We start from the raw sequence: 70,656 nt of genomic DNA, 5'->3' as shown, positions 1-70,656 counted from the left end.
CGTTGGGCCGCTGGCGTCGGGGGCTTGGCTGCCTGTGCGAGTCGCCTGGGTGCGTCGCCTGGCGGAGCGAAGGCCGGCGGTGGCCTGGCGGAGCGGCGGCCGGAGCTTCGGGATCCGCCTGGCGGAGCGGCGGCCGGAGCTTCGGGTCCTGGCGGAGCGGCGGCCGGCGGAGGCCTGGCGGAGCGGCGGCCGGAGCTTCGGGATCCGCCTGGCGGAGCGGCGGTCGGAGCTTCGGGTCCTGGCGGAGCGGCGGCCGGCGGTGGCCTGGCGGAGCGGCGGCCGAAGCTTCGGGATCCGCCTAGCGGAGCAGCGGCCAGAGCTTCAGGATCTGCCTGGCAGAGCAGCGGCCGAAGCTTCGGGCACCTGGCCGCCGAGACGCCGAGCCCGCCAGGGAGAGCGACGGCCGGAGGAGGAGCGCCTGGAGAGGGGAGCCCGCCAGGGAGAGCGGCGCCGGGGGAACTATGCCTGGCAGGGGAGCGCTGGGTTTGGGACTCTCGGGTGGGAGTGTGTGTAGCGGCTGGGCCAGATGTCGGGAGGACTTTTCGGATACTAATTTAAAAACTAATTCCAGAACTCACCTGTAAACCGCGAGACGAAATTTTTGAGGCCTTTGACCGCATCATTAGCACAAGTGGGTTACTGTAGCACTTATGGCTAATCATGCACTAATTAGGCTCCAAAGATTCATCTCGTCGTGTACATCCAAATTGTGCAATTAATTTTTTTGTTTAACTACATTTAATACTCCATATACGTGTCTAAAAGGAGAGACACAAATTTCGAGGTGAAAATTTTTGGGAACTAAACGCGCCCTGGATGGTGGAGCGGGTGCCAAGAAAACCTTAGAAGCTTTTTTATATACATATGTGTTTGGGCCCATGTATCAGCGGATTTACGAGTTTGCAGGTTTGGATATCAAATTTTGAAATCCGTTAGCAAATACCCGTTGGGTTTGAAGTTGTACCCGCGCCCGTGCCAGTGCGCGGGTACAAACCCAAACTCGAATCCGCGCCCAACGGGTTCGGTATCCGGGGATTTGCGGGTATTCTGTACCCGTTGCCATCTTGACTCAACGCGCAGGAAGGATCGCTTCTCGCCTCGCGCGCGGGCCTGTGGAACAGGTGTTAACATCTAAACTTGGCATAAGTCAAATTTGCTGGACAATTTAAATATATCTGCGTGAATTTAAACAAGTGTGCTCGTGTCTGAACTCTTAAATAGAAGTTATTTCTATTCTACCTTTCAGGGATGCGAAACAATGGTATTCTTGGGTCGCAGGAAACATACATGGGAACCGGATCGAACTTCGAGACAAATTTTGTTCCGCGTTCTTTTCGCTTCCTCGTATTTGTTCTCTACGGGCTGAAGTTTTGACTTTCCACCAGAACGAGAAGAAATCAATCGGTGTAGCATGGCCAGATTTATCTTATTGATTCAATCAGGCCCTGACTTGTCCTTGCCCGAGTGTCCTTGCCCGAGTATATGATGCTTCAGCATTTCTATACGGGGCTTGACAAGGAGTCTGCACACCACCTCAATATCACTTCTGGGGGATGTTTGCACATTAACCCCAACCGAGGAAAGAGAAATCCTCAACAAAATATCTTGGCTATAGACAAGTTTAGGTCCTATTTAGTTGGGGCAAAAGTCATAGTCTATATCGACCATGCTGTACTAAAGTATCTTCTCACGAAGAAGGATGCTAAACCATGGCTTACCAGATGGATTCTCTTACTCCAAGAATTCGACTTGGAAATAAAAGTTAAGAAAGGAGTAGAGAATTCGGTGGCGGATCATTTATCGCGCATGAGCATAGCTGAAACAAAGGAACCGCTGATAAATTATTTCCTTCGGGATGACATGCTCCTCAAAGTGGAAACTTCGCACCCCTGGTATGCGAATATCATGAATTTCATGGTTTCCGGTTACGTACCCGCAAGGGAGAATAGAAAGAAGTTGATCTATGAGAGCAGGCGCCACCTATGGGATGCACCATATTTATACTGAGTATGTGCAGATGGTTTACTACGGAGACGTGTACCTAAAACGCAAGAACAGAAGATAATTGAGAAATGCCATGTAGCACCATATGAAGGACATTATGGTGTTTTTCGCACCCAAGCGAAAATCTGGCAGAGTGGATTCTTTTGGCCCTCAATGTATGAGGATACTAAGGACTTCATACGGAGATGCCCAAGCTGCCAAAAGCATGGAGGCATTACTGCTCGCAATGCGATGCCCCTAACATAGAATCTTCAAGTCGACCTTTTTGATGTATGGGGTATCGACTATATGGGATCCTTTCAAAAATCTCACAATTGCGAGTATATCTTAGTCACCGTGGATTACGTCTCCAAATGGGTAGAAGCTTTGCCATGTAGGGCTGCGGATGCTAAGCATGCCCGAAAAATATTTCATCAGATTATCTTTCCAAAGTTTGGCACACCGATGATGGTAATCAGTGACGGAGGATCGCATTTCATTGATACTGCCTTCCGAAACTTTCTCAAAGAACTCGGGACTAAGCATAACATTTTGCAACCCTTACCATCCTCAGACCAGAGGTCAAGCAGAAACGTCCAATAAGTAGATCAAAAATATTCTGCAAAAGACCGTTGATGAGATGGGAAGGGCATTGAGGCACAAGTTGCTAGACGCTTTATGGGCTTACCGTACAGCGTATAAGACTCCCATTGGTATGTCCCACTACCAGATCGTCTATGGGAAAATATGTCACCTACCTGTAGAGCTGGAGCACCATGCACACTGGGCTATCCGGAAATGGAACATGGATTTAAAACAAGCCGGAGAGCATAGAATAAGGCAAATCTCATAATTAGAGGAGTGGAGCGACAAGGCTTACCATAATGTCTCGATATATAAGAAAAGAACCAAACGGTGGCACGACAAGAGGCTTAAACCAAAGGTCTTCAACCCAGGGGACAAGGTGTTGCTTTTCAACTCCAAGGTGAAGTTGTTTAGTCATGGAAAGCTTCGCAGCAAATGGCTGGGGCCGTACTGCATCGTCGGTGTCTCATCGTATGGAGCGATAACGATACAAGACGATGATGGGAACACCTTTAGGTAAATGGCCACCGGCTTAAGACTTTCCAAGACCACGACAAAGCTCTTAATGAAGACATAGACGTGATTGATATCGTCGATCACGGTTATATGCTTGATTAAGGGTCATAATGGCCAAAGTGACAAGAGGACCCACCTGAATTACATCATTTATGGCCCCACCTATCACCCAGACCAAGCTGGGGCCCATTGGGGCCCAGCCATGGCCGACCGACCACTATGATCGGCTGAGTATGGTCTGGCCCCTCTAGCCTCCATCTTCTGTCCATAGGTCTGTTAGCCTATCCAAAGTTCAAATCCACTTGCCCCATCAGGTTGTTACGAGGAGAAGAGAGGGTTTCGCGAGTTTCACCCCAAAATCAAGTTCTGCCTTCATCTTCTGCCTTGTGTTCATCTCTTCCATGCCTCCTTAAACCCTAGCTGCATCCCACCATCATCCAAGCACCAATCCTCAAGGTTGGTAAGGACATCATCCCCTTTGTCACTTTCGGGACTCCTTCACCTCGGCCACGTGACTTCATGGAGGAATACTTCGCCGAGGCATTCAGAGAAGAAGTTCATTCAGTAACCATGGAGCCTGGGGCGAAGCCTTGGAGCACCCCAAGGAACAGGGTGTCGAGGAACGCCAGGGGCCGGTCGGCTGACCACTACCTGCGGTCGTTCGGCCCAAGGCTTCTCGTGGCGATCTCCCTCACTCTGGAGGACGTTCATCATGGAGGACCCGCTGGAGGAACAATCTGAGAAGAAGGCCAAGAAGAACATCAAAGTGATTGATGTCTGTCTATTCCAAGATGAAAATGCGCCGGGGCCTCGACTAAAGCCAGGAGAGGAGTATGTCCACTCCTTGCTGAATAAGGATGGAGATGTCATCTCCCATGAGTATAGAAGGGAGAAGATATCTCCGGATGACCCGCCGCAGCAGCCTCGCCTCAAGATTTGTGGAGTCTGACCGCCAGCAAGGAAGGAGGATCATCCAGCCATGGCCAGGCAGGATGACAGATGCCCTGATTTCCCACTAGGAGCATCCGAAGAAGAGAAGTTACTCATCCAATTAAAGGATCTTCAACTCAAAAGTGAAAGGATGAGTACTTCTTTAGAAGAGCAAAAGAGGGACATCAAGGCATTACATGACTCTTTTAGCTTCTTCAATGAGAACCTCGAGACTAGGATAGACTTCCTAGCTGGGGCCTTTGGGAGTTTAGGTAATCCGAATGATGAGGAATTGTCAGATGATTACCCATAGTTATCTTAGTCTAGTTGGACGCTAGTTAGTTAGCCATCGATTAGGTTAGTTTGATTAGGTTAGTTTGGTTTGTGTGATGCGCCCCAGTTTCATTGGTTTGAGTTATAAAACCCACTACTACAGATCGGGCCATTTGTCCCGGTTCCAAAGGGCTATTTGTCCCGGTTTTGGAACCGGGATTCGGCTGCCGGGACAAAAGCCCGGGTGGTAGAACCGGGACAAAATGTCCCTCGCGCTAAAAAATCTTTGCGTCCTGCGGGATTTGAACACAAGACCTATTGCCTAGCGCATGGCTTCTTTGCCAACTCACCTAAGTAGTACATGTGACACAGTAAAGAATAACTCCCTTTTGAACTATCACGTGGAGGGGCCTTTTGTCCAGGTTGGTAACACCAACCGGGACAAAAGGGTCCTTTTGTCCGGGTTGGTGCCACCAACCGGGATAAAAGGGTCACCCTTTTGTCCAGGTTGGTGTTACCAACCGGGATAAAGGGGTTGGGCCTTTTGTCCCGGGTGGAGCCACCAATCGGGACAAAAGGGGGACCTTTTGTCCGGGTTGGTACCTCCAACCGGGACAAAAAGGGGACCTTTTGTCCGGGTTGGTACCTCCAACCGGGACAAAAGGCCCCTGTCCCCCCCGCTGGCCCGGCTAGCCTTTGGACCCGGGACAAAAGCCACCTATTGTCCCGGGCCCAAAGGCAACCGGGACAAATGGCCTGGAACAAAGGCCTATTCTGTAGTAGTGACCGTCGGGCTTATCGGTGTTAGTGCCGGTAATGCCTTGCTTGGATTTTACATTTTTCTTTTATCTTTGTGTATGATTTGATAACTAGGTCAAAAACAAGTGTGGAGGAGATTCCCGTGACGTTTCGTACCTACACGATGCACTCACTCCCAAACGTCACGTGCACGCCACGTCTATCCCAAGTTTGCACACTTCCACTCGTTTTCTCGCTTCATGCTTTAAACATGATATAAATTCCAAATTTAAAACTGTTTAAAACATACTTATAAAAAGAGTTTTTCATCTTGTTAAAACAACTGCATAAATTTTATTCTCTGTTTAAATCCAAGTTTGTGAACCATACCATAAGAACCTGAACTATTTAAATTGTTGAGTTTTGTGATATAATCTGATTTCGACTTGCTTAACATGTTTTGCTTGTGAGTTTGGGAAATTATTTCAAAATTTTAATAATAAGTCATGGTCCTTATTCCGTTAATTGTACCTACCAGAGCCATATGTTGAGCCAAAATTAAATAAACTTTATCCATATGCACCTTGCTATCACTTAGAGCTTTATCAAAGTTTGAGGCCTTGAGTGATATGTTTAATTTACCTTTTCTGATTCAGTTCTTGTGCACAAGTGTTTATTCATTGTACAAAATAAATGCTCCAAAATCTTAGACTGGTAATCTTTCTCCATTTGAAAAAAGAGAGAAAAGATAGCGTACCAAAGAAGTACGACTCAAAAAATGGAGAGAGAATCAGTCAAGAAGAAGAGTTGTCATCCACCTTGTGTACCGGTCTGATCAGTAAGTAAACATAAGCCTTATTTATCTATGGATCCAATCTTTGATTTTGTAACAGGAGTGATGCAAGTGTGTGGCTTCATTTTCCCAACCGAGCTCCACTTCAGCCATTTCTTAAGTAGGAAGAAAAGGCAAGTTATGGTGAGGATATACACATGAGCGACATTGTGAGATCCTATAAAAGGGTAAGGCTGTGATAATTTTATTTCAAGTAAATCTTACAGAAATCTCAAACTTGCAGCAAAATATAGAAAATGCTTGAATCATGATTGTTCCAAATTTCAACAGTCCAAAACGGTGAGGAAGACATCCCACTACTACAAAAACGTTGATTTGTCCCGGTTGGGAAACCGCTGTTGTCCCGGTTTCCCAACCGGGAACGCCTGTCCGGGACAAAAGGGGGTGCCCTTTTGTCCCGGGTGTGGCAACCGGGACAAAAGAGCACCTTTTGTCCCGGTTGGTAACACCAACCGGGACAAAAGGTGCAGCCAGCGCCCACGTGGCTGGCGCACCCTTTTGTCCCGGTTGGTGTTACCAACCGGGACAAAATGTCTCTTTTTTTCATGTTTTTCTTTTCTCAATTCTTTTTCTATTTCAATTATACTTTTTCATTTCAATTAAACTTATGTATTGGAATTCAGTGTGTATGATCTCCACTAATATATACATATATATATAGTTACTTATATAATATTTGTCCTAGATAGTTTTCATATATAAATTAATTCACTTATATATATATGTATACACATATCTATACATGTGAATTCCTTTACATATGAAAATGTCTAGGACCAATATTATATAAATATATATATATACACATATATATTATTGGAGTGCTTATATATATAATACATACATACTCCATCATATTTGGATAGGTATATTCGTTCTTAATTACATAGTAGAATTCGCCTTTTGGAAATTTAATACATACATACATACTCATAAATAGAAATTTAATACATAGACACACATATATATTTACATAGTTATATTCGTTCTTAATTACATATATACGCGTATATTGTCATATTTGCTGTGATTGTCAATATTAGATATTCCATCATAGTAGAATTCGCCTTTTGGATCGAGGACTTGCTCAACAATAAATCCGGAGAATTGTTCTTGAATCGCCATAATCTTTTCCTCCGGTATGAGTTTATCGCGCATCTCCCCGACCTATGGAAAAAGGGGATAATTAATTTCGACTAATTAAAATACGAGTTCAAATATTAACAAGTTTTTTTATTTACTTCCTCCTCCCAATCTGTCCAGCCCTTTGGAGGACCTACCAGACCACGGATGTTCTCGCATACATAGTATGCGCACAATACAGTGCCTGGTTTCTGCATCATACACTTTAAGAGAGAAGAAATTATCAGGTATTTACATGAATATATAATAAAACTAATGAATCGTGCAACGAATCATCCAAGCGCGTACCGGAAAATCTGTCTTGATCTTCAATTCCTTGTCAAATTTGCCTGGATGATTTTTAGAGAATTCTTTCCAAACCCTGTGCATGATTAGAACAATTATAGTCAAGTAACAAAGTGATTCAAATTATCGGTCATGGACGGAGTAGTGGTAGAATTACTTTTTCATCATGTTAAGAAGATTTTCGTATTGTTCTGGAGGTCTCCTCAATGAGTCCATAACCACGAGTAGGCTCTTCTCGGAAATTATGACAATTAGGACAAAATGTTCACTGCAAGATTATACGGAGGCAGTTCTTGGTAGTTAAGGTTTAAACAATTCGATTACAGAATAGAAAGAGTTAGACGGAAGGAATCACTCACGCAAAGTTGTAAGGAAACAATATCATTTGCTTGTTGTGATGAACGCTTATTTTCTTGAACAAGTTTTGGAATATGTCATCGGGATTGTCACGTAGAAGCCTCCAATTACAAGTAATTGGGTCGATGAAGCCGAGGTGAGAGTATCCCTTTCTTCTGCAAGTATGTATCTCCATTCTACATGATACCGAATAAATCAAGAGATCAGTATGTTGAGATCATGCAAAACAATACGTAAGGAGAGTAAAATACTTACAGAACCCACAAGCCGACCATAGAGATGTCGAGGGCCTCCTGATGGAATAGTTGGTAAATTTCTTCCCAGTTTATCCATATAATGGCCTCCCCCCCGTAAGAAATCGTCATCTTTAATCTTTGCGCCCTGCATGAAGATGCAATCGGCCATCGCACGCATGTAGTGCTGGTGCAACTTATACATTTGCGTTGGAAGCACAGACACTACTTCGGGGGGTACAAGAGTTTTGCCGATCTCAAACGTCCATTTGACGACCACATTGGCCTTTGGAATATCTTCTCCCCCTGCAATCTGAGCGGCCGTCAGGTTTGATTCTTTCAGAAATGTAACAAAGTCTTGTTCTTGCGTCGTCTGTCCCACTACGAGAGGCTCTATTGATTGTTTCTTTTGGGCTCCGAGCTGTGGAACGTCGGACGACGACGACTTTGATTGTCTCTTCTTTTTCTCAGTAGTTTTGATAATTGTGCGTTCGTAGTCTGAAGGGGGGTCTCTCAGAATGAATTTTCTCTTATTTGCTTCGCACATTCCCTTAAAAAATTTCAAATCTATCGGATTTATGACTTTCTCGGGCTCCGGCTTCGGCTTCGGCTTGAAGTGCTCTTTAACTCTTTCTTGAGTTATCCGATCGCATTCTTCAAGGCTCATGTCCCAGGGTTTAATAGGAGCCTCCTTGGTTTTCTTCTTCTTTTCCTTCTTCTTTGGAGGCTCCCTAGCCGGTGCAGCTACCTTCTTTGCCGGCAGCCGTTTCTGCTTCTTTGCCGGCGACGGAGGGGGTGACCATGGAGGCGACGGTGACGCTTGAGTGTTCATCGGCGCATGAGATGATGGTGATGGAGAATGTGCCGGTGAACCTTGCCGAGACAGTGCTGCCCTTGGGGAGTTTTGCGGAGATGCTGGTCTTGGAGAGGCATGCTGAGATGCCGGTCTTGGTGTTTGATCATCCGACTTTAGGACAATGTAGCGCTTATCCCATAAGATGTAGCCATGAATGGCTTCTACTAGTGTCCTCTCCCCATCGCCTCCAGGAATATCAAGCTCGAGCGTCTCCCAACCCTGGCACACCTGCTCCACGCCAACTCTTGTGTATCTAGGTGGAATTTGCTGCCCGTGGTACACGTCGCCTGGTTCGGTTGGCATGGCGGTACCGTACGCAACAGTGAACATTAAGTTCTTAACGGCAGTCTGCAGGTCACAAGGTGTCCGGTGGGTGATCTCATCCACTGGAAATCGCTGCGGGGCCGACGCTTCAACTGCGGCCTGGATCCCCGTGGGCTCGGCGGCGGCGACGTCTGTGGAAGCGCAGCTGCTTTTCCGCTGAGACAGGTGATCGGCTGCGACACTAGGCTCTGGAGGCAACGTTTGCGCTTGCTGTTGCTGGCTCATTGCTACGGCCACTTGGCGTTGAACATCTTCCTCCAGTCTTTGATCGTGTGACATGAGTCGTTCCTCTAGCCTTCGCAAGTGCTCCCGCTCATCATTCTTTCTTCTTTGCCGGCTTCTATATGAATCAATGTAATCCCTGAACCCATACTTCCACGGAACCACGCCTTTGCCTCTTGTGCGGCCCGGATGCTCTGGATTCCCAAGGGCGTAAGTCAGCTCGTCCCTCTCTCTATCCGGCTGGAATGTTCCCTCGGCCGCTGCTTGTATGGCCTCCTGTAGTCTCTGGGCTGCTCGCTGGATGTTTGACCCATAGATGCAGTCACCAGTCAATGGGTTGAAGCTTCCCCCGTGACCATAAAACCAGGTCCTTGACCTTTCAGGCCAGTTCATGGTCGCAGGTTGGATGCCTCTGTCAAGCAGATCCTGCTCCATCTTCTCCCATTTGGGTACTGCAAGCTTGTAGCCTCCTTGGCCTAGAGTGTGATGGTACACTTTCTTCGAGGCATTGTCTTTGGCCTTCTGCACCTTCTGAAGCCCAAGCTCTGAAGACTTGTATTCCACAAATGCATCCCAGTGACCCCTGAGCTTTTCGAGCTCGCCGGTAAATACGGGTGTGGTCCCGGTCTTGATATATTTCTTCGTCAAAATTTTCTTGAATGATCGCAGCTATTCGGCCATCTTACTCAGGGTCCAGCGCTTGCATATCTCTTCGGATTCAGCTGGAACCGTGAAGTTTTTCTTAAGCTCCCGCCAGCACCATTCTTTTTCTCTTTCGGGTACCGCATCCCGTTCCTCGCTTGGATTGGAAGCTTTCCAGAGCCTGAAGCTGATCGGGATGTTGTCCCTGACAATACATCCGGATTGTCTTATGAATTTTTTGGCGGCAGCTTCTGGAGCGATCGGTTCGCCATCTGGACCAACTTCCGTTATAATGAACCGCCCTTCCAGTTTTTTTGTTGGGCCTCGCTTCGTCTTTTTCTGCTACGACGATGATCCAGACGGCTATAAAAAACATTCATAGTATTCATATAGATTCAGATGAAAATATGATTGTCACTACAAATAATTATAGTTGTGATATGTACATTAGCACTTTGTTCAGCAGCAGCGTCATCCTGAATAGATGGCGCCTCAATTCCATCACCGGACATATTCAAATATATGTCGGTATTGCTGCCATCATCAGCTTGTTCAGCGACATCTCCTTGACCTTCGCCAATCATATTCAACAAGAACTGTTCATCTTCCGCGTCTGTGTGTCGCGGGTCCATCGTAACTAAAATATGAATACAAATAAAACCCTTAAAAAATTATCTAAATAATCCACATATTTGCGAGCATTTGACTAAGTACCGATCGATGGACGAGGTCGAGTAATATTCTCTAAGTAATTCAAGAAATGAACTTGAAATATTCTATCGATAATTTCACTAAGTACCGATCGATGGATGAGGTCGAGAAATATTTCACTAAGTAATTCAAGAAATATACATGAAATATTTAAAAGAAATTTAAACTCACTTTACACATACATACATACATACATTCATACATTTAAAAATTTGTAAATATACCTTTATTTACACAACAAATTATGATTTCACTCTTAACAACAAATTATGATTTCACTCTAAATAACATGAACTCTAAATTATGATTTCAAATTATGAGCATGTCCCAAAGTTACATGAGTGTAGCTTCCTAGCTACTGAAAATGAGCCATAATTGGTCGACGATGTCGATCTCAGTGCTGCAAACACTCGACACACTCTGAAAACTAAAAATTAAAGAACATTGGGGAACTATACAGAGGCAGGAGCTTCCCAACGTAGCGAGAGGTTCTGGGGTTCAATGGAATGGAGAAGGTGTTGAGGGGACTCTCGTAGTAGGACGATCTTTTAGGAGATGAAACCTCGGTGTATGATTCCATCTATTTTTAGGTACAGGCAGCTTTAGTAGTTTATGTACCAGGCTGCATTACTTTTACCTTTTAGGTAACAAATGTATTGTTGAATGATTGATCGCTCTTATACTAGTTTACCATGCTTCTTAGTACACAATTCTCGTAATTTTCTAGACCTTCATTGATCCTGTACAATGCAAAATTAACCATATAATTTGCTACTTTCTTTGAATTGTGCCGATTTCATCAGGTTCTTTTGTTGTGGTTGATTTTATGGACTTAGGTCTAAGTAGCACGAAACTAAAAGTTTTTTTATTAGTAAATGTTATAGAAAATTTATGGATCCATGTTACTTACTTGCCAAGAGTTTTCTTTCTAGTAAATCGAAGTCAGCAATTTACGTCAATTAAGTTGGACCCTGAATGTTATTATAGTAAATTCATAGATTCATGTCAATTACTTATCAATAATTTTTCTCTCATGCAGATCATAATTAGAAACTTATGTTAGTCATTGTTGTGGTACTGTAAGTTTGACAGATGATTTACACGGTGCATTTGTGTCGATCCGTGAGCTTATTTCCTTCCATTACAGTACTCATAATAATAGTTTACCATAGCTTTCCATTTAGTTGCGTAGTAGGAAGCTTAAGTCAGATTCAGGGTGAACACTATAATAGTTTTGTGAAGCCTCATTTCCTATTTGATGACCAAGCATCAATGCACCTACATTTGAGAGCAACAGACAAGCATGGTGATTCTGTTAGTGCTCTGTGTTGGAGGGGACGAGATCGAGCTCTACCTTTGGGTACGCGGCGTGGGCTGGGATGGCCTGTAGCGGCGGGTCGACGGCGAGCAGGGGATGGTGGCGAGGGCGTTACGGCGGCGGCGGTGGCTCTGGGCGGCGGCGTGAGGTCGGGGCTCTGGGCGGCGGCGACGTCGATGGCGGCGGTGCTCGGCTCGCGCGGTGGGGGGAGCAGGACGGCGGCGGTGGCTCTGGGCGGCGGCGACGTCGATGGCGGCGGTGCTCGGCTCGCGCGGTGGGGGGAGCAGGACGGCGGCGGCACCAGGCGCAGATGAGAAACCAAGTGTTAGGGGAAGGGCGAAGGAGGAAGGAAATATATGGGGGGGCCTTTTGTCCCGGGTGAAGCCACGACCCGGGACAAAAGGTCCTTTTGTCCCGGGTGGTGGCTTCACCCGGGACAAAAGGGGTTTTTGGGCGGGCCGGGAAAATTCCCAGCCCGTGGCCCACCTTTAGTCCCGGGTGGATCTACCACCCGGGACAAAAGGGGCTCGTTTTCCCTCGTTCCCGCCTAATGTTATGTTTGTTTTTGTTTTTTTTACTTCTCTTTTAAAATTGGCTTTCATTTGTTAATTCAGTTAATAAAATTATGATTCCAAAAATTATGGAACAAAATTTTTTATCTCTATATAAACTTGATACACGCAACAAAAATAATTAATTTTCATTCAAGTGATTGGGTTAATGAAATATCTAACTTTTTTGAAATCATATTTGTTATTTTGACCATGCAAAAATATATTAGGTGAATTTTTTCTTCAAACTGTTGCTTTTCGACAGAAAGTGGATTCTATCACGATATTAACGTTTAAAAAGTGAATTTTAGATAAAATTAAGCAATTTCATGATATTAATGAGTAGTGTGTGAGTTTGAGAGATAGTGTGTGTTAGTGATATTGTGTGTGTTAGTGAGAGAGTATAGTGTGTTAATGTGAATGTAATTTCATGAAATAAATAAAATTAGTTGAGTAATCCATTATTGAATGAAAATTATAATTGAGTCTAGTAATTAAGTGAAAAATATTTAAAATAATATATATAACACATAAAGTATAATTGTACAGTACATATATAATAAAAGTATTCGAATTGCGATTATGTTTTTATACAATAATATAAAATGATTCAAGTACATGAAGGATTAGCGGTAACAGACTTTCTCTTCACAAATGTCCCTTGATTATGATCACGGCGCAAGTATGGAGCATCATCATTGGCTAGCAGGATGCATGGATCAGCATTTACTTCGAAAGGTGGAATGGCAACAAAATTATTATATTCTTCTGAAAAGTCTGTCTTGTCCTCCACTCCAACGATGTTTCTCTTTCCTGATAGAACTATGTGTCGCTTAGGCTCATCCTTTTGCTTGTTTATCCCCTTCTTTGGCTTGCTGGACATGTCCTTAATGTAGAAAACCTGAGCGACATCCTGGGCTAGGACAAATGGCTCGTCTCTATACCCAAGATTGTTGAGATCAACTATTGTCATCCCATACTCATCTTTTGTTACCCCTCCTCCAGATAGCTTAACCCATTGGCAACGAAATAGAGGCACCTTGAAATTGGGACCGTAATCCAGCTCCCATATCTCTTCAATGTAGCCGTAATATGTGTCTTTTTTTCCATTATTGTCCGTGGCATCCATACGAACACCGCTGTTTTAGTTGGTACTCTTTTTATCTTGGGCTATCGTATAAAATGTGTTTCCATTTATCTCGTACCCTTGGTATGTTAAGATATTCCAAGATGGTCCCCTAGCCAATAAGAACAGTTGTTCACTTATATCCATGTTATGCATTAGATGCTTCCGCAACCAGCTACAGAAAGTGTTCATGTGCTCACGTGTAATCCATGCCTCAGACTTTTCCGGGAAATTGGAGAGCAGAATTTTCTTGTGTTCCTCGATATATGGGTCAACCAAGGATGATTGTTGAAGAACCGTATAATGCGCTTTCTTGAATGAGAAATCATCTGTGCAGACATAAGATTTCTTTCCTAATGTACCCTTTCCAGTTAGTCTCCCCTCATATCACGATTCAGGGACTCCAATCGGTTTAAGGTCATCAATAAAGTCAACACAAAAGTCAATGACCTCCTCAGTTCCGTAGGCACTGGCGATGCTTCCTTCTGGACGAGCTCTATTACGAACACATTTCTTGAGTACCCCCATGAACCTTTCGAATGGGAACATGTTGTGTAGAAATACTGGTCCGAGAATATCAATCTCTTTGACAAGGTGCACTAGAAGATGTGTCATGATGTTGAAGAAAGATGGTGGAAATATCAGCTCAAAGCCAACAAGACATTGCACCACATCGTTTTGCAGCTTTATCAAATTCTCCGGGTCAATTATCTTCTGAGAAACTGCGTTGAGGAAGGCACATATCTTCACGATGGTTAACCGGACGTTATCAGGCAGAATCCCCCGCAGCACAACCGGAAGAAGTTCGGTCATAAGCACATGGCAGTCATGGGACTTGAGATTTGTAAATTTCTTCTCTGCCAAATTTAAGATTCCTTTTATATTGGATGAGTATCTAGATGGAACCTTTATACTGCTCAAGCAGTCAAACATGGTTTCTTTCTCTTCCTTGCTAAGAGTATAGCTGGCAGGACTTAAGTATTGTCATCCATTATCTCGCTGTTGTGGATGTAAGGCATCTCGTTCTTCCATACGTTGCAATTCTTGACGTGCTTCTACTGTATCTTTTGTCTTTCCGTACACTCCCAAGAATGCTATCAGGTTGACGCAAAAATTCTTCGTGAGGTGCATCACATCAATTGCATGACGAACATCTAAGACTTCCCAATATGGTAGCTCCCAAAATATAGATTTCTTCTTCCACATGGGCGCCATTCCGTTTTCGTTCGGAACAGGTTGGCTACCAGATCCCTTTCCAAAAACAACTTCTAGATCTTTTACCATGTTGAAGACGTCTTTACCACTACGGTGCATCGGTTTTGTTCGGTGGTCCGCTTGGCCTTTGAAATGCTTGCCCTTCTTTCGTACCGCATGCCTGATGGGAAGAAACCGACGATGACCCATGTATACAACCTTCTTACAGTGAGTCAACCATATATTATCGGTATCATCTAAACAGTGTGTGCATGCTTTGTATCCCTTGTTCGAATGTCCTGACAAGTTACTAAGAGCAGGCCAGTCATTGATCGTTACGAACAGCAATGCTCGTAGGTTGAAGTTTTCCTGTTTGTATTCATCCCACATCCGTACACCTTCATCGCCCCAGAGCAATAAGAGTTCTTCGACCAATGGTCTTAGGTACACATCAATGTTATTTCCGGGCTACTTTGGACCCGGGATAAGCACTGGCATCATGATGAACTTTCGTTTCATGCAGAGCCATGGTGGAAGATTGTACAGACAAAGAGTCACAGGCCAAGTGCTATGACCACTGCTCATCTCACCAAAAGGATTCATGCCATCCGTACTCAAACCGAACCTTATGTTTCTCGCATCCAAATCAAATTTAGGGTACGTTCTATCTATTTTTCTCCACTGCGACCCATCAGCGGGGTGTCTCAACATCGAGTCTTTCTTGCGTTCCTCTTTGTGCCATCGCATCAACTTAGCATTATCTTTATTTCTAAACAGACGCTTCAAACGTGGTATTATAGGCAAATACCACATGACCTTCGCAGGAACTCTCTTCCGGGGAGGCTCCCCCTCGACATCTCCAGGATGATCTTTTCTAATCTTGTAACGCAAGGCACTGCATACGAGACATGCATCCAAATTCTCGTACTCGCCTCGGTAGAGGATGCAGTCGTTGGGGCATGCATGTATCTTTTGCACTTCCAGTCCCAAAGGGCAAACAAGTTGTTTGGCTTCATACGTTGTGGCAGGCAATTCATTGTCCTTAGGAAGCATTTTTTTAACAAGTTTGAGTAATTCACCAAATCCCTTGTCGGATACACCATTTGTCGCCTTCCATTGCAGCAACTCCAAGGTGGTGCCAAGTTTCTTAAATTCATTTTGACAATCTGGGTACAACAACTTATGGTGGTCCTCTAACAACTTCTGGAACTTCAACCTCTCCGTTTCACTCTCACAGTCTGCCTGTACATTGTGCAATGCCTGCCCCAGATCGTCGCTGGGATCATTTTCTGTTACATCTACTTCGGGCTCTTCCATGGGAATATCGTCATCGAATGCACCGATTCCAGCATTCCCGGGAAAGTGGTCGTCAAAATCTTCTTCTTCATTGTCTTCCATGGTAACCCCCTGTTCTCCGTGCTTCGTCCAACAAACATACTTCTTCATGAAACCATTTGCGAAAATGTGGCTGTGTAGGATTCTTGAAGATGAGTAATCCTTGTTATTGTTGCAATGAACACACGGGCAGCACATAAAACCATTCTGCTTGTTTGCCTCAGCCACAGACAAAAAATAATGCAGGCCATCAATGAATTCTTTCGAACGTCGGTCAGCATTGTACATCCATTGCCGGTCCATCTGCATTTTAAATAAATCGATTTGAATTCTTTACACGTATCGAATAAATAAAATATATCAAACCCTCCAGCTGCTGAAGCCATATTTTACTGAAAAATACCTTTATTTTCCACAAAATTATAAATTCTTACCATTACAATGCAAAAATTATTTACTATTACAATAACAATGATCAGATTAATAACTCTTGCAAATAACAATGAAATCATATAAAAAAGACGAAATGTATCATTAATCCTCAAGAAATCTCTAATTAATTGAAAGAAATCTCTATAACTTCTAATTACTTTGATACCCTTCAGTTCCAGGAGTACACTCTTTTCAATATCCAGAAACCCTCTAGAAGAAAAATAAACCTTTATTTCTGAAAATGTATATGTCAGTAACCTCAACCCTGCGGTGATGACACTGCCTTTCGGGGGGACACGGTGCGATACAAGGATGTCACCAATCGGCTAGTCGCAGCACCAACATTTACGATTAATAGGCACAACACTTGGCACAGGCATCATGCTCGTTGATATGCTCTCGGTATAACAACGGGCATGCTGACTGCGTCAAATGCTGTCTTCTTATCAATCGGAAGTGCAGGTGATGCGACCAACCGATTTGCGACGTCCTTATAGCGCATCGTGTATCCCTGAAAGGTAGTGCCATCACCGTTGGATGGAGATTAACGACGTATACTTGTTTTGAAATAAAGATTTTTTTAGCTTCTAGATGGTTTCAATGTGAGCCTGATTAAATACATCACTAGAGTGTCAAAATAATCCATTCATAATACAAAAAATTCTATAATATACTCATTTCATTAATTCATTCATGAATAAAAAAATCAACTATCCACAATATGGTCATATATACAAGTACATCACATGAAGTATCTACACTCATTCTAAAAATTTCTACTTTCCATATACTCATCTAAATCTAAAAGAAAATTACACCTACATATGCAATCTAGCTAGCTAAATATCCAAGAAATGAGCTAGCTACACATTTTCTCTATTTCTAAAGTATGAAATGAGCTATACAAGCCAAGGAAGAAGAGAAAAACAAGCCCCAAACCTTTAGAGCAGATGGATGGACGGGGAATCATAGATCTTCACAAATGTGGTGAAAAATGAGCAAGAACTCCTCTATCCCGAGCCAAAAACAGCAAGAAAACAAGTGAGCTGAATGGCTCGGGCGGGGGGAGAGGGAAGGGGATAAGGGGCCCAAGGTCTTTTGTCCCGGTTGGAGGCACCAACCGGGACAAAAGGGGGGACTTTTGTCCCGGTTGGTGGTTCCAACTGGGACAAAAGGCTACGCGGGCCTTTTGTCCCGGTTGGAACCACCAACCGGGACAAAAGGCTCCCATTTTGTCCCGGTTGGTGGCTCCAACCGGGACAAAAGGCCCCCGTCCCCCCCGCTGGCCCGGCTAGCCGTTGGACCCGGGACAAAAGCCACCTATTGTCCCGGGCCCAAAGGCTGCCGGGACAAATGGCCAGGAACAAAGGCCTGTTTTGTAGTAGTGTCCAAAGGTTCATAAACAAAGATAAGGTATTGAATAACATTTGTGCAGGTTAAGTGTGGGGGATCTCGTTGACGGTCTAATTCGACCCGTTTTGACCATCAACTCCGGCATGAAAACCGTGCATGAAAGTAGAATATATGGTAGCTTAGGATTAATTATTACCAAATTCCACAAGTGCTGGTTTGAGAATATATGCAGGTGAAATTGAGCTTAATTTGGAGCTAGATGGCAGGTAAGGATCCAAGGTACAAAATTTGACGAATGGGAGTGCGACACGTGTCATCACATGGATCAAAGAGCCCACCAGAGCAAGGAAATCGACATAACAGAAGCTCAGGCACGTGGCAAAACCAAGGGGACCTACTAGAAAGCTTTCTATCCAAAGGCGGTGGCTAGTGACGGGACCCACTAGTCGGCCGAACAGGGTCTGCTGACAGCATCCCTAAGTTGGTTCACCAAGCTTCCCCTGCTGCAAATGCCGATTGAAGACCCTTAAGCTCCTCCCTATAAATATGAGGGGGTGGGGGGGCTAGAATAGAAGGACACACACATCTCACACTCCTCCTCTCATCCTTCACTTGGAGCTTGAGAGTTCTTCTTAGGAGTTTAGGCAGCTTAGGAGGTCAGGAGAAATAGGGAGAGAGTAAGGAGAAGCCAGGGGAAGTGCCAGGCCTGTCGGCACTCTTCTCTGCTTGTACCTTGATGGATGCTTATCGATCTATAAGTTCTCAGTCTGTAAGTATTCATGACTACTTCATTTTCATAATTTACATTTCAAGTTCAGTTTGTAGTTTCATGTTGTTTACTGGATTGAGTGTCTACTAGTATTATAGTAGTTATCTATAGTCTAAGACTCTTGATAGAGACGGATGTTCTTGGCCGAGACTAGAGTTAGTAAGCGATAGTGTAGGCGTGATGTCTAGGCTAGACTTTACCATTCAATTGTTGTGCCTCCAACGGTTTGTAGAGGTAACCTGCAGGTGGTGACAACCCTGTTTATTGCCATCGTAATCCTCCACGTTCGGTTGCATGATAGAAGCCTATGTCGGAACTTTTGGTTTGACCAGGCAAAGCCAGTGCCCGTCGTTTACAGCTGATTCTTAGTCTGATCTTATCTTGATTCTGAATAGTCCTCTCTACACATTGATCCTACCGGTGTTGTGTCCTTGGATGAGCCTGAACCTTAGATATCGTACTCATGTTCCCTTGGATTCGATAACCGTTGGAACACTCTGAGGTGAAAGCTACAGTGGCATCCGTACGCTTGCGGATTCTTTCGTGAGTTTCAGTATACCCAAGACTGCTTTCTAGCGCTATTGCTATTAAACTAGTAGTGACACTAGGAAGCGCCAACAGGGCCCGCGGAGGTCTGGCGGGAGTTGGATGCCACCGGGCGCAGCCTCCGCGGGGATGAGCTTGGTGTCGGAGAGGGCAGAGAGGTCGGACACTCCCGCGCGCCGCAGTGAGTTGAGTGAGAACCGTAGAGGGTGAGGGTTCAGGTCCCGCCACGACGGAGGGAGATGGGGCCCGAGTGGATAGGCGCCGCAGACCAGTGATGTGTGATGGCAGGAGCGGGAGGCCGTGCGGGGCCATTGCAAGGTCTCCGAGGGTAGGGCGACGCTAGGTTTTTGGACCCTGGGGGTGGTGCGGCTGCTCGGGAGAGTAGGGGAACGAGCGCGGCTGCTCAGGAGAGGACGGTAACGGGCGCAGGAAGGGAGAATATAGCACACTTTTTCTCTCTCATGAAACAATATCTATGTAACCAGTGGCGATGATAGGTAATTTCACCCTAACTCCATGAGAATATACATAATAAGTGTTTTTGAAGCACCCCTTGAAGAGCTCCAAGAAAAATGTGGAGTTGACCCCAACTCCAGGTTTTTTTCTTTCGGATTTGGAGTCGTTGGAGCTGTATGCGTTTGGCACCACACATTGTAGAGTTCCTGTAGTTTCTGGAGTGGAGCTCTGTCAAACACGCTCTTACGCTGTGTTTAGATTCCAAAATTTTACACCAAAAAAGTCACATCAAATATTTGGACACATGCATGTAGTATTAAATAAAATCTATCTATAAATTTTTTGCACCGATGGGTATCGCCGAAACGAATCTAACGCAGCCACTACTTAATCCATATATTTGCGGATGAGATGGGCATGTTAAGATTTCGTCTTGTGATTTATATCACAATAATTTATAACACATCCAGCAAAATATTTGTAAAGAAATTTATTTAATACTTCAAAATTAGCAATTTTTTTAAATATTTTTGGCAAAAATGATATAAAACACGGAGTTACTTTTTCAAAGCTATTCACTGGAATGGTTTAGGACAGGGACCGGCGCCAGAAGATCTTATGTAAAAAAAAAAAACTCCGAACTAGGCCCCTTTGGATCACGGGGCAATTGAAGGAATAGGAAGAACTAGGCCCCTTTGGATCACGTCCAAATTTTACACCAAAAAAGTCACATCAAATATTTGGACACATGCATGTAGTATTAAATAAAATCTATCTATAAATTTTTTTGCACAGATGGGTTATCGCGAAACGAATCTAACGAGCCACTAATTAATCCATAATTTGCGGATGGCATGTTAGATTCGTCTTGTGATTTATATCACAATAATTTATATCACATCCATGCAAAATATTTTGTAAATAAATTTTATTTAATACTTCAAATTAGCAATTATTTTTAAATATTTTTGGCAAAATGATATAAAAACACGGAGTTACTTTTTCACAGCTATTCCTGGAATGGTTTAGGACAGGGACCGGCGCCAGAAGATGCTTCTGTTCTGTGGGCTCGCGCCTCGGCCCCATCCGTGCTTGCACCGCCTTTCTCGTGGAGTCAAAAAAACAAAAAAACTCCGAACTAGGCCCCTTTGGATCACGGGGCAATTGAAGGAATAGGAAAAGATTGCTGTGCTGACGTCAGCGTGCCTTTGGAAGGCAGAGGAAAAACATAGGAACCATTCCAGAGGAACGAGCGTTGTCTCACTGTAGCCGCAGGAAACTAGCATTCGGGCCGTGTTTAGTTTTTACATGTAAAAATTTTGCGTTAGAATTTTACTAATTTGAAGTACTAAATGAAGTCTATTTACAAAACTTTTTGCATAGATGAGTTGTAAATGCTAATTAATCTATGATTAATTCGTAATCAGCGGATAGTTACTGTAGCATCACTGTTGCAATCATAGATTAAGTAGGCTCATTAGATTCGTCTCGCGATTTACAGTTCATCTATGCAAAAATTTTGTAAATAGACTTTATCTGGTACTCTATGCATGTGTCCCAATATTTGATGTGGCGTTTTTTTTGTGTTTATAGGGTTTATGGGTAAAAATTTAAACAGGCCTCGATTGGAGCTCATGGAAGAAAACTGTAGCCACAGCAACGACGGAGGGATTCCAGAGGAATCGAACTTGCTTTCCTTTCCTGCGTCTTTCCATTCCTACGGTTTTCCTCTCCTTCACCTGTGTGCCAAAGGGGGCCTACATTTTCACCCCTCCACCCCGTCCCACTGACCACTGTTCCCTCCCCCTTCCGCATCCCAAACCCTAACCCCCAAATCCCCGCCCTCCTCCCATGGCCGCCGCCGCCGCCGACGCCGCCGAGGTGGAGCGGCTCTACGAGCTCGGCGAGCGCCTCTCCTCCGCCAAGGACAAGTCCGAGGTGCTTCTACCGCTCTCATTTGCCTAGGGTTTCCTCGCTTCAGGGGTTCCAGCTCGGCCTAGGGTTTTGAATTGACGTGGATGCGGGTTTTTGCGTCTCGGGGTTTTCGAAATTGCAGCACGCCGCGGACTACGAGGCGATCATCGCGGCGGTGAAGGGGCAGAGCGTCAAGGCGAAGCAGCTCGCGGCACAGCTCATCCCCAGGTTCTTCCGGAGCTTCCCCGCACTCGCCACGCGCGCCATGTCGGCAATGTTCGACCTCGTCGAGATGGAGGAGCTCGCGGTATGCGCTCTCATCTAGTTACTCTTCGGCATGTATGCAAAGGGCCTACACCCTGTAACAAAAGCAGTATGGACAAGGAGTTAATCTGTGTAATTGCCAGTTGAGAGCGAACCCACTAGCAGTTTATGTCTAAGTTGGTCTGCTGTTCTGAGTGAACTAGAAAAGCTAGTTCCAGGTGTTTAGGCAACTTCATTTGGACAACTGAATTTCTAAAAGGTCTAAATTTTTCTGTCCTTCACATATGTTAACTTTTAACATACATTGGTTTTTTTTCCTGTATGCAAAGAGTAAAATATGTCTTTTGAAATTGTCTCATCCTTCCCCAAACCAATACTTAATCAGCAAAGCTGAATACTCTATCATTGTATTTTTGTACATAGATAAAATGACGAGGTGTCATTTATGACATATTGTCTTTTGTCTTACTACAAGATAGTGAAATTTAGATTAAACAGTACATGAAACAAAAAAAGAGCCTTATGGGATATTATAGAGTACATTTTGAGTTATATGTGAATACTGGAACTTGGACAGTGCAATTTAGTGGTGACATCACATAGAATGGACCAACCATGAATGAGTGATCATTCAAGTTTACCAAGCATCCAATTTAGCTCACCTGTTTCAATGCGATCATACGAGGTCTAATGCTTCAATGCTGTATAAACATGATGTTTACTCAAGAGTTTAGCTAGTTATTTTGGAATATGTATTAACAATCTGAAATAATTGTATAAACTAGTTATACTCTTCTTTTATTTTGTTAGTGTTTCTTGCATTTGTTGAAAGAGAAGCCTTTGCATGCTTTAACATGATTCTTCGATGCTGCATATTCCTACAGATCAGAATACAAGCTATTCGGGGGTTTCCACTTCTAGGCAAAGATACTGAATTTGTGTCAAAAATTGCTGATATTCTAGGACAACTCCTTACTAGTGGTATGTTCTTCCTATATTTACTTGACTGCAGTTGTAATTATGTAGCACATCTGACTTTTTGCCTATATTTCTAGAAGAAAATGTGGAGCGTGATGCAGTTCATAAAGCCCTCATGTCCCTTACACGACAAGATGTTAAAAGTAAGCTTCTGATGCTCTTTATTGATTATTGAGAATTATAGAATTTAAATTACTAGCGGGTGTTGTGAATCTATGTGAACTTTCATCTGTGATTGGGGCATCAAGGTAGTCTTATGATTATGCACTATAAGAATTATGTACAATTACAACACTGTTATCTCTTTGTTTATTATAAATAAACAATATCTACTGTTCCAGATTCATCAAAAGTGGCAATTAATTAGGTACTCTGTCTTGCATTTAAGAAACTAATTCAATCAAGTAATGCTGTTTATTTTTATTAAGGTACTAGTTCTATACCCATTGTCAACCTGTCAGACATTTCTTTTGCATAATGTTTATTCATTTAATGCATTTTCTAGAGACATGGGGTAACACATAGAACAAAACTGGAACACAGCCATTTTCTGCATTTTTCATTTCACATGTTCTCTTGTTATGTGACCACTGTTTGAATCTATAGAGTTTGGACCTTCTGTGCATGTGCACTATGTTCAATAATGAGGCACAACTGCACAACCATGCTCTGTCTTGCTAAAACTTATGCATATTTCTTGTGTTGGGATATAGCAATGTCTTTTCAGGCGTATAAGGAACTTATCAGTATCTTTCAGTTGTAATATCTGCCTTTGTCTTTCCAATCCATCACACACTCTGCTAGTTAATAATTGAACTGCAAATGTATTTTGAATTTTTATGGATGTTTCTTCATTTGTTTGGGAAAATCAATGAAATGCATGCTATGCTTGTAATATCTGAATTTTCCTTTTTTAGTTCGTTGTTTTAGATGTTCCTTCTCTTTATTTGTACCCTCTATTGGTCAGATTCCTTGCAACCTTTATTTAAGCATGTGGAGTCGGGATCAGAGATCCGTGAGAAGATTATTTGTTTTCTAAGAGACAAGGTACATAGCTGTATGTTTAATTACATGTTTTGTTGTTGATCATTTGTTGTGTGCTAGAACAAGAATTCATGTGTTTTTTTCAGGTCTTTCCTCTTAAAGCAGAGCTACTAAAACCCCAGGCAGAAATGGAGAGATTTATAACTGATTTAATAAAGAAAGTATGTTCAATTGCTTTCAGTTTCTGTCCATCTGATTGATTTGCATCTTTAAAGTTTCTGTTTGTATTCTTATGTGTTACAATGCTATTATCCAGAGTGTACAAGATGTAACTGGATCAGAATTTGAATTATTCATGGGTTTCCTGCGAAGCTTGAGCATATTTGGGGATTCTGCTCCTAGAGAGTCCTTTCAAGAACTAATCGAAATTATTCAAGCACAAGCTGATCTCGATTCACAATTCAATGTAAGTATGCTATCTAACAGTATTGGAACTAAATTTACTGTATGTTGATATTTATTGTCACCTGAGCTTCTTAATATTGAAGTTCAACCATGTGAAGTTGAGCTATGCTTGAGGAAATTTTAAAAGACTTAATCATTGTGCTGAAGGTATTGATTGTACAATAATAACTTGCATCTAGCTAGATGGCGATTTTGCAAAAAATAACCAAGTAGATACCTTGAGATTCTGCTTGAGGGAGGATGGAGGCCACAAGTGGAATTATTGATAGAATATGGGGACACCACTTATATCAAGGGGTTATTGGTCACCAAATTGAGTCAAAGAAAAAAAACAATTGCTGCTGTTTGGATATAATAATCCTAGAGTTCTTTGTTAACCAAGTTGGAGATTTACCAGCCGACTGTGATATTGTAATTGTTGTGTCTGATATAGCTCTCAGAACTTGTTGTGTTTTAGCCTTTTGCTTGTCAGCTATCTGCTGCAACCTTGTAATACTGGCTGTGTGCATCCTATGATGCAGCATTTAGAACATGGTTCCATGGTTTAAAAAATTAAGCTTTATTTCCTGTTCTTTACTCGAGATAAATTGTGTGTTGCTCAGCATTCTTATTCATCCTTCCAGGTTTCTGACATTGACCACATTGAGAGGTGGATTTCATGCATGTATATGGCTCTTCCAATCTTCATGGTATCATAAAATTTAGTAAAACAATGAACAAGTGTTTTTGTTGGTGAATATCATACCCTAAATTGGATTACATGATCTGCAGAGAGGTGCATCGAGCACCAAATTCCTCAATTACTTCGTTAAGCAAATTGTTCCAGCTTTTGATAAGGTAAGCTTCTCCACTTGTACTTTGCCCTCTCTAATTCATAGGTAGAAGTACATGCATTTCGTTGAAGCGGCGTGACAATAGGGTGGGGCATTGCATATCTTCGTTGACTTCATATTTTCATGCTGAACGAAGAATGCTTTAATGTCTTCCTTTCATGTTTGGTCTATCTACATAATCATTGTGAAATCTCTAGTTTCTATTTGACCCATCACAGTTCCTATTTACTCTATTTTGTTGTCTAATTCCACATTGTCCAGTCAGTTTCCTGGATCTATCAGCTAGATCATTTTTTTATGAAGTGAAAATACTGTTGCTTTTCATTTTTTTATGCACATTCAACATTGAATTGCTTACCCTCTAACGAAAGCTAACATGGATAAATTTGAAGCATTTGAGCATTAAGTTTTTATTTTTTCATGCTATGCTTATTTCAGATCCCTGAAGAAAAGAAACTGGATTTGCTCAAGACTATTGCTGCAAGTTCACCATATACTGCAGCACAAGATTCACGTCAGCTGCTTCCATCTGTCGTTCAATTGCTCAAGGTTAGTACAGTTTTAGTTCTAATATGTTTCTGAGCCCCATTACCCCCTAGATTTTCATTTTTCTGTGGAAGATGTGATATAATGATTTCTTTTCAGCATTTGCTATTATTTTTGCCCACTTTTGATCATTCTGTTTACTGATTGTGTTGTTACAGAAGTACATGCCTGGGAAGGTGGTGGAATATATCAACCACAATTATGTTGAGTGCTTGCTTTACACTTTTCACCATTTGGCTCACAAGGTTAGGTTTGCTCATCAATTATGGATCATATCATTTCTTCATGGATGCCCTCTCCAAGTGCTGATCAAGTCTGCATTTCAGACTCCAAACACTACAAACAGTCTCTGTGGTTACAAGATTGTTACGGGGCAACCATCAGATAGGCTTGGAGAGGATTTTTCAGAGCACTACAAAGATTTCACAGAGAGGTAGCTTACTGTTTTTCACATTACACATGCTTCATCGTAGCAGGATTTAGTTAATTTGCATGCTTTATTAGTGTTGATTCCTTTAAAAGCACTAGCTGAACAAGCAAGTCTAGTGTTAGTTTTAGCCACTTGCTTTACAAGTTTACACCAACTTTCTGTTCATGCTGCCCGCCTCCCTTTTTCTTGTAACATATTCAACCCTTTTCACCTTCATGTCTCATTAACAGTAGTGCTTAGTTCTCTGTTCACATCCTTCCAAAATGGAACTTCCCTGTCCCACCAGATGGGATCCTCACTGTGGTTGAGTGTTAAACCTTCTTACAGAAAGGCATCTATGAGGGTTTTCAACGTGCAACAAAACATCTTACACACGACATTGATGGTAACAACATGACCTGCTTTTGTCCACAAAAAACAAAAACTGTGCTTGGGATTCTGGGGCCTGCATTTACTTGCGATACCTTCCGTTGAGACACATTGAGGGAGTAAATCATAGGCCTATGGCTACGACCCTAAGGGTGGTATCAATCATGTTGGAGTTGCATGTCCCTTGTGGACATGAATAGAGGAAAGTAGAGACTTGGCCACTTCAGATCTCATAAAAATGGAAATTTGAGGATCAGTAGATAGATGTGAGACCAGTTAAATGACTATTTTCATTGTTGGTCAAATTTCTTACTATGAGCATTGTATGGAGCACACAAAAGCTGTTGATTATACCAGACTTTGCATATGCTAATATGAAACCAAGCAATTTTGTGAGAAACACTGATTGAAGATTTCTTGCATTTTTCTACTGTATTCCATTCAACCTGAACTTTTCATTCTATGGAGTATCTTTCCTTCCTACTGTTTGCGAGTTTCTTATTGTTCGAAATGTGCAGGTTAACTGGAACAGAAGAGACAGTACGAGCAGCCTCAAAGAGACTAACTCAGGGAATGGCAGACTTCAACAAGGCAATATCATCAGCAAAAACCGAAGGGGAAAAAACTAAAATTGTGAGTTTTTGTGATTTAGTAGACTCAAGAATATCATGGTTCAGCAATCATTCTTTAAGAACCATGTGCTAACATTCCTGCCAACTGGTTGTGATTTGATTCTTTTTTTTTTGGGCAGAAAAGCGATCAACAGACTGCAACAAGGACAATGCGCTCATATAACAATATATTGGCAATGACACAGGTGATTTCCTTATTTAACATAAGTATAAACTTTGATAGGGTTAAATTCCTGTTTGATTCTCTTAATTCTGTTAAGTATTTTTGGAGTAGCTGTGGCTCAGCACTCAAGCTTGTTTCTATGATTATCCTGTGAGACTAGCTTCTGGGTGTTAACAGTTTTTAGTAGGCGGTGGCAATTATACTATGGCAGCAGTGAAGTATGGACCACGGAGATAAAAAATAATAAAAAAGAAATCATTTTAGTTTGCTGCTCAGCGAAAGGAAATTTCATTCATAGGATAAAAGAAGCTGATTATACCGGAAAGAAACAGAAACCACTATACCAAGCCGTTTCGCAGTACACAGTTAAATATGCTTACATCCATCAACAACGAAAGAAACCACATCAATCAAATATTATAGTACCTGTAGTTTTTCTCTATATCCAATGGATGTATAAATGCAGTTCCTGTAATGAAAAAAAGCCTAACAGTATGACATTGAAGCCGATTCAGGTGCAAAAGACCCAATTGGTAGCAGTATTTGAAGTCATCAGTCTAGCTATTTAAACCTTTGTATTAAGGGATGTTATACTTGATGCCTAAAAGACTGAACTACATTCTGTTGGAATATAAGTGAATTGCCCACCTCTCCCCATCAGCTTAAGCTTTTGGGTTGAACTAGTTCGAATCCTGGTTAGCGCAATTAAATAAAATAATTGCTGCTCGCTCCTATTCCACGTCTAAGGCACGAGGGAGCCTCCATGTGAGGGGGAGTGTTGGAATATAAGTGAATTGCCCACCTCTCCCCTTCAGCTTAAGCTTTTGGGTTGAATTGGTCAGTGCATGCAACTCAATACATTCTTCTGGTGTACAATGAAGATAGCTTGATATGTCTTGTATCTGTCAGAAGTAATTATTTTGCTCCATCGTACATTCAAAGGCTTATGGTTTCTAACTATGAGTTATCAATGATGTTTCTTTCAGCCATTGCATATGAAATCTCCTTCATTTATGGGCGATAAGAAAATCACTCTGTCTTGGATGGAGCAGCCCAAGAAACCAGCAGCTACGATAGCAGGGTTAGATGCCTGCCATCCAATATTTCAGTTTTTCCTATTATAGATCCTATGTTTTCTTCCTATTCATTTGTGGTCTGTGAATCACTCAGAGTGAAGAGGTCCCAACCTGCTACAAATGGGAATGGCCCAGCAAGCAAGAAGGGGCGAGGAGGAATGCAGAATCAGCTTGTGAACAGAGCATTTGAAGGATTGTCTTATGGTGGCCGAGGCAGTGGAAGAGGGTGGGGCAGGGGAGGCCGAGGAAGAGGAAGAGGATGGGGTGGCTACCGCTGAGATCATTTAGGAAGTTATTCAACCTGACATAGAAGGATGAGCTTTCTGCTTCCACTTGAGGGTAAGCGCAGAGATCGGTGTTTATTTGTCGTGTGCTTCACTGGTGCTGGCTCTTCTGTATGCAACGATCTTCTAGGCATGTAACTGCAGAATGCGTACAGAAAGTGTAAAAGAAGATGCCTGAGAATGTGAACAAAATATGTGCAGCGTTGCTGTTCATTTACCATTCATCGGTGGCCACTGTGGCCGCCCTCCCTCCCCCCCTTTTTTTGGCTGTTTTAAGAACTGAACAATTAGAAATTGTTGTTAGATTATTTATTTAATTTTACCAGTGCCTGAAGAGGTGACCGACCTAGTTTTATTTTGATGAACTTGTTTGTTTCTTTTTTTGTTCTATTGTATTTTTATAAACTGGCGCCCAGGTGTTCGTGGAAACCAGTAGGCAAGGATTAGTAGCTGTAAACGTAACGTTCAGCACAAGCTCTCTGTTTAAGCTAATCGTGCTCGACCTTTCAAGACTTATGGTAAATTGAACTCGAAGCAACATCTTCCTCTGAAGCCCCGTCGACCACCACCCGCTACACAACGCCCTTCCTGGCATTTTGCCGGGGGGGGGGGGGGGGGGTGCAGTTATTTACTGTGCGTACAGAACCCTCGATCCAAGACAACACCTTTCCGACCAATCAGACGCAGACACACAGATTGAAGGGCCCACCAGAGCAAGTTACCGACCTAGGACAGCGGGGAGCCATGCATAACCAACTTTAGAGCCCACTTAGCAGTCTCCCAGCCGAAGATGGGCCGGTTCGGAGTCGAAACCTGGTCGTGTTGGCGCCACCGACTTAGTCCTTGCACGTGGCAGCTCCTTATTTGCTCTCAAAGGCGGTTCCAAGTGACTCCACCTCAATACCCGGCTGAGCAACTCATACACCTATCTATAAATATGAGAGGGAGCAACTCATCGGCACCTCTAACCGTCTAGGAGCCAAGCTCCAAGAGTAACAAACGCGAATAGACGAATCAAAGGTTGCTTCAAGTGCTTCTTGAGATGAACAAGTGCTAGCTCACGGAGTGCTCTCAAATCACACCTCAAATCTCACTTCCTCTCAATCCCAAGGTGTTTCCTTGCAAGAATCAAGCTCTAGGATGGAGAGAAGTGAAGTATTGAATCCTAGGGAGGCGTGGTTGGTCGGGGAGAGAGAGAGAGAGAGAGAGAGAGAGGAGTAAATGAAGAGGGTGAAGGGGTATATATACTCCCACCTCCGAAAGTGACCGTTGTGTGTTTTCTAGTGGTTCCCCGATCATCCGGAGTAACCTCGGATCATCCGGCTTAGTGACAGAATAGGCTAAAAACACACTTGAATTTCTCAGGTCCGGATCATCGGTGTAGGGCCGGATCATCCGGCCTGGCCCTTCCAGGCGCTCACAAAACCCCAGGTCCGGATCATCTGGGCTAAGGCCGGATCATCCGAACTTACTCAGTGCTGAACTTCACTGTTTGGCCGGATCATCTGAGGTAACCCCGGATCATCCGACCCTGTGCAGAAACTTTGTGCATAGTGTTTTGTGAGTGAAGTGCATGACTCTCAAGAATGTCATCTCAAATGAAGCATTTTAACAACCTAAAATTCATTCAAATACGTCCCCCTTGATAGTATGGTGAACCTATACTCAAATTCAAACCGAAAATTAAAATTAAATCTCCGATAGAATCCACCATACTTAACTTGAAATTGGGGACCTTCTTTTCATCTTCTTCTTGATTTTCTCATTTTATTTCTGCACACACACTTTCTTGAGAGCATCATATCCCCAAATTGTGATTGTCAAAATCACCAAAATCATTTAGGGGCCTAGATGCACTTTCAATCACCCCCTTTTTGGTGATTGATGACAATACCAATTTGGGCTCAAAAGGAAGAAATAAAATACAAGAATTCTAATCAAGAGATAGAAGAGCTCCCCCTAAATATGTGCATGAATATTTCAAAGTGGCCTCAAATGCCAATGCACATATTTAAGTGAGCTCCCCCTACATCATTGCATACATGTGCTTTTGTGTGACGAAATAGCCATGATGCATATGACAAAATCAACACAACAATAAAGTGAGAAATAACATTACATCATCCATAAGCATCACACCATAGATAAATAATAGGTTCGACATCACACTAGAAAATTAGTCTTACAAAACGAGATTGTTCACGTGGCACACCACACATAACACCATCACATAGTTCTTACATGTCCAATACATAAATAGAATAGATAAAATGATGAAAAGTGAATGAGGGGCCTCCAAGCCTCCAAGCACCAAATTCACTCCCCCTTTGGCATCAAGCGCCAAAAAGGAAGCTACTCGTCGTCGTCGTCGTCATCGCCATCACTATCATCATCACCGCCGGACTCAGTCTCCTCATCATCGCCTTCTTCTTCCTCTTCCTCATCATGAGTTGGACCCGGCATTTCTTGATCTCCATAGTCAAGCTCAACATCATCAAAGAGGTTCTCTTGAGAAACATAGTCATCCCATGGATTATAGATTTTGGGAGGAGTAGGAAAGTCTCTAGGCTCACGAACTGGAGAGTAAGGAAGATCAACTTTGGCCATGATTTCCTTTTGCCACCTCTCCAACTTGAGGAGTTCCTCGTCCATATATCTCCTATGCTCACGGATCTCCTGGGAGTTCTGGCAACACATGTTGAAGCAAGCAAAAATGCCTTTAGCAATAAAATCCAACTTGCCTTTGGAAGCTTTTCACCCACATGAGGTAGATGGTCCTGCAGGTGAAGAAGGTGCTGCCCAAAAAGATGAAGGAGCTCCTCTAGAAGATGATGCACCAGGAGCAGGAGCAGATGTAGGTGGATAAGCACTAGGAAAAGGTCCAGAAGGAGAAATCCCAGTGCTGTGAGTGCCAATATGAAGAGTCTGCTCAATCTTGCCTTTGCTTTAATGATATGACACATGAAAGGTACTGTGCACAATGTTGAGCTGAGTCACTGTCTTGATCATATGGAAGATGTAAGGAGCATAGTGACATGCACTAGAGGAATCTGATGAACAAGAGATAATTTCATTCCAAATGAATTCCATAATTGCAAACTTACGCTTTCCAGGAGCCATCTGTACTAACAAGTTCTTGGCCCTATGGAGTGAGGCCCTTGACTTGCCCAAGCACAATCTCACCATAAGCCCGATCATACATGAAGTGCATCTTGGAAGGGTCAAGTTCATTACCTTCATGCAAATCCACCTTGGACTCATCACGATCCACAATATATCCACCACCATAAGCAACTGAGTTTCCAGTGTGACCAAACAATATGCTAAACTGAGCCATGTTGTATGTGAACCTTTTTCCTCCATATCTACAAGGTTCTTATCAACTTGATCTACTTGAGAGCCGTTGGATTCATCAAATTTCACGTCTACCGTGACTTCAACACAACCGGTGGTTTTGTTGAAGACGCGATAGGCATGTTCGTTAGTACCATAACCAAGTAGAAAGCCTTCATCTACCTTTGGTGCAAACTTTGAGGTTTTAGTTTTCTTGTTAAGTATAAAACACTTGCAACCAAAAACTCGAAAGTAATGCACCTTAGGTTTGTTACCGGTGATTATCTCGTATGGAGTCTTGCCCAAGTACTTGTGGATGTAGAGGCGGTTGATTGCATGGCAAGCGGTGTTGATTGCTTCGGCCCAAAAGCTATCCGGGGTCTTGTACTCATCAAGCATGGTTCTTGCGGCTTCGATCAAGGTCCTATTCTTCCTCTCCACAATGCCGTTTTGTTGAGGAGTGTATGGAGCGGAGAATTCATGCTTGATTCCTTCTTCATCAAGAAATTCTTCAACATTTGTATTCCAAAATTCCGATCCATTGTCACTTCTAACATGCTTGACCTTCAACTCATACTCATTTTGGGCTCTTCTTATGAATTTCTTGACTATCCCTTGAGCTTCACTCTTATCTTGCAAAAAAAGCCAAAGTGAAGCGGGAAAATCATCAACAATTACAAGACCATATTTATTACCGCCAATGCTTATATAAGCGATGGGTCCAAACAAATCCATGTGTAGAAGCTTTAGCGGCCTTGTTGAAGTGAGGATGTTCTTAGCGGGATGTGGAGCACCAACTTGCTTCCCGGCTTGGCATGCGCTGCACCACCTATCTTTCTCAAATACAACATTGGTTAGTCCTAGGATGTGCCCTTCCTTTTGAAGCTTGGCCAAGTTTCTCATTCCAACATGGGCTATTCGGCGGTGCCATAGCCAACCCATGTCGGATTTTGCCACCATACAAGTCTTGGGCTCAACCTTTTCCGTTGAAAAGTCCACAATATAGACTTTGCCCTTTAATTGACCCATAAAGGCAATAGAGGAATTGTCCCTTCTAAAGACGGTCACACCCTCGTTAGTAAATAGGCAATTGTAGTCCATACCACAAAGTTGTGAGACGGACAACAAATTGTACCCCAAGGTTTCAACGAGATAAACATTTGTAATTGAATTGTCATGAGCTAAAGCAATCTTACCCAATCCAATTACCTCACCCTTGCTATTATCTCCAAAGATAATTGTTTCCTTTGGAATGTTGTCATATTCAATCGTGGTGAACAAATTCTTCTCTCCGGTCATATGATTGGAGCATCCACTATCAAGCAACTAAGCGGTGCCACCGGAGGAATATTCCTACAAAACAAATTATGCTTGGAATTTAGGTACCCAAATAGATTTGGGTCCTTGTAGGTTAGATGGATACATTTTGGGAACCCACACACTCCTTAGAATCTTCTTTTTTGTGTAGGCCCCAACATACTTGACTACGATTTTGCCATTGTGATCCATAGTCACCATGTAATCCGAAGTGTAGCTTGGTGAAGGCTCATGCATGGTGCTCTTGTACTTGATGGGAGCTTCTACTTTCTTCTTGTTCAAGGTGGAGATCAAAGGTGTCACTCCATGTGCTATGTTCATTAATTCACCAAGGTTACTACCCTTGGTGAAGGAAAGGACTTCCTTGCCCTTGACCACCTTTCTCTCATTTACCTTTGCTCCCTTATAGTGGCCAAGCCCGTCCTTTATGGTAGGATATCTACCATCCTTGTAGATGACCTTGGGCTTGGGCTTCACATTACCTTCATAGCCATTCTTGACTATCATGTTGAGCCTCTTGATTTCAAGATCTTTGGCTTTGACCAACTCCTCTAGCTTTGCAATGTTAGCAACACAAGCTTGTATATCAAATTTATAGCATTTAGAACAACCTTCACTTGTGGAGACATTATTGCCTTGGAATGGGTTTTTGTGCTTTCCCAAAGGGCATTATGGTTTACTTCAAGGTCTTTGTATTTGACAGTCAAGCTTGATAAGCTATTTTAAAGTTCACCATTAGTGACCTTAAGGGAAGCTAGAGAATCACTAGCCAATGTGTTCTCCTTCATCAACCTCTTATTAGAGTCATTAGCCAAAGACAAGTCAATGGATAATTTCTCTACTTTAGCTCTTTCCTCGGCAAGGAACTTCTCTAAGGCAAGGTTTCTCTCCTTTTCTTGGATGAGCAAGTCTTCTTGCCTATCGAGTGTCTCTTTCTTTTTCTCCAATTTCTTCATAAGCTTTTTAATTTCTTTAAATCCTTTCTTACCAAATTCTTTGATCATATAAGCTTCATGTTGTTTTTCTTCATCATCAAAATCATTTTCTACACTACTTGATGTGGAGGATGGATGAGAAGTGGAGGAGGATGTTGCTTGTACCTTGTTGCCTCTTGCCATGAGACAAAAGTGAGTGTCATCCTCATCATCGAAGATGTTGTTGAAGAGTCGTCTTGTGTTCTTGGTTATGGCAAGTGATGCCACACCTTCCTTGTCGGATTCTTCATGGCTTGACTCCCACTCTTCACCAATATGAGCACGACCTTGATATCTTTTCTTGAAGTCCTTGCTTTTCTCCTTGTATTTCTTCTCTTCATTTTCCTTGTTCTTGAGTCTAGGGCAATCGGCAATGTAATGCCCCAACTCCTTGCACTCATATCATCTTCTATGATTTGGCTTCTTCTTGTCATAGCCATCCTTCTTGTGGAATTTCTCTTCATGAACTTCTTGAAGTTCCTCATGACAAGAGCCATTTCTTCATCGGTTGATCCTCCGTCACTTGACTCTTCTTTTGTTGGCTTGATGGCTTTGGAACTTGACTCAATCGGGATGCTTAGAGTTGTATTGAGTGCAACAATCTTGGTCATTTTGTGGCTAAGAGACTTTGCCACATCTCTCTCAACCAATTCTTGATGAAGAATCTCACCAAGAAGTTGATTTGGTGTCTTGGTCTTGACCTTAGGATCTCTTCAAATCATTGTTGCAAGTGTGGGATTTCTTGGAGTAAATGCTCTAAGCAACTTCTTTGTGACCTTATGATCATCCCACTCGGTGCTTCCAAGAGCGGCAATATCCGAAACTAGAACCATGAGCCTCTCATACATTTGAGTCACGGTTTCATCACCATTCATGACAAAGTGCTCAAGTTCTCCTTGCAACAAATCCATCTTGCCTTCACGAACTTGATCCGTGCCCTTATGAGCTTCCTTCAATGTGTCCCAAATCTTCTTGGTAATCTCAACATTGCGGACCTTGTTGAATTCTTGGATACAAAGTGAGCCGGTGATGACTCTTATGGCTTGCACATTGCGGAAGTATTCTTGTGCTTGTTCAGCCGTAGGCACATCGTTAACGGGTGGAGTCACACCTACACACAACCTCCCATACCAAAGGGTGAAGCCCGTAGAGGTGCATTTTCATACCAAAGGCCCACTTGGGGTAATCCATACCATCAAAGTACGGAGCACGACCCAAGTGGATGGATTGAAATTGAGAAGAGGAATACGCTTGTTGTTCGTAGTTATGAGGCACTTGATGCATGCCGAAGAAGGGGTGTTTCTCCTTCTCTTCCTTGATTCTTTGCTTCGTCAACTTTCTTGCCTTCTTCTCAATTTTTTCTTTCATCTCCTCTTTTCTTCTTCTCCTTGCATCCGACATCTCCCCTTCATCTTCATTTGAGCTTGATTCATCGCTTGATGCCGCATCATGGATGGAGGGACACCGGCTTCTGGAGAAGGGGTTGTAGGAGCTTCCGGTAGCTCCGACGTTGACAACCGGCGGAACGGTTACCACATCTTGCGCAATGACAATGTTTGCGTCGGTGCCATCCCTGCTTTGAGACATCGATATCCCTTAGCGGTTAAGCCTAAATCAAGGGACCTTGCTCTAATACCAATTGAAAGGATCGACACTAGGCCTAGAGGAGGGGGGGAGGGGTGAATAGGCCTGTTTAAAAATTTCCTGAAAAACTTGGCAGAAAATCGTCAGGTCCGGATGATCCAGCCCTATGTCGGATCTTCCGGTCCTTCTCAAGTCCGGATGATCCGGCGTAGGGTCGGATGATCCGACAGAGAGAAAGAATCTTGCACTAGATTTAAAATCTACTTAGCTTTTGACGAATCCCTTTGAATACAAAGTTGACAAATGAAGTAGCTAAGCCTGTGAACCAGATTAGCACAAGAGGAATGCAACTAACAAGTAGATCAAGTCAAGAATAACTCAAGAATAATAAGAACAACAATAAATAAAGGAGACACAAGATTTAACCCAAAGTTAACTCCACAAAGGAGCTACGTCTCCATTGAGGTGCTCACAAAGAGCAGGGTTTTCCTATAACCCTTTCCCTCACTCAATCAACCACGTAGGAGGATTGAGTTTCTCACTATCAAATGTCCATGAAGGACGGGGTAACACAAACTTTCGGGGCTCAACCACAAAGGAATGGAAGCTCACCGGCACCTCTAACCGTCTAGGAGCCAAGCTCTAAGAGTAACAAATGCGAATCAGCGAATCAAAGGTTGCTTCAAGTGCTTCTTGAGATGAACAAGTGCTAGCTCACGGAGTGCTCTCAAATCACACCTCAAATCTCACTTCCTCTCAATCCCAAGGTGTTTCCTTGCAAGAATCAAGCTCTAGGATGGAGAGAAGTGAAGTATTGAATGCTAGGGAGGCGTGGTTTGTCGGGAGAGAGAGAGAGAGAGAGAGAGAGAGAGAGAGAGAGAGAGAGAGAGAGAGAGGAGCAAATGAAGAGGGTGAAGGGGTATATATACTTCCACCCCCGAAAGTGACCGTTGTGTGTTTTTTGGTGGTTCCCAAATCATCGGGAGTAACCTCGGATCATCCGGGGTAGTGACAGAATAGGCTAAAAACACACTTGAATTTCCCAGGTCCGGATCATCCGGTGTAGGGCCGGATCATTCGGCCTGGCCTTTCCAGGCGGTCACAAAACATCAGGTCCGGATCATCCGGGCTAAGGCCGGATCATCCGGGCTAAAGGCCGGATCATCCGTGCTAAAGGCCGGATCATACGAACTTACTCAGTGCTGAACTTCACTATTTGGCCGGATCATCCGAGGTAACCCCGGATCATCCGACCCTGTGCAGAAACTTTGTGCATAGTGTTTTGTGAGTGAAGTGTGTGACTCTCAAGAATGTCATCTGAAATGAAGCATTTTGACAACCTAAAATTCATTCAAATGTGTCCCCCTTGATAGTATTGTGAACCTATACTCAAATTCAAACCTAAAAGTACCTGAAAGCTTTGAGAGGTACGTCTCCACAACCACCCGACAGTACGTGAGACAGGTACTCGGGTTGGTGATGTCCTATTGGCCACGTTCTCCACTTGATCCACTTGGGCAAGGTGCAAAGGCTGACTGCAGTGATGACCAGTTTGGTCAATATCTGGAAGAAACCTCTACCATAGCGGACAAGATAGTGGAGACGTTGAACAAGTCCGGATCTCCTTGAGTTTTATGTAAACTGTTTGGCATTCTAGTGCCTCAAGTACTCTGTGTACAAATGTTTAAATTTGTGTAATGTCGAGTACTTGTTTCTGTGAAAGGATAGTGCGATCCTTTGATTTGTACGATCTTGCGATCAATCGAGTAGTAATACTTAGAAAGTATCATCTAGAGAACCCCATAGGTTCAGGCGGCATCGCGCCTACTTGATTTTGGAAGTAGACACGAAGAGTTGTATCCATAGGTGCCTTAAGAGACTGAGTATTCTCGAGTAGAGTTGAGTAGCATGGTTCTTATTTAGAACTCTAGTGCTAACCAGTTAGGATTGAATCCCGTAGGATTAACCAAGTGGGAAAAGCACTTTCAGAAAGATTGTTAGGCCATAGCCTGATGTAATTTTCCTTTGGAAGGAAATGTTTGGGTTAAAGCGGTGCTCATATGACTTTGGTTGTCCAAGCAAACAAGGGACTCTCGATAATTACTCGAAGTACCGAGAAAAAACGGAACACCTTATGAACTTGGTGACCCGAAGGTGCGGACGAAACCGAATAGGTACTCGGGGCAGCAAGTCCTTAGTGTAACACCCTCAGTAGTCCGAGTAAGCGGGAGACTTACATCGAGTACTTGGAGAACCTGGAGCTTAGTTTTCGTTATGCTCCTTGAATTTTTGGAGTAATTTTCAAAGTTGACCGGTTAGGGTAGACCTCGTCTGATCACCCAAGTGGGGAAAACTTTTAAGAAAATATCCACAAACTACTCGAGCCAGCGAGTAGGGTGTCCTAGACAAGGATTGGATTGATTTCTAAAATAGACATGTTAGGATGAACTCCGTCGAGTTTACCAAGACGAAAATATTTTAGAAATATCCTAAACTTACTTGAGCAAGGCGAGTAAGGTGTCCTGCCCGAGGACTGGAGTAATTTCTAAGGTAGATCTGTTAGAATGAACCCCGTCGGGTTACCCAAGATGAAACCATCTTAGAAATATCCAAGACCTACTCGAGCCAGCGAGTAGGGTGTCCTACACAAGGACTGGAGTAATTTCTAAGATAGATCTGTTAGGATGAACCCCGCTGGGTTACCCAAGATGAAACCATCTTAAAAATATCCAAAATCTATTTGAGCTAGCCAGTAGGGTGTCCTAACCAAGGACTGGAGTGGCGGCTAAAATAGGACGGTTAGGATGAACCCCGTCGGGTTACCCAAGTGGAACATATTTTAGGAGTACTCGAGGTAAACCATAAAAAACTACTCGATTATTGCTCTATGTTGAGCAAAGCTTTTTGGAGTAGTGTTAGTGATGGGGGTATAGATCAGATGAGTGAGAGCGAAGAAGTCGATTTGTAAGGAAATCAACTTTTATTGAAAACTTGTCGTGATTACAACAATTGTAAAATGACAGACTCTGACTCTTAAGAACTACCCCTTGCCCGTAGACGTGAGAAATGGTTTACATGATTGAATAAAAAATATTCGGGGGTAATACTAATCGGTACGCTAGTCGGCTAGATTTTGGGTAAAGTCGCCTTTACCAGTGGTGCCCCAAGGGCCTTGCGGAGTGAGTTGCACTCGAAGATCGTATGAGCTCTTTGGGTGCATGAAGCATTTGCGCAGGAGCGTTTTGTTGATCTTGTCTCCGCCAAGAGATATTTCTCCATGGTGTTGGGTGCGGGTCTTCCCCTGAGGAAGGGAATTTGCTGGTTTGCGCTTCTTGAAAGATGCGGAGGAGTGTGCTGGGATGCGGTAATTGGAAGAAGGGCTGTAAGCCTCTATTTCCTCGCGCTCCTTTCTCCTTGAGATGATGATGTTGCATGCATCACGACCGATGTTGATCACATTGCGGAGGTCGCTGTTGGAGTAATCGTAGTTGTCGCCCTGCTGTTCATGTTGGCGGTTGGCGAGGCGCTGACACCTGAACGCCCTTTTCTGGTTAAGCAGGCGACGACATTTGTAGAGGTCCTCTGCTACGGGTCGCTCTTCCAGTTCAACAGTTACAGTGACTGTTGGAGGAGGTGCAGGCGGGTCTTGCTTGATAGCAGCTTGAGTGTCTGTGACTGCGGGAGGAGTAGTTTTCATGCTGTCGGAAAGGTACTCGTCATAGTCATCAAAATTGTAGTCGTCGAGATTAAGACGCTTTGTCGAGTCATCCTCTGGTTCATGAACTTCAGAGATGCGAACCATGAGGATTTCACGGCAAAGATCCTGAATTTCTTGGTCTTGATTGCTTGCTGACGGATCTAGCAGGGTGCTCTGCTGGAAGGGGAGATCTGTTAGCTGAGGGCTGAAAGCCTTAGGATCTTGTGTCTCCTTCCAGTGCACTGTCCGGCCTTGCGGTGTGACATATATGACCAGGTTTGGGAGGGAGTCCTGATCGGACTTGGAATTCTTAGTCGAGTTGGATTCGACTTCCTTGCTGAATTAGATTAGGTCATCCAGTTCATCCTCCGGATCATAAGGGCACTCGGAGTCAGAATCGGTTAGGCCACCAATTTTGGAGTATGTGTGCTTTGGGTGAGTGAGAAGCGGAATGCCCATCTCTACGTGGAGGGCGTTCTCGTTCATCCAATGTAACCATGATTGTGTAGGAGTTAATCCTTCTGGCTCTTTAATCCAGGGTTTGTCGAAGATCGACTCGCTGGATTGTTCAGGAGCTTTGGATTTTCTCTTTTTAAGCTTGATTAGTTTCCAGAGGGCGTCTGCCATCTAGGGTGGATGGGCCATGGCATCCATAAACAAGTCGATGTTATCTGACCAATCTTCGAGATCATCAAATGGTTCAAAGTTGTCGAAACTTTCCATGAACTGATCAAAGTCCTGATCGAAAAGGGGATCATAAATATCAGTTGGTTCAGGAGTCAACTTGTGATCAGGTTTCGGCGAAGGATTCTGGAGTTTCCTGAAAGGAGGCGGTCCCATCCGAACAAGCCGGGGGTTTGCCTCTTCAGGTTCCCGTAGATTCCTCCTCCCGAATTCTGCTTCTTGTTTTGCAGAGTATTTTTAGCCATCTTGATGCAGTCGATGAGCTTAGAATCTACTCGATCTATCCCTGAGAGTATATCGCCCGACTGTTCTTGTGGTGGGTTCAATGCTTTTGGGTTCTGCTGTTTTTTAGATGAGCCAAGAGCTGATTATGCAAGCTTGATGCACCCCGCTATCGATCATGAGACCCGATCTACTATATCGAGTAGTTTCGTGTTGACGATCTTGGGGCGTTTGATTGACTTGAGGTAAGTCACATATTTTCCGAGAGTTTTAGAAAAGTTAGGATTTTTGGAATAAGAGTTTGCATCAAACTCGGCTGACTCGTGGGTTCGAGTTGGAGTTGACATGTTTTCTGTGGTATCTGAACTGAGCTCGAGTAGAGCTCGTTTTCCGTCGAGTTCTGCGACCTCGCAGATTTCGGCGGGTTGGTTGATGGTTTTCAGCTCAGGTGAATTGGGCGTGACGAAGTGACTAGAGAAGCCACCCGATCCATTAGCCGTGCAGGCCCAGGAGCCGAAAACGAAAGTTGTGCCCTCAGGCACATTGTTGGCGTCGCTTGATCTGGCCATCGAATTCGCCGATGAACTCGCCGAAACCCCTACCTAACGCGCCAACTGTCGGTGTTTTCCGCCAAGCCTGCTCAGGGATACCCTTAGCAGTAAGGTTTGTAGGTCGGGATCGACTGCTCTGGATCTCGATGGTGCAAGGAACACAAAGATTTAGACAGATTCGGGCTGCGAGTTGCGTAATACCCTACGTTCTGTATGGTTGTTTGTATTGCCTTAGGTGTTGATGTGTTTTGAGGGGGTCCCTACCCGCCCTTATATATCCGGGGAGATAGGGTTACATGAAAAGTCCTAGCCGAGTACAGTTGGAGTCCTACTACAACACAATTGGGTATTTTCCTTTATACTGTAGCTAGTTCTACGCCTATTCGGGTAGTTACAAGAGAGGTAAGATACATCCATGAGCTATCCCTTACTCTAGAATATTTTATGCCTATAAGCAGTCCCGCTGCACCGGGTCTGACATAGTTTGATATGATATGGTCTTCTAAATTACACTTTGACTAATCATTTACACTACAAGAAACCATTTAATCTGTGACGAATTTTGACGAAATATTCGTGATGTTTTCAGATATTGTCACGGATCTGTAACTATAGATATAAGGCCCATAACACAGTGACAGTTTATCAATTTCGTCATGAACCAACCCAAAACCTGTGACGTTTTAGCAAATCTCTCGCAATTAATAAATTTAGAATTATTGTCATAACACAAGGTGAGAAAACAAAAATATGATAGCACGTCAACTTCTAGAATTTTTGGACCAAATTTAGATATTTTTGTAATTATTATATGGTCATTTCGAGAAAAAAGTTTTAATTTTCCATAACAAACATTTAGGACTTTTTATCCGTTTTTAGTATATGAGCTATAATGTAACCAAAGATATTAATATATATATTTTTAAAATTTTCTAAATACTATTTGAGATACATGAAGTTCAAATTGCAATTACTTTCAATAAAAATATAGAACATTATTAAACTCTTATAAATGGTAAATGAGTTCTAAAATTATTGAAACTTTGAAAACACAACTTATGTGCAATATAAAATATATGAAAAATATATTTGTATATTTTAAACTATTACTTTTATATGTCATTAACAAAGCTAGCTTATTTAGTTGTAAATAAAAAACAAAAAATTAAATGGGCCAAAACATGGGCTGTTTTGTAGGCACGCACGCATCGCCCAAACGTTTTCGTCCATCTATCGTGGATCTGACGGTGTAGATCACTTTCACATTACGTATATACTATTGTACCACCCGAAACCCTAGCGGCCCATCACTCTTCACTGTCCCCGCCCCCTCCTCAGATCCACGCCTCTCCCGGCCACCCCCTCCTCAGATCCACGCCACTCTCCCCACCGACCCCTCCTCCTCCTCATCCTCAGATCCCGCGCAGCAGGCGAGTGAGCGATGCGCGGCCACTCGGCATGGCGCGCTGCTCCGTCTCCACCACGCGCGGGCGGAAGTTCAGGCAGGCGGCCGCTCGACGTGGCGCGCGGCTCCGCCACGCGCGAGCGAAAGGGCAGACAGGCAGCTGCTCGGCGCGGCGTAGGCAGGCGGATCTCGATGGAGGCATGCAGTGGGCACGCTCGGCGTTCTCCAGTTCTACAGGTGAGATCCAGGCTGCTGGGCCATTTTTAAGTCAACAGCTGCAGATCCACACTAAAGCTTGAGATTGACAGCCTCAACAAGATCTTCACAAGCATTTCTAGCAGGCGGATATCTAGCTCGGGATGGTCCGCAACTTGCTGGAGTCTTCCACGGCAGGGTCTTTTCCGTGGCTGGTGGCTCAGGCGCCCTTCCTTCCTCGAACCTGGTTGTGAAATGGTCCATCCACAAGTTCTCGTGTCCTCCAGCGTGATGCAGCTGCTTTAAGAGGTAATCTTCTCTCTCCTCCCAGTTTCTGTAGACTTGTTCTTGAGTGGTAAGGAATAGATTTGTTGCAGATCCAGAGCCGTTAGTTCGGGTACTCACTGAGCTAGGTGTTTGATGATGTTTTGGCCTCCATCTAACTGGCCTTGTGCATGCCTTACCTGCAGTTTGCTGCAATAGTAGACTGCAGTAGCGAGCAGTAGTAATATGCAGGTCAGCAGTTGCTACATGCAGCTATCTGAGACTGAAATCAATTTTACTAAGTGTAGACATTTCTTGATGGGATTGCTACATACCACTATGTGGTGACAGGTTCTTTTCCCACTGTGTGCAGGCAAATATGCACTAAGTGCAGCTAATGCTCTTCCCCGAAGCAAAGTAAGGCACATGCAAGAGTTAGGCCATGTTTAGATCTGACCCCATAAACCCCGTAAACGCAAAAAAAACGTCACATCGAATGTTTCGACAAATGCATGGAGTACTAAATGAAGTCTATTTATAAAACTTTTTGCATGGATGGGCTGTAAATCGCGAGACGAATCTAATGAGCCTATTTAATCCATGATTTGCAACAGTGATGCTACAGTACCATCCGCTAATTATTGATTAATCATAGATTAATTAGCATCATTAGATTCGTCTCGCGATTTACAACCCATCTGTGTAAAAAGTTTTATAAATAGACTTTATTTAGTACTTCAAATTAGTAAGATTCCTTTGCAAAAAAAAGATTTGCAACGGAACTAAACACGGCCTTAAACAAAATTCAGGTACGTAGTAGGTTCCTTTTCCAGGGTGCAACTGCATCAATGCACTACTGTTTGGTGTGAACTTGATATCTTGGCCTCATTTAGTTTTTGGACATCTTTGGTGAGTGCGGGAAAAATAATACCTGCTGCTATGTTGTTAATTTATTATCCCATGTTCTCTGAATTGATTTTGGAAACTAGTGCTTGACGTTCTGTTTATTATGATAAACATGAAAAAAACAATAACCTTGCCTTACATAAAAGCTTATAAATGGTACCATGTTATCTTGTATTTTTGTATGTATCTTCTGTGTCCTGATGTCATTGTTCATTTCGGTACAAGGATAAGAGCTTGACCATTTCAAAGAAAATAGTTGACTTAAAGATGCAGCCTCCTTTGATAGACTTAGCTAGTAAATACTGTACTTAAGCTAGTGTATTATTGTGCCAAGTAATTTGGAGATGCAACCAGCATTGTCCTTTTGCAAATAATCAAAACATGCTTTGTTTATTTCATGGCTAATTTCACCGTGTGCTATACCACGTGCAGATATGCTGAAATAATCACCTATCCTTGCATACATTCATGATTAATGTCTTGTTAGTGTGATTTGGATCTGTGGCTTGGTTTCTTTTAGATTTCAAAAAACAATCACCTATTTGCATATTCATGATTAATCTCTTGTTTAGTGTGATCTGGACTGAATTGTGTTATGTTTTTCCCTCAGGATGCAGATCGTGGCCAAGGCACCTATGGTAATTGCGTCTACTGTGTAGGGTCAGATAGCTTGTTCTAAGTCAGATAAGAGCATGTTTAAGCTACAGGGTAAAATGGTCTTTGAGATTGCATGTTGTTGCTGCTAGTTTATAGTAGTGGACTAGTTGAAAATTGCCATGGTGCAATTATTGTAAGATCTTGTGATAGATTAAAACTTAAGTTAGACTATGGTTTCACGCTGAATAAAAACCTGTTTTCTTGTGTGTATATGCTGAGATGGATCAAAGCTTATTTCATGTAATGAATGAAAATTTTAATTTGTTGTGTTTAATTATATGGGCTGTGTACATGAGTTATTTTATATGTAAGAGCTGAAATTTTGGCCCTGTGACCCACTTCTAAACTAGGCCAATTAATAAATGTGCCATGAATGAAAAGTAAATGTCCATGTCAGCAGGCATGTCATCAGCCATGTCACCATCCATGTCGGCAATAGTTGCCATGTCACCATCCATGTCAGCAATTACATCATCACCTGACAATTCAATCCATGACATAGTTTGTGATGTTTATTTTCGTCACAAACACTGGGCCTGGGCTAGGCTGCGTGGGCTCAAACCTAATCTATGACCGTTAAGAAACGTCATGGATTGCTTCAATCTGTGACGCTCAATACATGACGCTATCTGAAAACATCACGAACAAAATTTTATGACAATTTTTCAATGATTTATGATGAAATTGTTTCGTCACAGAATAAATGGTTTCTTGTAGTGTTATTTTATACGATAACTGTCATGATTATAAGCTTAGAATTACTAGATAGTACATTTAATTACAAATCTATCTATATCAAGTTTGTTCTATAATAATACTTAAAAATTGTTGATCAAATTATTAGTCAAAGATTGCAGAGTTTGAATTTTGACATGTGTGCACACCTTATAAAGAAACTGGAGAGAGTCAGCAAATATATATGTGCATTGCTAATGTACTTCCTTCTCAATTTAAGTTGCACATGTCCGCATGTTTTCCTTCTCATGTTGCTGAGTCTTCATCTAGCTCGATGGGTATTTACAAGAAGACAAGACGACCTCGATCATATATCGGAGGAGACTTCAATTCCAAGGCGAGTTCTGTTCTCCGATTCCACATCCGTGAGGAGGTATAATGAACCAAAATTAATAACGGACAAAGGAAAAAACTCTCTATTTAAAAATAGACTAGCCAATTATGTCCGTGCGTTGTTATGAGCAAAGTTGGTATAAGTATCGAATACGTATAGTTGTTTGTGTGTTAATTTGTAGGGATCTACGTGATCGTATCATAGATAGAGGGCTGATCCGACTAACATATGAGATGGACTAAGACCCACTGTCAATGACACATGACGGACCAAATCAAAAGTTTAGGTGGAAACCTTACTCACTTTAAAAATATATATGCTTGCATAGTACCCATGCGTTGCTACGGATAATATAATAGATCAACCTAATATCACCAACTTTGCGTTCGTTCACTACATGTACAGACCGTGTTGTGATCATGCAAGGCATTGATTGTCCGGGATCCGATTGGGATTCCGGTTGATTAGTCCGGGTTCCGATTATGATTCTGACTGATTTGTCCAGATTCCAATTAGGATTTGGAATGATGAAATACTAGTAGGACTCGCATACGAGATGGATTAAAGCCCACCTCTCAATGACACAAGACGAACCAAACTAAAATTTGAGGTGAAAACCTTACTTGCTTTAGTAATTACTAGCATAGTGCCCGAGCGTTGCTACGGGTAATATAATAAATCTACATAATATTACCAATAAAATAATATCACCAACTTTGTGCTCGTTCCTATGTGCAGGTCATGTTGTGATCATGCAAGACATTAATTATCTGGGGTCCGATTGGGATTCCGATTGATTTATCCATATTCCGACTATGATTCTGATTGATTTGTCCAGGTTCCAATTACAATTCAGATTGACAAAAGGCTAGTCCAACTCGCATAGGGGATGGACTAAGGCTCACATATCAATAACACAAAACGGCCCAAACCAAAATTTTAGATGGAAATCTTACTCGTTTTATTAATAGATATAAATATAGAAGTAATAGGTATAGATATAGATATAGAAATAGATAAAGATAAAGATTTTAATACCGTTGAAGCTTATTTCACACATGTGGTGCATCTCAGTTTCTTTTGGTTGTCCTTTCGGTCACGAAGAGTTGCAATTTTTTTTCTTTTGATGAATGTGTCCCACTCTACTTTCATAATAGTCATGTCAGTCTATCTATAGTTTTGCTAGATCTCTAGATTTGTATTGCGCTGCACATAAAAAATTGAAAATTTGCCTTACAAATTCTTCAATATGTAGTTATGTTGATTTACTTCTAGTATTCTGAATCTACTTCTAATAGTACAATTAATATATACTTGATCGTGACACACTAGGAACTGACCTTTTAGAGAGACAAATTAGCCCTAAGTTTGTGCCAAACACAATTTGACTTTTCTGCTCCCAGTGTTTCTTTTAGTGATGTAGTTTGAGCAGTCAAAAGCATGTTTTGACCAATAATTAGTCTAGTAATTTGAAATTTGAATAAATCCATTTTTTACTATCCAACTCTTGCCTCGGTTTGGTTTTGGTCATTGAACTCCAAAACCGGGTATCCTTGACCATCTAATTATCAAAACCGTTCACATTTGACCATCCAGCAGTTTTGCTGGGTGGTTTCACTGATGTGGACGCCACTTGGCTGGAACTCGATGGTGCAAGGAACACAAAGATTTAGACAGGTTCGGGCCGCGAGTTGCGTAATACCCTACGTCCTGTGTGGTGGTTTGTATTGCCATAGGTGTTGATAATTGTTTGGAGGGGATCCCTACCCGCCCTTATATATCCGGGGGCACAGGGTTACATGGAAAGTCCTAGCGGAGTATAGTTGGAGTCCTACTACAACAAGATCGGGTAGTTTCCTCTATACTGCAGCTATTCAACGCATATTCGGGTAGTTACAAAAGAGGTAAGGTACATCCATGAGCTATCCCTTACTCTAGAACATTCTATGCCTATAAGCAGTCCCGCTGCCCTGGGTCTGACACACCTGTTAGCTTATTTTTTATCTCTCTCCTATTTCTCTCTTTCTTTCTCTCTCTCTCTCCTCTCTCCCGGTCCCTCTTCTCGGCGGCCATGGCGGCTCCGGCCGCGGTGCCGTTCCCTGCGGAGCAAGGTGGGGCGGCGGGGCTGGCCCGCGGCCAAGGCAGCCCTGCGGGGTTGGCGCGTGGTGCTGCCATCGTCTGCTCGAGTCTGCTGCGTGCGCTGGCTACTGCCGCCACAGGCCCCTGCTGGCTGCCGGCGCCGCCGCCCCCTGCTGTCGCCGCCGCCCCATGTTGTAGGAGGCACCGCCACCACGTATTGCAGCCGGCGCCACCTACTCCAGCCACAGCCGCGGCCCCTCGCGGTCCCACCCTGCTGCAGCCGCGCCGCTGGAGAGGAAGGAGGGAGCGGCGATGGGGGTCGTCGGGGCAGGGGAGGAAGGAGGGAGCAGTGGTGGGGGTCTCCGGGGTAGGGGAGGAAGGAGGGAGTGGCGGTAGCGGCCGCCGGGGTAGGGGAGGAAGGAGGGAGCGGCGATGGGGGCCGTCGGGGCAGGGGAGGAAGGAGGGAGAGGTGGTGGGGGGTCTCCGGGGTAGGGGAGGAAGGAGGGAGTGGCGGTAGCGGCCGCCGGGGTAGGGGAGGAAGGAGGGAGCCGTGATGGCGGCCGTCGGGGCAGGGGAGGAAGGAGGGAGTGGCGGTGGGGAGGAAGAGGCAGGAGGAGGCCGCCGGAGCAGGGGAGCTGCTGCGGCAGTGCCCAGGGGAGGTGCGGTGCCGGTGGGTTCGGTCTGTGCTAGGATGAGTATCGCTGCTGGCACGCCTGCACTCGCCGCGAACCACGCCTGCGACGCGCGGGCGGATCCAGGGGTGCGGCAACGTCGGGGTCCTGGCATCCCACCCGCCGCCCGCTGCAGCGGCGCGCTCGAACAATGACGACGGCGGAGTGCACGAAATTGTCGAACCCCACCTCGCAGAGCACGGCGGTGGCAGTGGCGTCTATGGCGGCAGCTCGGGAACCTCCCCGACCTCACCGCCCTCCAGGTACCTCGCCACCTCTCGCATCGTCGGCCGTATCGCCGGCGACGGGTGGTCCGGCAGCACAGGCACGGTCGCGGTTAAAAGAGAGAGAGAGAGAAGAAACGAAGAGAAGGGATGAAAATGAGTTGACAAGTGGGCCCCACTGCCACATCCACATCAGTTGTGGCCACCAAAACAGCTCGATGGTAAAAAATGAACGGTTTTCATAGTTGAGTGGCTAAATATACCCAGTTTTTGGAGTTCACTGGTCAAAATTAAACCGAGGCAAGAACTTAAAAGAACATTCTACTGATCATTATTTGTAACAATTAATTTACAGTAAAAAATAATTCCAGATAAGTCCAGTAAAAACAAAAAAAACGGAAGGAAGGAATTAATTTTACTATCCCAACCAGTCCATTGAACACTAGCAAGTTTAGACTCGATTTATTCCAAATTATTTCTCATGGTTGATTCTGCCTTGTAATAAGATTTATATTTTTGTTTCCTGAGCACTAGTTCAGTTTGTACTTTAATTTCTATGGGTGATAAAGGACACGACTTACCATGTAATTGGTAATTATGAATTTTCGTGATAATCTTTTATTGACTATGGAAACAATAAAATCAATTCCTTTCTATGTTTTCCTAACATATTTATGTCATGTTGTCAGCGTAATGGGAACGGGAGTACCCATAACCCCGGACAAGTGTGCGGTTAAGGGAAGATGGCCCACCAGCGGCGTCAGCCGGCGATGTCAGCCGAGCGCGGCTGGGGGCCCTCGCCCAGAACGACAGCCCATGGAGATGGGTGCCCGCGCGGAATGGGCCAAGACTCGACCTAGCGCGGAAAACTCGGGGGAGGCCTTTCCTTACCCACGAATACACCTGCCCAGTAAAAGGATCTTTTACCAGGCCAGAAACCAAGCGTTGTCGGTGTTTACCGCCAAACCTGCTCAGGAATACCCTTAGCAGTAGAATTGTAGGTAGGGATCGACTAGCTCTGGAACTCGATAGTGCAAGGAATACAAGGATTTAGACAGGTTCGAGCCACGAGATGCGTAATACCCTACGTCCTGTGTGGTTGCTCGTATTGTCTTAGGTGTTGATGTGTTTTGAGGGGATCCCTGCCCGCCCTTATATATTCCGGGGGGACAGGGTTACATGAAAAGTCCTAACCGAGTACTGTCGGAGTTCTACTACAACCCGGTCGGGTAGTTTTCTTGTACCGCAGCTAGTTCTACGCCTATTCGGGTAGTTACAAAAGAGGTAAGGTACATTTATGCGCTATCCCTTACTTTAGAACATTCTAAGTCTATGAATAGTCCCGCTGTCCCAGGTCTGACAAGCCCCGGAGCTCTTCGTACCCGAGTCTTGCAGTCATTGAATACTTGGCGAGGCGTCTTTGAGTACTTCAAGTAGTCCTAACATCCTTCTGGTTGCTTTTGGGCCTTCCTTCGAGTACATCGAGTAGTCTTCCAAGTACTTCCGGTTTCTCCGAGGCTATGAGGTGCTCAAGCCCCGAAATCTTGATCATGTACACTCCATATGGAGTGGCCCCCGAGCCTTAGGTTGAATCGCAGAATCAGGCTGATGGTCACTTCTGTCTTTTTTCTTTCTTTATTTTCTAAAAAATTTGAAAAATAAATCTCTAATGCCATATATCCCGCAGCGCCCGAGCCTTAAATCAAAATCTCGTATCTTGTGGGTATCCCCCGAGCCAAGATTTGGAATTAAGGTTCTAATTCGTGGCATATGATTTTATTCCAAAAATATTAGCCAGTTTAATCAGATCCGATATCTGAAAAGATCTCTTTTTTCAGGAAATATCCCAGAAAAATGATACGATTGGATATGCCACACTGATTGCACCCGTGATATCCTCGAAAATATAGCCCGAGATGTTTATCTCTTTACCGTGCGTTCACATGGGCATTCACTATGCAGATGTAACACCTGGTTTATAAAAGAACTTAAACCGAGCAATCATATACGTGCCAGGATCAAGTCACACGTATATACAACAGAATGAATAGTATATCACAGCACATATCATGAATAAGTCATAATAAATCGAAATACGAATGTTATTTATTACATTAATGAAAAAATGTCTGATACAGCGGAAGCGAAGTACAAATACGATAAAAGCTCTCCGAAGCCGAGCAGGGCGCCACAGGGACGTCAACTGGGAGATGAACGCCTAGAAGTCCTCGTAGTCCTGGTAGCGCTTGAACGAACTGCCTCGTGTCGGCAGGAACTGAGCAGCAGTAGCGTATCTAAGAGGAAAAAGTAGAGAAGAGGCAAGAGTGAGTACACAACTTGTACTCAACAAGTATAACACAAACTATGAGGCTCTAAGGTTGGCTGACTCAACTGCATTAGCTTTTAATTCTTGGCAAAATTTTATTAAAACTAATTACTACAAGTTGATGAATTACCATTAACCCAGTTACATAGAAATTAATCAAAATTAATCATGTTACTACGGAGAACCAAACCGAAACCACCAAGGTAACCCCGAGAGGCACCTCCCTCGTCGGAAGGAGATAACCTCACTAATCAAAAGGAGGATCTGGGCCGCTCATAACCGTGAGCACGGCTAGTATACCAGTTTTACACTCTGCAGAGGTTGCACATCTTTACCCACAAGTCGTGAGCTACGCTAGAGGTTCATCACACTTCCTTAGGTGAGATGACTAGCGACTCACTACGAGGCCGTTACAAAGAATCTCGTTGGTAAGGCATAACCGCGAGAGTTAGGTCAGCAATGATGGGGCCCACCTCCAGGGGTACAAGCACCGGAGCGCAATCCTAGCACAGACCAAGCCGAAGGAGCAGGGACCATTGAAGCTTACTACTCTTGCCCCGCAGGTAAGTTACTCCAAACCAAAAAGACCTAATTAGTAAGCCAAGTCTATCCCATTCTAGCCTTGTGGAAGCGTTGTTGTCCCAGGTTGTCACTCTATGAACCGGTCCTTATGAAGAGTGGCCAACCAAGCACTAAGCACCGTGCTGGCCCCCTAAACCATGTTTCTACAAAAACCATCTTTTAACGAGACGTGAGCCACTCATCACAACACAGAGGGCCACTCTCAGAATTAAGTTCAAGTAAACCATTAATCAAATTAATTAAAAGGACCAGAGTGTGTTATAGCGCAGCAACCTAGCACAACTAACCAAAATGCAACCCAAAGGTATATATAAAGGATATAAAGTGGCTAGGACAGTCCTTATAGGCATACAATATTAAATGCGGTATGAAATTGTATTTAAAGTGATAGGTGGTGTTCATGTTATACTTGCCTTCCTCGTACTGCTCTGGCTGCTGCTCAAACTGATCGGAAGGTGGATGCTGCTCCGGGTACTGGTACTGGGGCTCCTCCGGTAACTCAACGTCTACTCACGAACACATGGCCAAAACAAAGCACAACAATAAGCATACATGCAAACAAATGCTAACTATAAGGAACAGTACATCAATACATAAAAACAGCACGCTAAACTAGTCTAAAACTATTCTATGCGTTACAACGATCGCGTGGACATAAAGAACGCTTAAAACGGAGTTAAAACGCATAATCTAGGCTAAAAACAAGTTCTAGGGACTTATCTGCGAGAAAAACTAGGGTTCCAGGGGGTTTTCTGCAAAAACTGAGGGCCTAAACGTAATTAACGGTTAAATCTAAGGGCTAGCGTGCAAAAACTCAAGGTTTGGACTGCGGGCGCTAAATCTAGAAAGGTCACGGGGGTTTTGGTAAAAACCAGGGCCTAACTGTAATTAGTTTTGAATAGATCAGGACCGCGGGTTGATTCAGCGAAAGCCCGAGGGCTCTTTAGCAAAAAGGCCAGCGAACCGGTATCTTCAGATTGGGGCCGTCGGATCTAGATCTAAAGGTTTGGATCCAGGGGTAAGCTAATCTAATCTCAGCCGCGCGTCTCGGATCGGACGGCTGAGGTCGAACGCGACCGACGGCGGCGGCGAGACTCGCCGGGGTTCTTCTCCCGCGGCGGCGCGTGGGGAAAAACTCGCCGGAGTTCACCAATTTAGGTGCTCCGGGGGTCAAATCGACCCGAGCTTGGGTCTGGGATGATCATCACGCCATGCGTGATCGATCTGGTGCCACTTAGAGGGTTGGCGGGGTTTAGGGCGGTGGGTTCAACTGCGGCGGCGGCTCGGAGCGGACAGGGCTCGCCGGCGTGAGGCGTGAAGGCCTCTCTGGGCGCGGGTTGTGGTGCAAAGGGGGTGTACGTGCGCGTGCGGGGTCAAGGCGAACCCAAACCAGGGTCACGCGGGGCTGGGGTGTTCTGCAGAAGGTCCGCCACCGCGGAGCAAAGACGTGCGCAGCGGCGGAGCGCCGGCGCACTGTGTCCCGGTCGTTGGAGTGGCCTACGGGCTAAGATAGCTAGCCTAAAAGAGAGAGAGGGTCTGGGCGGTGCTCACCGGGGCTCGAATCGAGCGTGGGGGTCGTGCAGGGGGTCCGGCGGCGAAGACCGGCGGCGAGCCGCTGCGGCGTTCGGTGACGGGTCGATGCGGGGGTGTTGCAGAGGTCGTAGCCGAGGGCAGCGGCTCGGGGAAGCTCCTGGCGGTCACGGCGGAGTCGAAGCGCTGCGTGGACGGGGCTCCGGTGCGGCGGAGGGGCGTGGCCGCGGCGGCGCAGCGCTCTGCTCTGCTCGGTGGAGCTGCGCGGCGTGGCGGCTAGGGATTGGGGCGGCGGTATGGCGAGGGTAGGGTTGCAGGGGGGTCCGCCGAGTGAGTTTAAAGGGGCCGGGCGGGGATTGCGGCGGGGCGCAGCGGGATAAGGATCCCGGCGACCTCGCCGGTGATCTCGGGCGGCCGTTGCGCGGAGCCGGGAAGGAAGGGGGGAGGAGGGCGCTGACGCGCGGGCCCGGCGTGGCAGCGGGTGCAGTGAGCGTGTGCGTGCGGCGTGCGCTCCGCGCGGAGAGGCGCTGGCGGGTGGGGTCAGGCGCGCAGGGGGGGAGGCGGGAGGCTGGGCCGGTGTGCGAGTGAGTGAGCGCGCGGTAGAGCGGAGGTGGCGAGCTGGGCCGAGCCGCCGACTGAGCCGTGAGCGGGGCAGGCCGGGGTGCAGGGGGAGGCCGAGCGGCCTGGCCCAACAGGGAGGGAGCTTGGGCTGTGGAGTCTGGTGCGGGTTGGGCCGTGCGGGAAGAGAGTGGGTTGGGCCGAGAAGGAAGCGGGTTGGGCTGGGGTTTGGCAGCTTGGGCCGGGTTGGTTTTCTATTTATCTGGGTTTTTCTCTTTTCTATTTCTAATTCAAACAAAGTTTAAATTCAAATACAAATTTGAATTCAAACCACACTCAAATAATTAAAACTATGCACTAGCATGAATGCAACACCAAAATTTAATCCTAAGAAAATTTTAATTACTTGCGAAACAAAAACTAGATTAAATGCAAGACTAACACAATAAACCTTAGAAAATTAAATAAAGCCAATTAAATTTATTAATAAATGCTGAAATTTAAATTAGGGTGTTACAACAGAGAATCTGCACTATTACACCCGTGATTGCTGCCTCTATAGTGTTCACGGGTCATTGTCCAGTGAAGCCCATGCGGCTATAAAAGGTGGGCAAGAGGCCTCGCCAGAAGCACCACTCCACTAAAGTTATGGCTCACAATTGGTGTTCTTATTTAGGAAGCTCTCGCCCTCCTGAAAATTGCGTAGTGTTTCCAGCAAAAGATGCTAGAAGAGTGCTTGCGAGTGGCAAGGGAAGTCTCTGCTGCCAAACCCTACAACGCCACTGCCCTCATCGGATCCATTCTGGGAATCATTTCCTTGCATATTCCAATGAGGGAGGTTCTTTGTGGACGGGTTGCATCTAGTTGTGTCATACTCTTAGGATTTCCAGTACAGAAGTACCCAAGAACTGACATCTCTGGTGAGGAGATTTAATCTTGTCACAACGTATTCAAGGAGAAGGAGAAATTTCTTTGCAAGATGCAAGAAGAGGACTTGCGAGGCGCTTACTATAATATGCCTCCTTGCACTTTGAAACTTTTCTCCCAAAATATGATTATCATTATTCCCTTAGTGGGAATAACAAGTTTATACTTTGTAATGGCCGCAGGCCGATGTAGATGTAGCTGCAGCCAGCCTCGCCCAGAAGATCCAGGAGGTGTGCGTGTAGGTCCGAGTTGTTGTAAAGCTTAGAATAAATACTAGGTTTGTACTATCGAGTAGTTTACTATGTTCGAGTACTTTTCTCTTGACTGGAATGTAAACCCAGAAGAAGAAAAGTTATGTCGAGTAGTTGTCAAGGGATTTGATTGTTTTCTTTTCCGGAATATAATCTCAGAAAAAAGAAATATATCAAAAAATCCCGTTTTTACCGCAAACAGTAACTGACTCTCAGACTTCCTGATATTTACTGTTTTGCCACCGCCACTACTATTTAATAGTGCGGTAAATTAGGTTTTACCCCACCGGCCGCCATTCGCAAAGCTGGGTGCAGAGCCCCAAGGAGAGGCGCGGCTTCCCCGTAAGAATATCATGATTACGGGGGGCGCCGTGTGCTCAGGCGATAAGAAGATCGACGGCTGGGATAGCTTATCCTTGTGCTACGGCTGGACATGTAAAGGGGGCCCTTCCGATGACTCTTTTCCTTAGCTAAAGCTCTCGGGATCGACTAGACCAAAGAGCAAAGATAGTCAAGAAACAAACACAACACACAAGACGTAGGGCATTACGCCTCCGAGCAGCCTGGATCTGTCTAAAAACCATTGTCTCGATCCGCTTCCGTGAGGAAGATCTTTGCGTATTTTACACCCCAGGCCAAATCTCTAAATAGGGGTTTCCTCGAATTCCTGTAGCGGTAATCACCCACCGTCACATGTCCTCTACTAGCCAACATTATTTGAACTTAAACCAACCTTACATTTTAAATGAATGAAAAACACAATTCGTAACCCAAGTCCAATTTTTTAGTGGATTAACCAAGAAAGTGAATTATTTCGAGAGCTGGTGAACCCGAGTGGTTCTTGAGCCAGCCCCCAAGCTGGTGATCTGGGTTTGAGCCCCGGCAAAGTCCATTTTTAACCATCGAACTATTGTTGGAGTCTGATCTTAGGCATCAAACTTGAAAACCCGATGACTTTGGCTATCGAACTATAAAAATGGGATAATTTTGGTCTTTTACCTGGTTTCAAAGGTAATTTTGGATACATTTATATTTTCTAAAATAATAAAATATGGTTTAACCTAAAAAAATTATAGCTAATTTATTTTAATTCTGAAAATATTATCTCTTGCATGATTCCATTTGGCCAATACTAGTAAGGTGCCCGTGCTAACGCCACGGCTAAATTTCAGATGTACACGAAACAACATATTAGATCACAGTTAGCACATGTCACAAACAAATTAATGACGGTTTGTACAAGCAGACATAAAACTGGTTTGTTTTTCATACATATCGACAGAGCAGCCATCAGAGTAAATATATTACACATTTTTGGATATTTAGCAAATCGAGACCTAATTGTTCACACAGGCAGACTCCTCTTGAGGCCTTGATACATCACTGGAAGTAGCTCAGAAACTTGTTCCCTCCCTGTGTCAACAAATTTCGAATCAGTAATGATGGTGCAGATTAGTGTTGCAGAAAAATGACTAAGTAATTAGCATTCCTCTAGAAAATTACATACTATTTGAAGTCCACTTCAACACTCCTTCCTCAAGCCTGGAGTGCATACTTTTTTTAGAACCATATATTTCAAAGCCTATATTTGTATGGAGCAATAGACAAGAGGCAGGTCGGCAGGTACCCTTACGTCAAAAGGCTCTGCTCACCACATATTTGTCGATTCAAAATACAAAACCTACAGTCATATAGAGATCTCTCTTACTGAAAGTGCCGAGGTACAGATCCTTGTTTCCAGCAACTCTGTCAATCCAAGACTGTCATCTTCCATGCTGGTGATGCCTGTAATGTAGTCAACATGAACATGCCCATGTGGTTTCTATATGTACTTTTGTTGAGCAAGGAAGAAAAATGTGGCGGCAAATTCTGCGCAAACAAACCTTGTCACGCCTCAGTAAATGGAGGCACCTCGAGAAAACCCACTGCTTCTCCTGCGGTCAGTAACAATTTCAGGAATGCAGGAAGTCATCAATGAAAATACAGAACGATGATATCATGCAGGCAAAATAGCAAGCACTAACTTCCAAGCAGTATCCATCTCTTGATAAGGACCGTCCTCATCATCTCCATGTTTTACAGGGATGTTTTCTACTTGATAAATTGACTCTGCAACTTCAGCTGGATATGGTATTGTTGTCTGGAAAGAGAAACTGAAAATTTATAGCGTAGAATGTGATACTTTTCACAATCACAAGGCATCAGATCAGAAAATGGACATCCTAATCATCAGGTGTTTACTCTTGAAACCAGAGACACAACTCAAGAAACCCCGTATCATATTATCGTGCATACATGATACATCATGGGTATAGTATAAAAATAGGTAACCATCAACTTTTACTTGAAAACAGTAGACCTTAATTTCCCCATTTAACATATATGTGCCAAGAACTTATGGGTCTAAGCACAATACTACATCCCTCTCTCAGAACCAAGCTGCAACTCCAAACATAAAAGTAGATTAGTGATCCTAAATTCCTAATTAAGATGTGACATCCCAAGAGCTTGTGAATCTAAGCACGATATTCTCATTCATTTCTCACAACTAAATTGCAGATGGGATGATGCAGTTTCAGCTAGATAAATGAGAGAGACAGGAAAAAAGGACAGTCTTTAGCACGGGACCTCACCTTTCCCTCCATAACAGAAACACATCAGTTAGTAGTTCCCAAATCAATCTAGATAACATGGTGAGATGCATAATAGAGAGAAGTAAACAATGTGTTGTATTTGACTCAGAAAACACACAAATAGTAAGAGCTTTTCTCCACTGCAGCAGGGGCTATTTGAAGTTTAGATTGTCATTTTGCAATTGATGCAAAGATGCAGACTTGTATGCATGCTGGAAATAAATAATTAATTGGCATGCTTATTTCTTACATTGCTACTATTCATTGCAGCCATTCCACAAATTAACATGTCCTATTCTCTGAAATCCAATACACCCTAAACTCAGGAATGCAACAATATAAATTTGATCGCAATTGAAAGCAGTACTGTAGGTTTTCGTCAATTCAATGTGAACCTACTGGAACAACGCATGAACCCGCCAGGCAAACAAAATCAAATCCGATAGCAGAAAATTAAGCCACTGATCTCTGAAATCCAACAACAATTTAAACTCTACAGTTGTCGGCAAATATTCAGTGCTCAAGATTTAAAATCCTGAAAACATAAGTTAACCTGTATTCCAGCTGCATTATCATGGTCTCTATCTTCTGATGGAGATCCCTGTCCTTGTTTTGCCTGCATACTGCTTATCCTGTCCCCCTGTTTGTACACACGGAATGTAGCTAATACACCTGAGGTATATACAATTTAGCTCTGCACACAAAAGATTAAGAAATTGTCAGATAGGAAATACACTGAACCCCAAATAACGAAAAAAAAATGTTGTCTGAGCCAAGGTGTTTATATGGTATGTCTGTAGTGCAGACTCTGCACCTCACAACACCTATTGTTTCATCTAAGCAAAATCAATGATTGGCTAGATAATCTCTACTACTAAAAAGACTCTAAGAGGGATTTTTTTTCGTCTTTTACACTTTCAATGGTGTGCAGTACGTTTTCAACCCGTCCCTGCCCCCTCCTTGCTCGTCCGTACTAGAGATGGCAACGGGTACTCGAAACCCGATGAGTTTTTGCTCCATTAGGGTGCGGGGCATAGACTAAATTCTATACCAGCGGGTTTCTTAATGGGATAAACTTCGTACCCGTCGGGTTTGCGGGTGCGGGTTTGTTCTCCAAGTACCCAAACCCGCAAACCCGTGGGTACAATAAACCCGACAACATATAACATAAAATACCAATGTCACAAAGTCTTGTATCAAAATAAGGTCCAATCACATGCTAAGAGAGACTTAGACTCATGTACTTCCATTCCCATGGATGGTTATCTACTCATAGACTCATTTGCGTATAATGCATTGTGTATTTGTTTATGCTTTCTATTAAATTTTGTTACTTTTTCTATCGGGTACGGGAAACTCGCGGTTAAAAAAAACCCCGCACGGGTACGGGTACGGGCATGAAATCATACCCGCGACGGCTATGGATTTTTTTAATAGATATGATTTTACCTTGGCGGGTATGGATTTAGTTAGTGATACCCGTCGGGTTTCTGCCCGTTGCCATCGCTAGTCCGCACGCCCCACCCGGCCGCGCGCCCACGACTGTCGACGGTTCCGCCTCCCAACCCTCGAACCTCTCCTCCGCCGCACCGCCGGTCGCTGCACCTCCTCTCCCTCGGCCACGCGGCCGGGACGCCGCCGCCACGCCGTCCCTGCCCACCTCCCCGGTCGACGCTCCCTCTCCGTCCCGGCTGCCGTACGCCTGGTCCGGCCGCCGCGCCAAGGTCCGCGCCGCCGCCACGCCGTCCGCGCCGCGCCGTCCCGCCGGCCGCCGCTCCCGTTCCGTCCCGGGCGCCGCGCCAAGGTCCGCACGCTGTCCGCGCCGGGCCGTCCCGCCGGCCGTCGCGCCCGTTCCGTCCCGGGCGCCGCGCCAAGGTCCGCGCCGCTGCCACGCCGTCCGCGCCGGGCCGTCCCGCCGGCCGTCTCTTTTCCGCGACACCCCTCCTCTCCGACCCCTCTGCCGCGAGAGCCATGGCCGCCCGCCTTCGCCATACCGCCAGGGCGCTAGCCATGCATGCGCTCGGCACCTCCCCTCACGTAAGTGCGGCTGCCTGCGATCTAATCGGCTCCCCGTTTCGACGCTCCCTTACTCACAGAGATGCTCACCGATGGCCCACCATGCATTTGATCTTCTTCCGTCTTCCAGTTGCAGGCCGCCGCCGCACCTCCGCAGATGACGATGTCGATACAGGAGCGCGCCGCCGCTGCGTGGTGTTCGTGGATCGGCCACCATGGTTCCCCTGTCTGACTGCCTCAACCGTCGCCGCTGTGCGCTGGGCAGTGCGTCTGATTATTTTCCCGTGACCTGCGGCCCTCTCCGCCCTGCCCCCGCTCCATCTCGGCGAGTGCCACCGCCGTGTGCCGTTTGGGGGCGGCCATCCCCGGGGTTCCTCCTCCTCATCCGTGTGCACCGCCCCACCCCTCCTCGCTGAGATCCCCCACACTACGATCTCCGCTCCCCAACCTCCATGGATGAAGTTTCTAATCGATCATGGCAGATGCTATTTTCTGCCGATGCCGATTCAATCCATTGAGTTCCTTGCCAATCCATTCAATCCATGGCCAATCCGATTGATGGTGAGTTCTTGTCGATCCATTTGATGGTGAGTTCTAACCGATCCAATACATTCAATAGATTTTGACCAATGAAATTTTCTGGCCGATTCAATCCATCTCTAAATTGAAATGTGTTCAATTTTTCTAGCCAATCCAACTGAGGGTGCGAATAATCCAGCTGATCCATACATGTTAATCCAGTTCCACGTCATCATGTTCATCTACCATACAATTTGATTCTGTTGCATTGTTGTACTGAACCAAGTATTTGCTCGTCAAGCCACTGTAAACCAAGCCGTGTGTGGATAGAAACTCATCTGAAATGATGTGCAAGTACATCAGTCAAGCATATGTAAATCTATTTTTTCTACTTCATCCATTTGTGCATTTCTCATGGTGGTGGCTGCAGTGTATTGAGCATACAAATTATTTCCTATTCGCAAAAAAACACAAATATGTTTGATTTATATTACTTCTGTTTATCTGGAATGGTAGTGAGATGTTTTGGCCTTGACAAGTTTGTACAGATTCAATTGTTGTATTTTCTGTCAGAGGGGAGCAACGTCTATATGGGAGATAAACACTTCATTGCATGTTCTTGATTTTGCCTTTGTATAAACTATTACGCTGTCAACATGGAGCTTTGATTTTTATGATGCATTCTGCTCCATTTCTCATTTTACATATAATACACAGGCACTTCCCCAATTGAGATGGAGTACATGAATGGATGGATGGTTTTAGCAAGCACAATATGCTGAGGGCCGCGTATGCTATCATCTGGGAGGTAGGAGCAGGTGTCCACTTGTAAACTGAGGGGCTTCAGCACCGAAGGTCCTTTTGCTTGTCTCTTACGTTCCACTTTGTAAATTGCATCTGCTTTGCTTTGTCGAGGACTGATGAGTGATGGTCAAACTGCAGCACTAATTTTAACACATAAATGGGACAGTGAGAATTTACCAAGTGACAGCATGATTCTGGGCATACTCACTTGTGCATTCAACACTCCAGCCAACTGTTGGTCTTGTGTTCACTCAACAATCCTTGGCATTATTCATTAGCCTAAGGTATTCCTTGCCAATTAAACCTATGTATGCTACAACAAATTTTGTATTCTCTGGTTTGATCTCCTTGTGGATCTGCATTCTTCTAATTTTCATGCCTTGTCAACTACCAATGTCACAGTGCTTCCTACCATTTATCTGGATGTTTAGTACCAAAGCTATGTCTTCAATATCTCAGGCATCTATAGTTCTCTGTTCATTTCTCTGCTTATTAAAGCCACAAGATATACAAGGTCTGAAGGTCCCATATGAAGTGCCAGTCTGTTGATTCTGCATCTATTTTCACCTTTTAATGCTTGTTGCGACAGAGAATGAAAATTGATGGTTCCAAAGCATTGCAGAAGTCAGCTTAAGATGTCAAAATTGCGAGAAAAATGTTCTATTTCTGATGGCAGCATAGGACTCTAGGAGCGCACCAGTTGAGCCTATTCATGAAGCCTTTGTGTTGGGACTACAGTAACAGTGTGAATTTCTACTTCGCTAGGTCTACGGCGATGCTGGGAGATAAAATGTTATATTGTGCTTCTGATTTGATAGAATCCTATATATTATCTATCTAAATGTTCATGGTCTGGGTATGTGGTCAGCCCTTCTACTCTATTAGTAGCAAGTGTTCTTTATTTTCAGTGTGAACAGAGCTTCAGAACTTTCAGTGTCAAAACAAAGATTCAGACTAAGGTACATGTTACTGTTGAATTCTTATTGATCATTAAAATATAAATATAAAGCTTATTTAAATATTTGAAAAATAGTAATGCAGTGTCAGGGGGTGCAAATGTAGGCTTTTGTCATTGTGCGTAGTTTGCAGAATGCACAATGAGATGGTGGATCCCAAGATAAATTAGACAAGTTTAGATTGTAGTTTGTTTTCTAGGGATTATGCCATCAACATGATTTTTTTTTTGTTAAGCATGTCAAGAAATTCATAATTGAATTTTCTTGATATATATTGATGCATTATTGTTTGATCGATGATATGTACTTTTGGAGAATGAGTAATTTTTTAAATTCTATATTATGCAATGGTCAAAACTGCTTGTTTATAATTATCTTTAAAGTGGTTATATGTTTGGAAATTCTAAAATTTTAGAACATACCCACACATATACGACGTTCGTCTTGCCCAAGTGTTGTTACATGATTGGTATTGAATGTACCTACACATATATGACCATGTTGTTTAAGCCAAATTAGATTGATGCTTTGTAGAGAATTTATTTTACCCGTAGCAACGCACGGGCATACACCTAGTGCATCTCTAAATTCTCAAGCTGGACTGAATGGGTAAGAAACATACTTCTGACGGGTAAGAAACATGCTTCCACCCTTTCTTTGTAGAGCACACAATCACAACAGGATCAACCTATCCTCATCTAATCTGCCAGTAGAAGATACAACCCTGCGAGTGCAGAAAAACTTATCATTAACTTGCCATTGGAATAAAGTAGTATGGTACTATAATCTACATTTCAGACAATTCAGAAATTTCAAACTAAGACAAATGATGTTATTTTTCTAAGGTCTTATACAATCAATTTGAACCATATGCGGAATCCATTAACAATATATAAAAATATAATGGACCACATCTGTACATTATGACATGAACATTTATTTGTGCAGAGAAGTGTAATAATCAGACATGTGTATAAAACATGATCAATTTCTATTTGTTTGCTACCTTCGTTTATTTGTCATTGCACAGATACATTCATAAAAACATGGGAATCAATTGAAATGGTAAAGATCTGGAGGGAATGAGCCTCACATTCGGTGTTGCTCAGCCGGCAGGGATGCTTCCTTTGGTGCTGCTAGTCTAGCGACCGGATGTCAGGTAGAACCGTAGAAGCAGAGTTGTTGCCCCCATATCCAACGGCGAACCGCCCGTGCAGCGCCCAGCGGCCTCCCCCTCCCCCTCTCGACCAAGTGCCCAGCGACGGCTTCCGAGATCCAGCGTCGGTTCGCTGCCCCGGACAGGTCGCCCCGAGATCCGTCCGGTGGGTGCTGGGGGCGACGTCGGCGGTGGCGTCCGCGGGCGTTGTCCGGCACCGGACGTGGGCGTGGGCGTTCTCCGGCGGTGGGCGCGAGCGCTCCGCCTGGGATGTCGGAGGCGGCCCGTCGCGCTGGAGCCGAGCACGACGCCGCCATCCCCGTCCTCGAGCGTGCCGGTGGGGAGGGAAGGGGCACGGGGAGGCGGCGGTGGGAGGGGCGCGGGGAGGAGCGACGCAGGGAAGCGGCGGTGGGAGGGAGCGATACGGGGAGGGCTGTGTTTCTTTTTTTCGGTGTGTGGAAAAATCAGCGCTCGTGGGGATCGAACTCGCGTCGCGAGGCACGTACGCGAGGCATGGAGTGGGCATGGCGGGGGTGGAGGTATGATGTGCGGGATGATCCAAAGAAGACAGGCCGTTGGATGGGTATGATCACATCATGGAAGAAGTGTAGATCGTTGATTTTGATGGAGGTGGATTTCTGTGTGAGTTTGTTTGGGTGTACAAAGATTTGGCTACTCAGTAGGGGACGTTTGTGGGGTGGCCGTAGATTTGTTTGCATCGGTGCTTTAGGGGATTGATCCTAATCTATTATAGCATCAAACGATAATTTAAATAAACAATGTCACGATTACAAGCAATAAAACACTAGCAAAAGGAACAAATGCCAGATAACTCTAAATAGAGCATGGTCAGGTAGATTATATGTTTTGAGAAACTTTGATACGCAATTCATATTTTTCTGATTTAAACTGAATTAGCTATGAATTTTTAGAGATTAAATCAGATTATAATAGTTTTAGAAAATACACATATATGCAAAACCACCTTTGAAACTAGATAGATGGTGAAATTTGTCAGTTTTCATAGTTTAATCGTCAAAGATACCCGGTTTTCAATTTCGATGGCCAAAAAGAAATAGACTTTTCTCATAAAATGCTATGGGAATCTATTTCATATGGGCATTGACGCAGGTAGGCGATTGCTAAGTGAAAGTGATCGAGTGATCTAGCCTAAGAGGAGGAGGGGGTGAATTAGGCAACTTAAAAACCTTAACCTATGGCTCCAACTAGTTTGCACAAAACTTGAATTAAAACATGCTATCTAAATGTGCAACTAGGGTTCTTCTAGTGTGAAACTCTCATCCCAAAAGAGTTTAGCAACTTATAGTCAATTCTATCAAGATACTACTCTATGAAAGTCAAGTCACACAAAAGTTTCTAGTATGAAATACGGAAACGTAAAGGCAGGATGAGAGGAAGCAAACTCTCGACACGAGAATTTATCCCCTGATTCGGTTAGTGTAACAGAACCGTCCAAATTAAACCGGCTTAAGTGCGCTAACTATCATCTTAATGGTTAATCAAGTTACCACGCACTTAAAATGGTGTAATCCGGTTGTCTGTCGGGTTAAGGATCGAAAAACACTGGAAGTCTCGTACGAATACGAGCACTGATGATTACAAGCAGACAAAAGTTCTCAAAGTTAATTTACAAAGCAGAGCTTTACAAAATAAGGTTTAAACAAATTATCCGAGTTCAACATGCAGCGGAATTTAAATAGAAGTTTAGTTTGAAAACCACGATAACTACGATGACGTGAGGACGTCACATCGAGTCCACCAATGTGAATCCTGGTTAGCTCCAACCAGCAGTAGTTACCTGAAAACAGGGTGACAATAAATCCTGAGTATACTAATACTCAGCAAGACTTACCCGACTCGGGTATACTTAGCCCACTATCTAGACATGCAAAGCTTTTTGGCTCTGAAGTTGGTTTTGCTGGAAAGCTACTAATACTGGATCCTTACTTTCAATATTTTAGCTCAATTTAAATTTATCAAGTACCAACTAGATTTGACTGACATCTAAAGCAAGCATGGTTGATCACATTAATCTTTACAGAGTACCACAAACATATCTCATCATACTTCTCTTCTAATTTTCACTTCTTTACTATGATGTGACACAGTGACCAAGGTTCTCTTAACCGAGAGAGACGGCGAATCGATCCGATTTAACCTTGCAAGGTGGACCTAACTCACACGACACGTGCAGCCACGCCGGACCACATATGTCAACCGTTCCCATCATTACCCCGACGTCTGAATCACGCCTGCCAAAACCCGGGTGAAGGGTCCCTCACAGCGAACTCCCAGAGAACTAGGAGGCGACATACACTCCAACACCCGCCATCATCCCACTCCCAGAGTAGCAGGTCGCGATTCAAAGTATCGTTGCAAATCAGGTATTTAGCTTACCGGTTTCGACTACCTCCTACTTCCGGCATGTGGTTATTACTGTTCAAACTCGGTCAGCAATGCCAACAATGGTACGGTCCTCAATCGACACAGGCGGAGGCTTACTTTCCATCCATTTCATATCCAGAATCAATTCATCTCTGCCCGGTCTTCATTTCTCTTTCCTCATTGATTCATTCTCAAACCACATTGCCACAAGTAACAAGATCTTAAATCTCGCGAGTGACAGGAATCACTCGACTTCTACCGAGATCCTACTTAGCAGAGCATTTCTAACGACATCTGTATACTCGTATTGACCCTCAGGTACCTAGGAAGAACATGCATACTAGAGTTTCATACAACTCCTAGAACGTAAATGCACGAAATACTTAAATAAACATTGAATACTTAAAATTAGGGTTATGCTCCGGGGCTTGCCTGGGTTTGATACAAAGTTAGTGTTAGTAGAAACAAGGCCTTGTGCCCTTCCGACCTTGGGCCGGGCCTTCAGTTACTCCAGCTTGATAGCATCTCTGGCCCAAGCATGACTGAAGTCGGTACTTCCATCTTCTGGATCGGCCCACCAGTACACCATCTTCTAACTCGGCATCAACTATGTCCTTTAGTTCCATGCGTCGCGCATCTAGCGTACCTAAATGATATGCCACAATGCAAATGTATGAACTCAAGGAAAACATCACACAAAGCATTTGAAAGGCATACAAAGCAAGCAGATGGTCACAATTGCATGGATGCTAATGTGTGGGTTCAGAGTTCAAACTCATTTTAGCCTGAAGTGTCTCCTATAAAGGAAGGCTACTAATTCACTTAGGAAGATTAAGCATTAGGAAGATTAAGGATCCGCCTAGAGCCAAAAAGAAGTAGCTATGGACTTAAATTATTAGCAAGCAAGCATAAACATAGTACACAAACCAAGAACACTCTGAACCTAACAGGGTTAGCATGATTTACAGGAACTGCATGCTTTTGAATTAACAGGACCATAGATATTGAGAGATAGCTTATACAGGCATTAAACACGATTAAGGCAACACCTCACCAATTTCTAAATGAAAAACACGTTAAACATTTTAACTAGGCACTGCAGGTGACAACAAAGCTGAACCAGTTGGTTGCAAAATTTGGCATGCTACTAACTTCAATTACGCATTTACAAGTTACAAAAGGATTTATTCTAGCATAAGAAAAACTACACAAGGCATAAAAGAAATAAAGCAAGTGATAGCTACACTAATCAAGTTTAAATTATACAAACAATTATACTGAGTTCCAGAGGCTCAAACTTTACTGTCATGATTATGTACTCAAGGAGAAGTTCTAGTAAAAAAATATTATATTTTTCCAGGCATAGAAATTATTTTCCTTGATTTATTGTAGTTTTTCTTAACAAAAAAACATTTGGTCTAGTTAGGCATAACTAAAAAAAATTCTCAAACTTTTTCTACAGCAACAATGAACCAAAGTAAAGGTACTGTAAAAGTTTCAACTCATGAAACACAGTAGAAAAACTTGGAGAAATAAAACCATTTAACCTAGGCATAAATCAAGATTTAATTAAAACTATAGCTAAACATGAGAAATGAGCATGAAATTTTTATAGTAACACTAGAATCACATGTACAATCTACCATAAAAAATTCATAGTATGACTTGGCACCAAACATTGGTTACGAAAAAGATAAGTACAACTAGTCTTTATGCACTATTAATCATAAATCTATTTTTGCAGCAAAAAAATTTCTAACTAAAACATGTCATATTATGGTTCCATAGGGTAGAGATTTTGATAAGGATTCCAAAAAGTCTTTATTTGCTATTTTAGGATTTTCTACGATTTTTAATTGAATTTACAAACTCACTGCAAAAAGTTAAAAACAAATCTAACATTATGTTTAGGTCCCTGGATTTTGCAGAAAGGGGCTCAGAAAGATTTGGGACTCGTGAATAGGCCCTTGGTCGGAGAACAGAGTAGGGGCGGCAGTTTCGGGCTGGATTCCGGCGGCAGGGCTCGCCGGCGGCGAGGGCCCCGTGGGGGAGAAGGGAGAGGAGACCGAGGTGGACCTATGGGTGCTTGCGGTTGGGGCTGGGGTGGACGGAGGCGGGCCGGCCATGGAGCTCTGCTCCAGGCGGCGGCGGCGGCGGTGCCGCTCCGGCGACCCTGGACGACGGGGACCTTGCCGTGGAGCTTCATGGGGGCGAGAGGAAGCTAGCTAGGGGGTCAGTTTGGAAGGAGAAGGGGTGGAGGAGGGAGCTCAGCGGTGGCCTAGGGGGCGGCGGAGGCCATGGTGATGGCGGCAGTGCTCTGGCGGTGTTGGGCGAGTGGGGAGAGGTCGGAGAGCTGCGCCACGGTGAGAGGAAGCTCACTGTGGGGTTAGCTCGGGCAGAGGTTGGTCGGAAAAAGGGGCTACGCGGCGAGCTCGAAGGGGAGGCGGCCATGGCGCCGGCGGCTCCCGCTCTGGGCAGAGGAGGAGGGAAGCCGGGCACTGGCTCTAGCGCGATGAACGGAGAGGGGAACTCGGAGTTGTCTTCGTCTTCGGATATGGATGACTTGAGCGGTGGCGAAGGCAACGGCGCGGCGACGGCCATCCTCGGCGTCGTGGCGAGCAGAGGACGGTGGGGCGCATGGCAAGCGTGGGAGGGCGCCAGGGCGAGCGGTTTTGGGCGATACTGGGGGCGCGCGAGGCGGTTTGGCCGGGGGCTCGGCGCGTGGCCGGCCGTGAGGCGGCGCCGGCGCACGGATGCCGAATGGCGTGAGGGAGAACACAGTGAGGAGGGAGTGAGGTGAGCTAGGGACTGAAGTGCGAGGAAATAAGAATTCAGGGACCTATTTGTAAATCAAAGTTTTCTCAAATTTTTGCATTGAAACACGAAAATTTTTAAGAATGAAAGTTGTTCAAAATTTAATTTCCTCCAACTTTTGTTTCAGGCAAAACTTCATTTGAAGATTAAATCATAGTTTAAAATTTGAAATTTTGAAACCAACTCATTAATGTCCTTTTCAAAGCCAAATCAAAAGTTTTCTTCAAATTTTGTGATGAAACTTGAAAAACCATAACACGAAAGTTTTTCACCACTCCAAACTCTACAACTTCAGTTTTAGGCAAAAGTTTATTTGAACAAGAATTTAAAATTTGTTTTTAAAGCATGTTTTATTGGGTTGAAACCTAGACATCATTTCATGTGTTAACAAGCTAACAAAATGTATTTAAATGATTTTATGCATGCACGGTTAGTGTTAATGACGATATCAAACACATGATTAGCCTTAACTATAGGTGATTAACACTTGAGGTGTTACAGTTAGCCACAAAGGCACACCTACATTCACGTTGTTGAAGTACTCACGAAGAGTATTGCTTCACGGCGATCAAGTATCTTCCGTGAACCCAATCATGGTCACCTTGATCCTATTTTCCACTAAGGAGCTTCTCCACAAAGGATGGGTGTCTCCACGTCCCCCGCACAAGGTCGTCCACGCCGCTCCACACCAAGTCGGAGGATAGTTGATGTTGCCGGCGAGCCTCAAAGCTCCAAGGGGCCGGCGCACCAAGATATCTTGTTGGTTCACTAAAGAACCACAGCACAAGGGCTCAAGGCCTTGCTCTCTCACTCTCTTAAGAGCTAACCTAGCACTAGGACTCTCAAATGTGTGCTAAGGACTAAAGATATGATCACTAAGCTCTTGGATGGCTTGGAGGTGTTCTTGGATGTGAGTGTGATGTCTCTGAACTCCAGCAACCTTGAAATGCCTGGGGATGGCATATATATAGCCCACCAAGTCTATAGAGTTGTTTGTAGCCGTTGGGGCTTTTCTGCGCAGTGCACTGGTTAGACCGGTGAGGGGGCACTGGTGTAACCGGTCATTCACGGCACTGACTAGCAGTTGGGCCTTCTGACAAGGGCCACCGGTTAGACCGGTCCATTGCACCAGTGGTACACCAGTTCAACCGGTCCTTAACCTTTTCTCCTTAGTTTCCGCGATATTGCACCGGTGCATTGCTCCGGTGAGGCACCGGTGTAACCGGTTCTGAACCATCTGTTCTCCATTGCTTGACATCGTCTCCGAGTTATGATATGGTACTTGCACCGAAGCCTCAATCTTGACATCACCGGTTTATCCGGTGCCACTTGACTTTCTCCACGTGGCCTGAGCATAGCATGGCCCATTGCACCGGTGTATCCGAAGCCTACCGGTTAGACCAGTGCTTAATCACCGGTCAACCGGTGCTACTGTTTTCTGCATCCTTTTGTCCAACTCGTCGCGATTGCTTTTTCACTATGGTTTGGCATCTCAGCGGTGGATTGGATATATCTCAACGGTGAATTGGACATCTTGGAGATGGTTTGGACATCATCCATAAAACCTAAAAATTCCATAAATATGATCTCATAAACTTATTAGTCTCATTGATTATGTTGTCACACAATCACCAAAATCACAAACAATGGCCTAATGTGACCATGTTCCTTACACTAAGTCATCTGCGGTGATACTCGAATGTACTTGTAGGATAGGTTACCGATACATAGGAGTATGTTTATAGGGGAGAGTATTTATGTGTGTAAGAAAAAAAGTTACGCCCGGTAACTACACCCACTAAAAAATTGAACTCACCACATTCGACGTACTTGAATTCGTGTTTCTACTTGTTCAATAAACTGTTGTCAGGCTGACATATTGTATCTTGAACTCAATGTTTCTAATTGAGTCGTAAGGACATTTTCGAGAATGTACATAATAATATTCACAGACGTTCCTCGAGCCCTGAATACACAGTAGAAACCATATGGGTTAAGCACACACAGAAACCGTCGACCAGCCTAGCATTTCTCAAGATCCGACTTCTATGTTGGGTGTTAGGGGACTATCTGAGATAACTAACTACTATCCTGCACAGGCTCAGACCAAGGTCACTTTGCATAAACAGCTGAACGCAGACTACGTCTCACTGCCCTTGTCCTTGCCATCATCAGCTACAGATTCCGGCAGCTCGACGACATCATTGCTCGGTACAGGAGGATCAACTGCCACCCCATCTATTTTCATCGCAGCGACATCACCAACCTCCTCGTTTTGGCATTCTTCCTTGCTCTTGTCGAGGTCCTTCTTGCTGAACATGCTCTTCAGATTATGAGCGGTTTTGCCCGCATGTTTGACCATGTGAGCTGCCTTCTTCCTCAGGTGCCTCCTGCTCGAACTGTCCAGCTCCTCCCTCTCAGGGCTAGAGTGCTGCTGCTCCTTTGTTCTAGTCCCCTCTCTGTTGCTCCCAGGATCTTGATCGACCACATATGTTACTGACACCCTGCTTTCTCCAACAGGCTGAATGTTAGGGTGAGGTGTCACGCATGGGGAAGCTTCGTCGTCGGTCCCATTCTTTGGGCTCCGGTGAAACACTGCTCCAGCTAGCTTGCCCAAACCCTTCTTGACCTTGTGGAGGTGACGGTGCGATCTACCACTCGTGGGTTCTTCAGTACT

General features: G+C 44.2%; 4 protein-coding genes and 3 long non-coding RNA genes across 20 annotated transcripts in view; 3 read left to right on the top strand and 4 right to left on the bottom strand.

The window, feature by feature from the left end:
* The window catches only part of LOC120655587 (negative regulator of systemic acquired resistance SNI1-like), a 13,413-nt gene extending 12,911 nt beyond the window's left edge, over positions 1 to 502 (bottom strand). For 2 of the 4 annotated variants that reach the window (XM_039933482.1, XM_039933480.1), the window contains exon 1: positions 1 to 487. This exon is cut by the window's left edge. The gene's annotated coding sequence lies outside the window, so the exon portion shown is untranslated. The other 2 variants (XM_039933484.1, XM_039933483.1) reach the window with 2 other exon arrangements.
* A 20,964-nt stretch (positions 503 to 21,466) lies between these two features.
* Positions 21,467 to 29,018, top strand: LOC120655584 (apoptosis inhibitor 5-like protein API5). 3 transcript variants are annotated; one of them, XM_039933476.1, is made up of 16 exons: positions 21,467 to 21,669; positions 21,788 to 21,952; positions 22,794 to 22,890; positions 22,965 to 23,030; positions 23,855 to 23,934; positions 24,018 to 24,092; positions 24,188 to 24,337; positions 24,960 to 25,025; positions 25,108 to 25,173; positions 25,608 to 25,718; positions 25,874 to 25,960; positions 26,042 to 26,148; positions 27,033 to 27,147; positions 27,266 to 27,331; positions 28,296 to 28,390; positions 28,480 to 29,014. In XM_039933476.1, exons 1-16 carry the CDS (start codon positions 21,583 to 21,585, stop codon positions 28,661 to 28,663), a joined length of 1,617 nt encoding a protein of 538 aa, XP_039789410.1. In that variant the 5' UTR covers positions 21,467 to 21,582; the 3' UTR covers positions 28,664 to 29,014. The 3 variants fall into 3 exon arrangements, with proteins under 3 accessions (XP_039789410.1, XP_039789412.1, XP_039789411.1); XM_039933478.1 differs by having other exon boundaries at positions 21,494 to 21,669; positions 27,033 to 27,144; positions 27,269 to 27,331; positions 28,480 to 29,018; XM_039933477.1 differs by having other exon boundaries at positions 21,501 to 21,669; positions 22,968 to 23,030; positions 28,480 to 29,018.
* Positions 29,019 to 31,021: 2,003 nt separating this feature from the next.
* Positions 31,022 to 34,904, bottom strand: LOC120653440 (eukaryotic translation initiation factor 5B-like). Its single transcript, XM_039931190.1, has 4 exons — positions 34,762 to 34,904; positions 34,053 to 34,651; positions 33,518 to 33,897; positions 31,022 to 31,354 (listed from the first exon to the last, which is right to left on the bottom strand). Exons 1-4 carry the CDS (start codon positions 34,902 to 34,904, stop codon positions 31,022 to 31,024), a joined length of 1,455 nt encoding a protein of 484 aa, XP_039787124.1.
* Positions 34,905 to 42,349: 7,445 nt separating this feature from the next.
* Positions 42,350 to 44,735, top strand: LOC120654035. The gene is made up of 3 exons (XR_005666949.1): positions 42,350 to 42,673; positions 42,778 to 42,940; positions 44,412 to 44,735. It is a non-coding gene; the product is annotated as an uncharacterized LOC120654035 (long non-coding RNA).
* An 11,142-nt stretch (positions 44,736 to 55,877) lies between these two features.
* Positions 55,878 to 63,435, bottom strand: LOC120655582. Of its 7 annotated transcripts, none has more exons than XR_005667598.1 (8): positions 62,697 to 63,435; positions 62,226 to 62,327; positions 62,026 to 62,085; positions 57,862 to 58,002; positions 56,700 to 56,815; positions 56,559 to 56,609; positions 56,179 to 56,460; positions 55,878 to 56,088 (listed from the first exon to the last, which is right to left on the bottom strand). It is a non-coding gene; the product is annotated as an uncharacterized LOC120655582 (long non-coding RNA). The 7 variants fall into 7 exon arrangements; XR_005667600.1 differs by having other exon boundaries at positions 55,878 to 56,084; XR_005667597.1 differs by having other exon boundaries at positions 56,183 to 56,460.
* LOC120655583 lies at positions 59,149 to 61,085 on the top strand. 3 transcript variants are annotated; one of them, XR_005667604.1, is made up of 4 exons: positions 59,149 to 59,345; positions 59,455 to 59,885; positions 60,561 to 60,698; positions 60,786 to 61,085. It is a non-coding gene; the product is annotated as an uncharacterized LOC120655583 (long non-coding RNA). The 3 variants fall into 3 exon arrangements; XR_005667603.1 differs by having other exon boundaries at positions 59,150 to 59,345; positions 59,455 to 59,911; XR_005667602.1 differs by having other exon boundaries at positions 59,150 to 59,345; positions 59,455 to 60,698.
* Positions 63,436 to 69,799: 6,364 nt separating the features above from the next.
* The window catches only part of LOC120655581 (C2 domain-containing protein At1g53590-like), a 6,902-nt gene continuing 6,045 nt past the window's right edge, over positions 69,800 to 70,656 (bottom strand). Inside the window, 2 exon segments of the mRNA XM_039933474.1 lie at positions 69,800 to 70,217; positions 70,219 to 70,656. The exon segment at positions 70,219 to 70,656 is cut by the window's right edge and continues 324 nt beyond it. Of these exon segments, the coding sequence (XP_039789408.1) occupies positions 70,155 to 70,217; positions 70,219 to 70,656 (501 nt within the window). The 3' untranslated portion in view covers positions 69,800 to 70,154.

This window comes from Panicum virgatum, chromosome 1N, assembly GCF_016808335.1.
Source record: "Panicum virgatum strain AP13 chromosome 1N, P.virgatum_v5, whole genome shotgun sequence".
In the NCBI taxonomy this organism is placed as follows: Eukaryota; Viridiplantae; Streptophyta; class Magnoliopsida; order Poales; family Poaceae; genus Panicum; species Panicum virgatum.
This window is presented reverse-complemented; position numbering and strand designations above follow the sequence as displayed.

Bases quoted from the DNA above. Each gene is read 5' to 3' on its own strand.
- LOC120655584 (XM_039933476.1), top strand. From the start codon at position 21,583: ATGGCCGCCGCCGCCGCCGACGCCGCCGAGGTGGAGCGGCTCTACGAG. The intron at 23,031-23,854 runs GTAAGCTTCTGA...TCTATTGGTCAG, and splicing joins TACACGACAAGATGTTAAAA to ATTCCTTGCAACCTTTATTT. The intron at 23,935-24,017 runs GTACATAGCTGT...TGTTTTTTTCAG, and splicing joins TTTGTTTTCTAAGAGACAAG to GTCTTTCCTCTTAAAGCAGA.
- LOC120653440 (XM_039931190.1), bottom strand. From the start codon at position 34,904: ATGACCAAGATTGTTGCACTCAATACAACTCTAAGCATCCCGATTGAG. The intron at 34,652-34,761 runs GTTCATGAAGAG...CGATTGCCCTAG, and splicing joins GTCATGAGGAACTTCAAGAA to ACTCAAGAACAAGGAAAATG. The intron at 31,355-33,517 runs GTGACTATGGAT...ATGTGTTGCCAG, and splicing joins GCTACACTTCGGATTACATG to AACTCCCAGGAGATCCGTGA.